Source organism: Anomaloglossus baeobatrachus, chromosome 5 (genome assembly GCF_048569485.1).
Source record: "Anomaloglossus baeobatrachus isolate aAnoBae1 chromosome 5, aAnoBae1.hap1, whole genome shotgun sequence".
Lineage (NCBI taxonomy): Eukaryota > Metazoa > Chordata > Amphibia > Anura > Aromobatidae > Anomaloglossus > Anomaloglossus baeobatrachus.
The window spans coordinates 294,491,534-294,563,622 of NC_134357.1; the positions used below are offsets into that span (position 1 = coordinate 294,491,534).

Genomic DNA, 72,089 nt, shown 5'->3' on the forward strand with positions numbered 1-72,089 from the left:
CAGGTGCAAATACTTTTGCAAAGGCAAGGACTTGATGATAATATGTTACTTAATACAGACATTGAAGACAATATTCTGGAAAGATATATCTCATGACTCAATGGCAGATACTTGGGAAAATAAGGATTGAGCATTTTGCCTTTGGACATGCCGAGTTCTATATACTGCAAGAAGATTTGCCATTCTTCTCCCGATCTCCTATGACAGTATATCTCATTTATTGCCAATATACATTCTATATACAGTACCTCTGGCTTTATTTTGAGATCCCTCCTTGTTTCTATTCAATAGGAACATTCATTGCTTATTTCAGTCTGTCCATGAGGACAAACACATGCAGAATGGATTACAGTTATATTATGTATACAGTGGAACCTTGGATTACGAGCATAACTGGTTTCGGGAGTGTGCTCTTAAAGCAAGTTACTCTTATATCAAAACGAATTTTCCCATAGGAAATAATTGAAAACACAAACAATTCGTTCCACAACCCAAAAATATTTACTGTATTTATACAAAGTTATTACAGTAATACAAAATAATGTACAGTAAAAATTTATAGCGCAAATTAAACTGCACTTTAGCTTACAATAGAATTGTTGGTGTGCGGGAGGTACAGTATAAGCAATGTGCTGTACTGGTTAGCAGAAAAAATGTACCATACTGTATCCACAAATGCAAATTGATAGACATGCTATATAGTATATACTGTACTGTACAATGGTATACTGTATACAGTACATATGTACAGAAAGTTACCTCCAGAGCGCGTCAGAGCACGGTGAAAGGCCGGAACCGGAAGTGTGCACAGGGAGTATTTGCTCTTATTGCAAAGCATTGCTCTTAAACCAAGTTACAAATTTGTAAAAATCTTTGCTTGTCTTGCAAAACACTCTCAAACCAAGTTACTCTTAATCCAAGGTTCTACTATATATGATCTATTATGTCCATCTCATAACATATTTTACACCCTAGAAGTGCACAGTGAAAGTTTCTATTGATTTACAGCAAGCAGAGATCCACAAGTTCCACAAGGAACTAATATATGGATATATCAAATATACAATTTGTAATCCTGAAATAAATAGCATTTATTTGCACAAATCATTGTGCTTTGGTAAGAAATAAGAGAAATGTGATGATTAATGAATAAAATTTCCAAACATACCGGTAGTCATGAGACCTGTAGTCGGTAAATAAATCAATTTCGGTACTCGATGTAAAGTCACCACTAGGGGAGCCGGAACTCTGGTGTATGTAATAGGACTATGAATCTACAATGTGTCACAGAAGTAAATCACCAAATGATTCAACAGAAGAGTCGTACAAGCAGAGTTAGAGCCAGGAGGTCACGCAGTACAAGGGAGTAGGCGCAGTCAGTGTGAGGGGCAAGCCGAGAGGCAGGAACTGGAAGAGCAAGCAATGGGGGAAGTTGCAGAGACGGAACAACAAACAGGATGCAGGAGTGGAAGACCGGAAGGAAAGACAAGACCGAGGGGACGGTAGTCAGGAAGACCGGACTAAACAGGGAGGATGGGAGTCAGGGATTTCAGACAAAATGGGGAGGACAGGAGTCAGATGAGGTCGGACGAGGTAGCGGGCAGAATCAAGAGGACTTACAAAAATCAGGCAAGCATGCTGCAGAGCAGGGCTATAACTGGCGCCGAATCGATGGAGGTGACATCCTAATAAAGCGGCGTGATCCCGGGAACGAGGCACAGAAGGATAGGTTCCTCCCACCAGACTAGAACAGGGAAACACTGACCGCAGGAACAGGTGACAAATACAATTCTGTAACAGCATAGTCCAAACTGTATCGTGACACTCGAACCGTACAACCTGGATGTGTGTGTGGCGCCCTGGACAAGCCAGGGGCCACAGAGCACAACACCCACACACCCCACACTCCCAGCAGGCACACCAAAGCCAGAACACAAAACCCTTGCTGCCTTCCTCCAGGGGCTGATGATCACACCAGGGGGTGGGACAGGCGGTTGGCCCTGCCCACCGAGGAGTTCACAGTCCTGGAGGCGGGAAAACCAGGCAGATTGAGTTGAGTAGTGAAAGTGAGCAGAAGGAAGTAGTAGTTGAGCAGCCTGAAGTTGGTCCGGGTGTGTGGCCCGGACAGATCAGCAAGGTTGGCAGACGGTGGTGACCGTCTGCAGGAGTGGCCGATTGGAGTCTACCGTAAGGACCGTGGACGGGCGGTGGCCCGGCGGTACCGGACCGGTACACAAAGAGAAGCCAGCACCAACTGGCAGGAGCTTTTTGGACCCCGGCAAGGCTAGGAGTCGCCGTGAATTTGCCGAATCCGTTAGTGAAGGGGACCTCCTGGGTTTCCAAACAGTCAAGTCCCGACAGAAGGCAACAGTCCAACCAACAGAGGGAGACACCGCCACCGCCAAGGCAACCGTTTCTCAGGGCCAGCGCCTGCGGGCAAAAGTGGCTCCTCCGGCCCATATCCAAGCCGGGGAGCGGGTTACCGGTGGGAACCCATTGGAACCGTACAGACATCTTAGGTGCAGGGAAAGGCAGTTGCCACCAACCTGCCGGGAGCAACAACACCGCAGCGCTGCCCCCGCGACCCTGCACCTCCCCAGGCCCCGTAACCTGCCTGCCATCCATCCCTACCCCATCACCGGGCCCCGGGACAACCAAACCCCCTACCCACGGAGGGGAGAACTAACAACAAAGCTGCTCCCAGTCACCGCTCCCCCCGGGATCCCCGTCTAGAGCAGCGGTGGTGTCACCAAAATCACCACAACCGTGGGTGGCGTCACGGACAATATCCATAATCAAGACCCCCACAACCAATCAACCCCCCTTTTCACTCACGGGCGAGGAACGCCGCTCGAGTCCCCGGGATCCGGCCCACCGCTCGAGCCACCACCGAGCAGCAGCCGCAGCAGCAGCGGCCGGACCTGAGCAGTGGGAGAGCGCAGCGCCCCCTCCTCCGCCCGCGACAACTTGGCGTCACGAACAGGATCCTACCGTTCTACCGATTGGTGGAAGTGCGCCTTGTGTGACCGCCGGAGGTGTCCGGCCGGAAAATTTGAAAAGCCGCCATCTTGGGCGCGAAGAGTTCCCGCTCGAGCGTCTCCTCGAGTAGTGAAGGCGCGAAGGCCTAAACCCCGCCCCGATAGAGGAGGAGCCGGAGAGAGGCTAAGGGGGACGGAAACAAGATGTCTGCGCCCGACGAAGCCGCTGGGGGAGCGGCGGACGCAGCCGCGGAAGCACCTGTAAATGGAAATGGGCCTGCCCAGGTCCCGGCCGCGCTGGCGGGGGGCGCCGCGGCCCCAGCTCTCGCTCAGGTGATGCCGTTCTCTTTGCCCTATGTACCCGGAGCTGCCTGGCTACCGCAGTACGATGGGAAACCTGATGCCTTGCAGGTTTTCCGGAAAAAACTTAGCCCGCTGCTAGAATTGTACCCCCTGACTGATAAGCAACGTGAAGCGCTAGTGCTGGGGCAGATAACCGGCGCGGCTGAGCAAGAGGCGGAGACCTGGGCCGAGGGGGACCGGTCCTCTGTAGCCACCATCTTTGAAAAGCTGCAGACTGCATTTGAGACCCGTACCGAGGCAGAGTTGCGGATGCAGTTCTATCAATGCCGACAACGGCCCGCAGATAACATCCGGGACTATGCTCTGCGCCTGCAAACCGCACTCCGCACACTGAAGCGGGTGGACACCATCAGCAGTGTGGACAGTAACAAGATGTTGAGTGAGCAGTTTGTGCAGGGGATGAGGTCCTCCGAAGACCGTAAGCAGCTTCGGCTGTGGGCCCTAAACACCCTGACGTGGACTTTGCCGTATTAAAGGAACGAGCCATCAAAGCTCTGCAACCCCCCGCATTGGAAGCTCCTGAGCCAACCCTGTGGCCAGTTGAGACTGCTCCTGTTGTGGTGGCTCCTACCATACCGGCACCTCCAGTGCCTGCAGCCCCAAGCGGGGCGATGGAAGAGCTCGCTGCTCGAGTTCGCCGCATGGATGGGGACCTTGCTAAGATTCTCGCTGCACTCCAGCCTCCAACCAGATCCCAGGAACTGGTGGAGATGTAGCTCGCCGACAGCCCGGAGAACTTCCCCTGGATGCAGCGGAGAAGGGCCAATGGCTCACGGAACGGGCCCCCAATCTGTTACAGGTGCAGCAAACCCGGCCACTACGCCCGACGGTGTCCGTTAAACGAGCAACCCCTGGGGCCACGGGCCAATCCTCAGGAGTAGAACCCCATGGCCCCCCAGACTGGCGGGACTGGTACATCGGGGCCCGGCCTATCATCCCCGTGGCTGTGGACGGCATACCGGTGATGGCTCTCCTGGACACTGGATCACATGTGCTGACCCTATTGCAGCAGCTGGCTGCCACGGCGGCGGGGAGCCGACAGAGAGCTGTGCAGCATGAGATCCGAGCCTTAATGTACCGCCAGCATGTGAACTCGACGGGAGGAGAGATTGGTGGGGTGAGAGTGATGGATGTTGCCCCGTTGATTGTGCCCCCTAGGAGTGAGATGATGATTTGGTGTAGGGCAGCAGTAGGGCCTCAGGGGCGTGACTAACCTGCCATGATAGAGCCCATGCCCTCCGAGCACTGGCCCACAGTAATGGCCGCCCGAGGGGTGGTAGATGTAAAGAAGGGGAGAGTGCCTGTGAGGGTGCTGAACTGTGGGGAGGAAGAAGTCAGGCTTCCCCGGTATGCTCCACTTGCCAAGTTGCTCACTCTGGATCCCCACACCATCCGCGAGGCAGTTCCCCCAACCTCACCACCGACTGCCAGCACTCACCCGCCCCAAGGGGAGTCAGATGAGTGGCACCGACAGTTACACGTAGGCACTGACGATACCCCTACACATCACAAAGAAGGGGTATACCGGGTGGTACGGGAGTATGGGCAAGTTTTTAGCAAACATCCCCTAGACTTTGGGCAGATCAAAGGGGTCCAACACCATATCCCCACCGGTGAACACCCCCCTATCAAAGATAGGTACAGGCCTATTCCCCCTGCACATTAGCAGTGTGCCAAGGACATGTTGAAGAACATGAGGGAGGCAGGGGTTATCAGGGACAGCTGTAGTCCCTGGGCCGCCCCGTTGGTACTGGTTAAGAAGAAGGACGGTACCATGCGGATGTGTGTGGATTACCGGAAGATTAACCAGATAACGCATAAAGATGCTTACCCACTGCCCCGTATTGAAGAGTCCTTGGCCGCACTGAGAACCGCGAACTACTTCTCTACCCTTGACCTCACCAGCGGGTACTAGCAAGTGGCTGTGGCACCCGAGGACCGGGAGAAAACTGCCTTCACCACCCCAATGGGGCTCTGTGAATTCAATAGTATGCCGTTCGGGCTGTGCAACGCCCCTGGAACCTTCCAACGGCTGATGGAATGCTGTCTGGGGCATCTAAATTTCGAGACCGTCCTGTTATACCTGGATGATGTGATTGTGTACTCCCAGACGTATGAAGCCCACCTGGAGCACCTGGCCGAGGTGTTCGCGTCCCTTGCCAAATACGGGATGAAGTTGAAGCCCTCCAAGTGTCACCTGCTGAAACCCAGAGTGCAGTACCTGGGGCATGTGGTGGGTGCAGAAGGTGTCGCCCCTGACCCCGAGAAGATCACTGCCATCCAAGACTGGCCGAGGCCAACCACGGTGAGGGAAGTAAGGCAGTTTCTGGGTCTGGTGGGGTACTACCGTCGCTTCATCAAGGGGTACACAAAGATGGCTGCCCCCATGCAAGACCTCCTCGTGGGACAGACCAAAGGTGGTAGACCCCTCGGAGCCCCACTGGTGTGGGAAGAGAGGCATGAGGGATCCTTCCGCCAGCTGAAAGCGGCCTTGACCGGAGAGGAGATCCTAGTGTATCCCGATTACAGCCACCCGTTCATCCTCTACACCGATGCCAGCAATGTGGGCTTGGGGGCAGTCTTATCCCAGGTCCAAGACGGGAAAGAAAAAGTGATTGCTTATGCTAGCCGAAAACTCCGACTGACTGAAAGGAATCCTGAGAACTACAGCTCTTTCAAGCTCGAGCTCCTGGCGCTGGTGTGGGCTATCACCGAGCAGTTTCGCCATTACCTGGCCGCAGCAAAGTTCACCGCTTTCACGGATAACAATCCACTGACGCACCTGGACACGGCTAAGTTGGGCGCATTGGAACAGCGGTGGGTGGCCAGGCTAGCCAACTACGATTTCACCATCAAATACAGGGCCGGTCGTGCCAACGTTAATGCTGATGCACTCTCTCGGATGCCCCACCTGTCGGAAGAAGGGAGCGAGGATGACGACCTCGAAGAGATCGAGTTGCCTGCATTTCACCAGCCACCAGCTGAGAAGGTGCATGTCTACCAACAACGGGTGAACCTGGACCCGCTGCCCAGTCAGGAGTGGCAGGAAGCTCAAAACCAGGCGCCCGCTGTCCGCCTAGTCAAGATCCTGGTGGAGCAAGGTGCTGCTGGAAAAGACCCTGCCGCCCCAGCTGAGGCCCAACGCCTGTGGCGAGAACGGACCAGGTTGTATCTACACCAGGGGAAGTTGTACCGTGAGCTGATTAACCCGAAGACTCATGAGAAAATCCGCCAGTTGGTGATTCCCCAAGCTAATGTGCCCACTGTTCTACAAGCGTACCATGATGGTGCCGGACACTTCGGATGGAAGAAGCTGGAAATGCTGTTGAGAGAGCGGTTCTATTGGAGCGGGATGCGGGAGTCTGTAGAGGCCTGGTGCCGAGAATGCGGCCCTTGCACACTGAGAAGGAAGGACGAGGCCAGCCAGAAGGCGCCCCTACACCCGATCGTTACACATCAACCACTGGAGCTGGTCGCCCTGGACCATGTAAAGCTCACCCCCAGCCGAAGTGGGTACACCTACGCTCTAACCATAGTAGACCACTATTCAAGGTTCATGGTGGTTGTCCCAGTCAAAGACCTAACTGGCCGTACCGCCGCTAGAGCGTTCCAGGCTTATTTCTGTCGACCACATGGATACCCTGAGAAGGTGCTTACTGACTAAGGCCCGGCCTTTAAAGCGGAGGTGTTCCATGAGTTCTGTCAGTTGTAGGGCTGCAAGAATATCCGGACCACGCCTTACCATGCCCAGACCAACGGCATGTGTGAGAAGATGAATCACTTTGTCCTGGGCCTCCTCAAGACGTTGCCGCTAGAAGAGCGGAACATGTGGCCGGAGTGTTATGGATGGGATTAAATGCATATTGAATCCATATTGAATATAATCAAGAAAATGCTGGACTAACAAAATGGCCTTTGATTTAGCTTCTTCTTTCTAAACCCACCCATGTCTGGAAATTGCAGACATTGCAGACATGGGACTTTCCACTAAATCATAAGACGAGACATACTTTTATTTCAATACATGCTGAGTTAGCTTAATATAAGATTATGAAATGCATACACATATATATTACTCGATGTAAGCTGTTTTTGTAAGATTAACCAATAGGATTATAGTAGGCACCCTTGGCCCTCAGCCAAGGGTCTTTTGATATTATACCCTTTACTTCCCTTAATAAACTCAGAATTCTACATCCATCATGACTGGCTGTCTTTGATTTGTGTAGATATAGATATCGCATGCGATATAGGTCTTTAATAATAGATTTGGAATACAGGTGTCAAAGGGATAGATGCGTATCATATGAATGGCATCAACCTAAATTAAGGCTTTATCATTTGGCGTCCCAGCGCGGGGCTAGGGCGGACAATACGTCCCGGAACCGAGGAAAGCCGTGATATCACTCTCACTCTACCTTGACCACAGAGCGGACTGGAGATTGCAACTCCAAAGAGGTGAGAAAATTTGTTATCTTATCTTAGCCTTCTGTGTTACAAATTTTTTTTCGGGGGAAGAGTGAGGTGTCGGCTTCCAGAGTCCAGACACACTTGATGACCGACCTGTCAAAAGTCCTAGCTCCTGAACCCGGTCATAATCAAGACTTTGACACCTGGTATCGCTCTAATCACTGTGTTTGCAGCGAGGTTGGCTGCAGAAAAGCAGAAGTTCTATGTTTTATTTTTCTCTGACAATTGCACGGGAAAAAAGAGGAAGTTGTGTCACGGGAATATATTTGATATAATTTGATATATATTGAATCTGGTTTCTTCTATGAGATACACTGATGTGACGTGTCCGGTCGATAGTCAGTAATTGATAAATCTAAAGGGCAGGTACAGGTGTCAGGGTAAGAGTCCTGACTGTATCCTGGTGGTCTTCCAGAGAGGAGACGAAAAGGGGGATTGGTTTTGGCCAATACAGTGTCATGGTAAGAGTCCTGACTGTATCTGGTGGAATTTGATGTTCTCTGCGATCCTAGGTAGGAGAACATTGGCAGAATCCCTTCTTGACTTTGGTTTTAAACAGTATTATTGATGTTCTGGACGGACCGTTCGAGGAAGGTGTATATAGTGTGAACAGAGGTTACTGGTACAGGAAGTAAGAGATAGTGAGGGTGAATTTAGTATCGATCACCCACGTGACACCTCTTCCTGGTAGGACAGCCCGTTGTTTTTGTGGTCTGTGGACTGAGATAGAAATTCTGTGTATTTTGTGTATTCTGTGGATGTGTATAGTCGCTGGTCCGAAAAGAGGAAGTGGATTACGGCAGATCAGAAATTCAGGTTGACGTGTTAGTTTTAAGTCGTGTACCCCTGAAGCATGGGGTCTAATCAGTCCACACCTGTCAGGTTAACGGCAGAAGAATTAGTAAGCGAACGAGAAGGAAGGAAGTATGTTAAAAATATGAAGTCGCTCTTGAAGGTGGCAGGAATTACTGCCAAAAAAGGCAGGTTAGAGGAGCAGGAATGGAAAGATGTTTTGTCAAATAAGCGAGGGATCTTGAAAGATAAAGATCTCCTTATGGATGCTGAGGCATGGTATAGAACGTCAAAGGACGTTAAAAGATTGGCCTGGAAAGAGGAATGGGATAGAGATGGTAGATATTTCTATATTGCACCAGCTCAGAAAATGGCTCCTCAGGAAGTGGCCAAGCCCATTAGAAAGCAATGCCCACCACCCTATATGTCATCCTCAGAGGGTTGGACTTGTGTAGTTTGTCAAACCCAAAATCCTAACTGGAGAGAAACTTGTGCAGTGTGTGGGGCTCCCCGCCCACACACGGCCACCTCCCTGTTTCCTGTTGTAACTAGGGAAGGCATGCCCTTCGTCCCGGCCTCCCTAGCTTCTGCAGACGCCATTGCAGGGCGGGCCGCACCCAGTTCCTCTTCAGCAACAAATGTAGGACACAAGGCCACTGGCCTATTTGTGGCTGGAGCAGCAGATGGCACCGAGGAGGGGCAGGAATATGACGATGCTGATACATCCCCACCACCAAAACTGTCCCCAGTAGAGACAAAACCCACAATCTCCAGCTATGGAGAAAAACTACAGGTGCTGCCCTTATTTGAGGATGACAGCCCACACACGGCATCGCACCCTGATCACGATAGTTACAGACTTGGTGCCGAAAACAGACAAGAACGCCCCAAATATGTAACATGGAAGCCACAGGAGGCGGCAGTTTTAGTAAATTCCCTTCCTGATCCTGATACCCATCCGATGCCTTTCTATAGAAAGATGTGCCAAATCCAGAAAACTCACTCTGCCACATATTCTGATTTGTATGGGCTCGCCCAAATTAAAGCTGGGGATTCTTTCTGGCCAGTAATGGAGTCGGGTTTAGAATTGGGGTTTGGTGCTTCCCCAGCTTATTTGCAGACATATGAGTCGGGGGAACAGTTCTGTCACAGGTTATGTGAATGGGCAAAGGAACGTCTTACACACCAGTCTGTCTCTCTACAAGACATGGTCCAGGAAAAGGGGGAGACAGTTGAAAAGTTCTATCATCGGCTGAATCAGTTGTTTTTAGATTTGGGGTTCAGTTATAGAGAGAAAGCCCATACCCAGACATGGGTGCAATCCTTTGTCTCTGGTCTCCGAGAGCCCATACGCAAACAACTGCAGCTAGTAACCCCTGATTACAGAGTAAAAGACCAAGATACTCTCTTCCAGATAGCAAGAGGTGTTGAAATGAATCTGGCAGTGTCCAAGTCTACACCACGTACGAATGTGTTACTTGCACAGTCACCTAAGGAGAACCAGGAGCTCCAACCCCTCAAGACAGGTAGAACATGTTACAGGTGTGGACGGACTGGTCATATACGAAGATATTGCAGAACAGTACTTCAGCACAATGACACCAACCCCACCCCCGTGAGGGGTCCCACAGATCAGCAGCAGCAATCATCAGCTGATCTACCTCCTCCCCCACCTCTCCAATAGGAGATTGGCAAGCTGGATCCACCACCGTCTTTCAACTTGCTATACAATCATACTCCCAAGCAAGCTAGCGGTCCTACTCCTACCATACAGGTGGAAGTAGAAGGGAAATCCATTCCCTTTTTGGTGGATACCGGTGCAGCCAGAAGCGTCATTAGGTATGCAGATTTACCTGACCCAGATTGTCTCACAGATGAAGTTGTCCCATGTGTGGGTATTGATGGAACCACCCGAAGTACTCCAATGACACGTCCTTTGAATCTCAGCCTGCAACCTACACACAGCATGCTTTCACAGCTTGTGGTATCCAACACATGTCCCGTGAATCTCTTAGGCACAGACCTGCTCAGGAAGCTACATGCTCGTATCTCTTTCAACAACGATGGTACTGTCTCTTTAACTACCCCCCTGGATCAGGAAGAAGTGTCGCAAGTGTTCGGCCTTTTCTGTATATCCGAAGATGTGAAGCCCACCTCTGACACCTGGCTATCACAGGTCCCTGATATACTCTGGTCACAAGGTCCAGAAGATGTTGGAAGACTGCCAGTCCAACCAGTGGAGGTGAAGCTTAAACCAGGAGCCTTACTTCCCCGCAAGCCACAATATCCACTCTCAATTCAACAGTCTGCTGCTATCTCTCATCAGTTAGAATGCTATCTCAAGAATGGAACGATCATACCAACTAAATCTCCCTGCAACACACCGTTGTTTCCAGTAAAAAAGAAAACAAGGAAAGGAGAGCCGGTTACTTACCGAATGGTCCAAGACTTGCGTGCAGTGAATGAAGCCACAGTGCTGGACACTCCAATGGTGCCTAATCCACATACACTGCTGGCTGGCATCCCATCTACTGCTTCCTGTTTTACCGTAGTGGATCTAGCAAATGCTTTTTTCAGCGTTCCATTAAGTGCAGATTGTCAACATCTTTTTGCTTTTACCCATGAGGGCCAGCAGTATGCATGGACAGTGATGCCCCAAGGGGCCCAGAACAGCCCATCCATGTTCAGCCAAGCAATGACTGATGTATTAGAACCATGGAAGATCACTCACCCTAATGTGGTCTTGCTTCAATATGTCGATGATCTTCTCCTCTGCTGTGATTCTCTGGAAGAAGCCCAAGAAAGCTCAATCTCACTGCTACAGTTCCTTGCACTGAATGGATGTAAAGCTTCCAAAAACAAACTCCAATTCTGCCAGGAGAAAGTCGTGTTCTTGGGACACTGCATCTCGCATCAAACTAAACATTTAACAGCAGATAGGAAGTCAGCCGTTGAGCAAATACCACTTCCCCAAAATCACACTCAACTGCAATCCTACTTAGGGATGACGTCATACTGTCGTGCGTGGATAATGGACGCCTCCCTGCTGATGGAACCTTTATATGAATGTTTGAAGACTCAGCCATTCAGTTTAACAGAGGAGGCTATAGATGCATTCTACAAGCTGAAAGATATCATATCTTCCTCTCCAGCCCTGGGTTTGCCAGACTATCAAAAACCATTCTGCCTGTTCGTCATGGAGAAAGCAGGACATGCTACGGGGGTTTTGACCCAGTCTCACGGAGGAAGACAGCGGCCCATTGGATACTACTCGGCCAGACTGGATCCTGTCGCCCGAGGAGCACCATCCTGCATGAGAGCGGTGTTCGCAACTCACCTGCTGTTGGACAAGACCTCTGACATCGTTCTAGGTCATCAGTTGAAGATCAAGGCTCCACATGATATCACTGCCATCCTGGCACAGACTCAGCCGAAGCATCTCTCTTCCGCTCGTCACTTGCGGCTACAGTGCTCCCTGCTGCTTCCCGACAACGTAACCATCTCCCGGTGTGCGGTCCTTAACCCTGCTACTCTCCTCCCTCTCCCATGGGGGGAGTGTCCCACCTCTGACACCTTGGTGGAAGAGGTAGTCGACTCAGGCATAGCACAGCATGATTGCCTTGCTCTCATGAGGCAGGAAACCTCTGGATTCGATACCGTGAAAGATACACCCTTAGAAGACCCTGACTTAACCCTCTTTGTGGATGGATCAAGGTATGCAGATAAAGAGGGGCAGTTTCGCACGGGGATAGCGGTGGTAACAGAAGATGCTGTGATGATGACACAGGCGTTACCCGCATCCTTGTCCGCTCAAGAAGCTGAGATACGCGCTCTCACTGAAGCCTGCAAGATGGCGGCTGGAAAGAAGGTGAACATTTACTCTGACTCCCGCTATGCATGGGGAATCGCTCACGATTATGGACCAATATGGAAGGCGAGGGACTTCATCACCACAAATGGCACACCTGTACGCCACCACAAGGCCGTAAAAGAACTGATGGAGTCTTTGCTATTGCCAGATACAGTCGCGGTGCTCAAGGTCAAGGCCCACACTGGGGAACCTCAAAGGAAGCACTGGGAAATGCTCTCGCTGACAGAACAGCCAAAGAAGCAGCACTACAAGCACTCGTCACTGAAGTGACCAAGTTATGCTCCCTAACCAATCCTGAAGAACAAGAAGAGGGGAAAGATGGAAAGTCTTGGGAAGACATGGTCCGCATTCTTCAGAAGCAGGCCTCGAAAGAAGAGAGAGACAAATGGATCCAAGATGGAGCAGTACAGAATGAGAAACATCTGATACTGGAAAAAGGGAAACCATGCCTTCCGCGTGCTCTCTACCCGATGGTGGCCAGATGGGCCCATGGCATTACACATCAGTCAAAGATGAAGATGCACAATCTTGTGAGAGAGTACTATCACGCACCTGGATTTTCCACTGCAGCAGCAAACTACACGAAAGGATGTCTGGTCTGCGCCCGATGCAACCCTGGGAAAACGGAGAAGACGCCTCAGAAGTGTACACCCAAGCCGTTGTACCCCTTCCAGCGCATACAGATAGATCACATCCAGATGCCTCACTCAGGAGGATTCGAATACGTCTTGGTGGTGATAGATATCTTTTCCGGATGGCCAGAAGCGTTTCCGGTCAAGAACCAATCCGCGAAGACAACGATGAAGAAACTTCTCACGGAGATAGTGTGCAGATATGGACTCCCGGAGACCATAGAAAGTGACCAGGGCCCTGCTTTTACTGCTAACTTGACCAAAGAGATATGGCAGGCCTTGGGTACTGAATTGGCTCTACACACCCCGTATCACCCTCAGAGTAGTGGGAAAGTTGAGAGGTTAAATGGGACACTGAAAGCAAAAATGCTTAAGGCAGCGCAGGAGACAGGGAAGCCATGGCATGAGAGTCTTCCCCTTGCATTGTTCAGTGTCAGACACACCCCAACAGGAGCCCACAAGCTGAGCCCCTATGAGATCTTGTTTGGTAGCGCACCCAGATTAGGGTTGTACTTGGGGGGTATTCCCCAAGCTAATGTGCCCACTGTTCTACAAGCGTACCATGATGGTGCCGGACACTTCGGATGGAAGAAGCTGGAAATGCTGTTGAGAGAGCGGTTCTATTGGAGCGGGATGCGGGAGTCTGTAGAGGCCTGGTGCCGAGAATGCGGCCCTTGCACACTGAGAAGGAAGGACGAGGCCAGCCAGAAGGCGCCCCTACACCCGATCGTTACACATCAACCACTGGAGCTGGTCGCCCTGGACCATGTAAAGCTCACCCCCAGCCGAAGTGGGTACACCTACGCTCTAACCATAGTAGACCACTATTCAAGGTTCATGGTGGTTGTCCCAGTCAAAGACCTAACTGGCCGTACCGCCGCTAGAGCGTTCCAGGCTTATTTCTGTCGACCACATGGATACCCTGAGAAGGTGCTTACTGACTAAGGCCCGGCCTTTAAAGCGGAGGTGTTCCATGAGTTCTGTCAGTTGTAGGGCTGCAAGAATATCCGGACCACGCCTTACCATGCCCAGACCAACGGCATGTGTGAGAAGATGAATCACTTTGTCCTGGGCCTCCTCAAGACGTTGCCGCTAGAAGAGCGGAACATGTGGCCGGAGAAGCTATGTACAATATGATATGTACAATAATATTCCTTCCAGCTTGACGAAGTGCCCACCAGCATTGAGAGCAGCGGCTGAAGTTCCGGTTCCTCCACCAGCGGAGAAGGCAAAAGAGGTAATCCACACAGTGATGGGTGACTTCCCAGCGGACTGGCCTACACAGAACGGCGCGGTGATTCTTCCCCACTGACACTGGACCCCGGAGGTCCACTCGTCCCAACCTAGGTAGACCCCCACTTAGGTACAGGGAAACTACTCTTTAAAGGGGAGAGATTATATGTGTGTGTTTTAAAGTTTGAAAATGATAAGTGAATGAAACAGAAGAAAGTTACCTGATTGTCAACTGTGATTTGGAACCGGTCGTAGCTGGCAACTGGTCCCCGTTGGGACCCCCTTCACCACTTTACATAGGAGGCTGCTTGTGAACATGCCCGATAACTGGCAAGGCAACCACAAACTAGTGGCATGTAAATAAAAATGTTTGTTACAGCTTCTACCGTTACCGCCTCCGGAGAGGCAGATTGGAGGAAGGGCCCGCAGTGGAGTAGGCTGGGGCCCAGCCACCACCGGAACCGGTGGCAATCTTCTGGAGGTTTCAGGGGTTCCCCATGGACGTGGGTCCCCTGAAAAGGACAGAACCCGCTCGGGCAACTTGTGCAGGACTGGGGTCAAGGGGTGCTGTTGTGAATGTTAGTTATGTCTTGGCTGCTGGGAGGCTCCCTCTGGTGGCCAGGAAGGGTTTGGACAGAGAACAGGTGGGTTGTGCAGTGGGTGTTTCCTTTCCTAACTCTCTGCTTATTTAAGTCCTGGTCTGATTGCAGGCTGTTGCCGGATGTCAGTTGTTCTTTGTATCTTTAGCCTGCTTGATCCTGCTTTACACCACATCTTCCCCAGATAAGTGCTTGCTCTTTATTTATTGTCTGGTTCTTTGTTTATCTGGGTTTGTCATTTTGCTATGGTTATTTTCAGTTTATTTGCTTGCAGGGATTTTCCCCCTTAGTGGATTGTTGAGGAACTCCCTGCAGTTCTGTGTGGAGTATAGCTCCTTTGGGTCCATGTTTTTGTGGCTTGTTGACTTTGTTATGATTCTTGTTTTCTGTTCATTGGTATGACAAGGGCACCTGGTGTAGGACGGAGTTCAGATCGAGCGATCTGAGGGCCTTTTTGTACTATCAGGAAGTTGGTATTTTGCAGGGTTTTTCTCTGGCAACCATCAGTCCCTTTCCTGTCTTTTCCTATTTTAGTCAGCGGGGGCCTCACCTTTTGCTAATCCTGTCATCTACCTGTGTATTGTGTTTTTCCTATATCACCGCAGTCTTTGAATGTGGGGGGCTTGCTATTCTTGTCTATTTTCTGAGGCAGAGAGTTATTCATCTTTCCTACCTTTAGGATAGTTAGTTCTCCGGCTGGGTTCGCGGTGCACAGGATGTTAGTTCACCCCTCGGATACTTCTAGTTGTGATGGTTAGTAAGGCGATGGCGGCCAGATTAGTTGCCAATGCTCTTGTCACCTTTTTGCCAATGATTTGTGGTGGTCTTCCATGGTTCCGGATCATAACAGGGTGCTGCCTGTTTGCTTAGGGGCAGCATTAGGGCCAGGTTGCTTGGGCGGGAGAGAGCGGAAGCCGTAACCGTTTGCAACTGTTAGTAACGTTTAAGTAAGAGTACCTCCCGATGTGGGAAGATGTTATTATAATTGTATGTCTGTTACCATTTTCTATCTTTTTCAGTTGGTGAAAATAAAACCGGTGATGGACGGGCAGCCTGCGGACGGTCTGCATTTAACTAAGGGGGAATGTGGCGCCCTGGACAAGCCAGGGGCCACAGAGCACAACACCCACACACTCCACACTCCCAGCAGGCACACCAAAGCCAGAACACAAAACCCTTGTTGCCTTCCTCCAGGGGCTGATGATCACACCAGGGGGTGGGCCAGGCGGTTGGCCCCGCCCACCAAGGAGTTCACAGTCCTGGAGGTGGGAAAACCAGGCAGATTGAGTTGAGTAGTGAAAGTGAGCAGAAGGAAGTAGTAGTTGAGCAGCCTGAAGTTGGTCCGGGTGTGTGGCCCGGACAGATCAGCAAGGTTGGCAGATGGTGGTGACCGTCTGCAGGAGTGGCCGATTGGAGTCTACCGTAAGGACCGTGGACGGGCGGTGGCCCGGCGGTACCGGACCGGTACACAAAGAGAATCCAGCACCAACTGGCAGGGGCTTTTCGGACCCCGGCAAGGCTAGGAGTCGCCGTGAATTTGCCGAATCCGTTAGTGAAGGGGACCTCCTGGGTTTCCAAACAGTCAAGTCCCGACAGAAGGCAACAGTCCAACCAACAGAGGGAGACACCGCCACCGCCAAGGCAACCGCTTCTCAGGGCCAGCGCCTGCGGGCAAAAGGGGCTCCTCCGGCCCATATCCAAGCCGGGAAGCGGGTTACCGGTGGGAACCCATTGGAACCGTACAGACATCTTAGGTGCAGGGAAAGGCAGTTGCCACCAACCTGCCGGGAGCAACAACACCGCAGCCGTCTGTGGGACCCGTCCATCCAGCCGTGTGTTTTACCGAGAACTGTGTCTTAATCATTGGGCTGAGTGAGTACCACCGTGCCGTGCGGCACAGCGCTGCCCCCGCGACCCTGCACCTCCCCAGGCCCCGTAACCTGCCTGCCATCCATCCCTACCCCATCACCGGGCCCCGGGACAACCAAACCCCCTACCCACGGAGGGGAGAACTAACAACAAAGCTGCTCCCAGTCACCGCTCCCGGGATCCCCGTCTAGAGCAGCGGTGGTATCACCAAAATCACCACAACCATGGGTGGCGTCACGGACAATATCCATAATCAAGACCCCCACAACCAATCAACCCCCCTTTTCACTCACGGGCGAGGAACGCCGCTCAAGTCCCCAGGATCTGGCCCACCGCTCGAGCCACCACCGAGCAGCAGCGGCCGGACCCGAGCAGTGGGAGAGCGCAGCGTCCCCTCCTCCGCCCGCGACATGTGGATGCAGTCTAAGGCTATGTGCGCACGTGTGCGCTCTGCACCGCACACAAAAGGTCCGCTTCAGAGCGCAGCTGAAAAGCTCCGTTCTGAAGCGCCTGGTGCCTGCAGAATTCATGCGCTCTACATTCTGCCTCTCCCTATAGACAGCATGCAAAGCGCACGAAAGAAGTGACATGTCACTTCTTAGAACGCACGCTTCGGGCAGCGGCCGAATCGCTGCGTTCTAATACGCCACGTGCGCACGTCTCATGCACAATCTTCATAGATTGTGCAGGGGACGCAGGACGCATGCAGTTATGCTGCGGTGCAGAACGCAGTGTAACTGCATGCAATACGCACACGTGCGCACATAGCCTACGTCCTAGTTCTAACCCTAAGGCCTCATTCAGACATCACTTATTTTTCTGGATGGCAATAAATAGTCTGAGTTTCATCAACCATTTTGGATCAGATTTTCCTCAGTGTGTATCACGCTAGGAACGGGGAAGTACCAACCGAACGGAGTAAGGGAAGTGAAACCCCCGGTATCTAGGGAAGGGTGAGATGGTGACCCCTGACCAAACCGCTGGTCCCTGTGGTTCCTCATCAACCTAGATAGGGTCAGCGCATAGGTGTACAACCTAGGTATCCCTAGTGCTAGGCTTTAAATAGGGAACGGATGAGATGAGCTCTTTGTCAACCCCACTAAACACTAAAGAAAACAACAAGGAGGACACACAGGGAAAAAACATGAACTACTTATCCACAGGTGACTCAGGTAGAAGTTCAGGAAACTTACAGGAACACCACCACAGCTGAGTACAAGCCGCCAGCTTGCATTCAGAGCTTGAATGAACTGAATATCATCAGCACAAGTCCAAGGAAGATGGGAGTATTTAAACACAAGGGGAAATAGAGATGATTAGCAGCTGAAGGGAAGAGGAGCTCTGTGGGGTCTTAAAGGTAAAAGGATGAAGACCTAGCAGAGGAGATACCTAGTACACTGAATACTGACAGCAGGAACAATAGAAAGTCAGGGAGTATTTTGTGCAGCCAAATACTGTGTTCAGGTATGTGTTTTCTCTGTGAAAATCATGGATAGAAATGTATGTATTACATGGAGGCCTAAAAGAGGCCTAAAGCCACGTGCGCACCTTCAGTAGTTGGGTCATAACCAGGAGTAGAACAATAGGAGGAAAAGTATAATAGAAACAAGAGCACCACTTCTGTATGTTATACCCACTCCTGGTCTTGTCTTAGAAATACTGGAGTAAAAAAAATCACCAAATACTGGTGTAAATGTATTGGTTTCAATCTGCAAATAAAATTCAGAATTCAGATTAAAGATTATATTATCGAATTTGTTATATATGCATATATATATATATATATATATATATATATATTAAATGTATATCTACTGCATATAATATATATTTTTATTTTTTTTTATTTACAGATTTTTCCCTGCAATGTGCAATAGGAAAACCTCTTTTTCTATATTTTAAGGTTAGTATTCATACACCTATGGATACTTTAAGGTAATTATTCACACCCCTGTGAACAGGAAGCATAACATATAGGACAAAAAAAAAAAAGATTAATTAGGGTTTTTTAGATTTACCAGATAAGGGTGACCGTGGGGCCATGTGAGCCTGCCATGCCTGTCCTGTGTTACCCGGGGCCTTCCCTTTCACAGGGGTGGCTCTCCTACGTAACATTGCCCCTGCATGGCTGCCTCAGCTCCCTCACTCACAGCACACAATGACTTGCCTTTCACTTGCTAATTACACTAAATATTTAAAATCAACATGCAGAATAAACAGTTTGGCTAATCTGTCCCTGTTTGAGAATGCTAATCCAACCTTTTGTCTTCCACTGCTGTCTGTGGAAAAGGCTCCCTCTATGACTCTCTTTGAAACACCATTTTCCCTCTCTTGCCCTCTCTTTCCCTCTCACAGGTCACCTTCATTTTTTTTGTACCGACAGTACAGGTCACTTACTAGAGTGAAAAATGTGCACCACCCGCAGAGCAATACAATTCCAGGCCGTACTTTCCTGGTTGGAATAGTCTGTCCTGGAAAGTGCACAGATATTCAGTTAAGATGATATTGGCAGGGAGTGAAGCTTCGCCTTCTTCCCACAGGGAACTTGAACTACTTGGTTTAAAATGTTGGGATTTTAGAAGGAAGATGCAAAAAATAACAAAGACAACAGTTCTACAAGACCTTCAATGTAGAGTCAGCTAATTTAAAGACAGATGAAAGATATCACTTGTTATCACAGCATTTGGCAATTTCAGCCATACTAATTGACTGTACTGCCATGCAAATGTACCGCCCCGGGGCTCAGCCGGCTGCCGAGCCGCTCGGATCCGTGCTAATCGGTGGGTGGCTCGAGCTCCTCACGGACCCGGGGGTCATGTCGCTCTGAAAGGGTGCTGGCGCTATGTGAGGGGTAGTGTTCGGTTGGGATGTTCACGGCCGAGGCCGCGGTTGTTTGGGGATTTAAGTTCGTGACGCCACTCACGGGTTGTGGTGAATGGATGGACACCACCGCTGCTGTTGACTAGGCTCCCGGGGATGGTGTTGCGCAGCTTGGTGTTGACCCCTCCGTGGGTAGGGGGATGATGGTCCTGGGGGCCCGAGGGAGGTGCTAAGGTAGGGGAATGGATGCATGCTGGCGTGTCGGTACGGTGCGGCGCGGTGCGCGGCCCGAAGGCACTGTTGTACTCACTATTACAGACACACTGGAGTTTCTGGTAAACCAAACAAGATGGTGGACGGTGCCCACAGCTGGCTGCGCTGTTCCCCTTTTCAGGTTGGTGGTTTTCGCCTTTCTCCTGCGCCTCACTTTTGGTAGAAATGATGACTCCTATGCCTGAGCAACGGTAGTCCGCTCCCTAGCCTTGTGTGTGCCTGTAGAGCCCGTTTGACCGCAGACGCTGGCCCATGGGGTCTCGATGCCTGGGCGGTGGCTTTCAACCCCTATCGGTGGGCTGTTGTCTTCAGTCGGGTCTTAGGTGGGAAAGGGCCTAAAGTCCAGTCCTCAATCAGTGGATTTGACTCGGTCCAGTAGTTTCTGGGCCTCGTACTGGGTCTGAGTACCCGTCCTGGTGGTCCGGTTTCCAATCGGCTCCCCGGTTCGGTACCAGCGGGCCACTACCTGGTCCCGGTCCCTTACGGCTCCGCTGGCGGTAATCCCAGCTCCTGCAGGCGGCCACCACCGTCTGCTTCCTTGCCACGGTACCAGGGCTACGACCCCGGCACAGGTCAGTGTTAACGCTGTAAGCCTGATGTACCGCCCCACGGGCTCCGCTGCGACCGCCGAGCCGCTCGGATCCGTGCTCGTACTGTGGGTGGTGGCTTGAGCCTCTCACAGACCCAGGGGTCATGTCGCTCTGCAAGAGAGTTGGCGCTACACACAGGGATTTGGGTGTTTGTTTTGGGATGATAGTTCGTGACGCCACCCACGGGTTGTGGTGATTATGGACACCACCGCTGCGGTGAAGGTATGGGGGCTCCCGGGAGTGATGTAATGGCGCAGCTAGGTGTTGGCCCGTCCATGGGTAGGGGGTGTTGGTCCCGGGGCCCGGTAGGCGAGGGCCGGGGTGCAGGGTGAAGAGTTGCGGTGCGGTGCCTGATGGCACTGGTGTACTCACTCTGACACAAGTCACTGGAGTCACTGGTAAACCAAACTGAGTGATGAACGGGGCCCGCAGCCGGCTGCAGCTTCTTCCAGACTAGGTTGGTGATTTCCGCCTTTCTCCTGCACCTCTGTGTGTAAATGTTTTGACTCCTGTGCCTAGACACCGGTAGTCCGCTCCCTGACTGGTATATGCCGGAGGAGCCCATTTGACCACAGACGCTGGCCCTTTGGGTCTCTATGCCTTGGCGGTGGCTTTACCCTGTATAATTGGGCTGTTGTCTTCTAAAGGGACTTGTGTAGGGTAGGTCCTTGAGTCCAGCCCACAATCCGTTCATTCGATTCGCCCCTGTTGGTTCAGGGCTTTGTACTGGGTCTGAGTACCCTGCCTGGTGCTCCGGTATCCAGTTGACTTCCCGGTTCGGTTCCGGTGGACCACTACCCTGTCCCGGTCCCTTATGGTTCCATCGGTCGTCTTCCCGGTCTCCTGCAGGCGGCCAACACAGTCTGCCTCCTTGCCAAAGGTGACTGGGCTCCGACCCAGCCACCGGAGTCGTCTTTGGCAGGCCTGAGCGCAGGTCTGCCTGTGAACTTGTCTGTTCTACACTCCTACTTGAACTTGACTCCAACTGACTGTTTTTCCCGCCTCCAGGCCTGTGAACTCCTCGGTGGGCGGAGCCAACCACCTTGCTCCGCCCCCTGGTGTGGACATCAAACCTGGAGGGTGGTGACAAGGGTTTTGGTTTGGCTGGTGTTACCTAACCGGGAGGGGGGTGTGGTGTTGTGTGTCTACCTGGGACGACCTGGATAGTCCAGGGCGTCACCCCTGACACCTCAGGCCTGCCGCACATGAACTTGACTCCCAACAGACTCAACTTCACTCTTCAACTGTGTCCTGTCTCAGGCTCTCCGGACTCCTAGGTGGGCGTGGCCAACCACCTGACCCCGCCCCCCTGGTGTGACCATTGAACACAGAGAGGTGACAAGGGTTTTTGTATGTTGGCTGCTGTCCCCTTATTAAGAGGGGGTGGTGTTTGTGTAAGGGCCTACCTGTGACTACCTGGCTAGTCCAGGGCGTCACACACAAATTTCAGAGCCTTCCTTAGCTGTCGATTCTAAAGGTTACCTGTCAGGTCTAGTATGCACCCAGAGCCACGAGCAGTTCTAGGTGCATATTGCTAATCCCTGCCTAACCGTCCCTGTATACACTAGCATAGATAAAGAGATACAAAAAGTATTTCCAAAGACCTTGAAATATGCTAATGAGTCCAGCGACCAGTCACAAGTGCATTAGTTCCCTGGCTAATCACCACCCTTAGCATGCTAGCATGCCTCTGTGGGCGTGCTAACATGCTAATGAATGTGCAGTGTCATAGGCATGGTCGCTCTCACCTCTCATCTGCCACCGCTGGATTTCGGCTCAGTGCGCATGATCAGAACTCCTGGACTTCCAGTCATGCGTACTATGAAGCTGGGTGTACTGGGTGTACAAATTGGTGTAGTGCGCATGACCAGAAGTATGGGGACGTTCTGAGCCGAAAATCTGCGGTGGCAGCCGAGGTGTGACAGACCATGACTCTAACGCTGCGCATGCATTGGCAGGTTAGCACACCCACAGGGGTGTACTAAGATGCTAAGGGGGTCGACTAGCCAAGTGAAATAATGCCCTTGCAACTAGTCGCTGGCCTCATTAGCATATTATAAAGAATCTTTAGAAATACTTTTTCTAAAGATTTCTTTGTTTGCTACTAGGTACAGGGGTAGTTAGACAGGAATTAGCAATATGCACCCAGAACTGCTCGTGGTTCTGGGTGAATATTGCACCTGATAGGGTGCCATAGTTAAAGGGAACCTATGTGTCCTGTATAGTAAATGTTTAAAGGGCTTGTCCAGTTCTTGGACAACCCTTCTCAATGTTTCCCCCAATAAAATAATAGCACACTCACCTCCGGTGCGGGCGTTGTTTCAGAAGTATCATATATGGCTCTCCTGGGATTGTGTGATACTGTTACAACCCCAGTTCTCAGCCAACCCCTCCTTAATCCCTATGTCCCCCAACCCTTGTAAAATAGCAACACTTATACTCAACTCCAGTGTCACCGTCGTTCCAGCAGTGTCATCTTTGACTCTCCTGAGATTGTGTCACATTGCTATAACCCCAGTTCTCAGACAATCCCCTCTTAATCCCCATGTTCCCCCTGTAAAATAATACAACTTCTACTCACCCCCGTTGTTGGCGTCGTTCCAGCGGTGTCAGCTTTGACTCTCGTGGGATTGCATTACATTCTTATATCACAAAATCCCTGAAACCAATCAGCGACCACTTCACTGTCATGCCTATCAGTCAAATCAGACATTTGGAGTAAGCGAGACGAGAGCAGCAGTTGCTCCAGATGTCAAGTAAGACTGAATGAGGGGACAGTGAAGCCAGCACTGAATGGACGCAGTGATTGCATGAAATAACAATGGCGACCCCGGGAGAGCCAGTGCTGACACGGTTGGAAAGGTGCTTGCACCGGAGGTGAGTAAATTTGATATTATTTTACTGGGGGGAAACATAGGGATTGAGAAGGGGTTGTCTAAGTAGCAAACACCATGTCGCATTAGCATATGCCATTTCACATTTGGAGAGATCCTGATGTGCCTAAACAGGGGAAATCCCCCACAAGTAACCCCGTTTCGGAAACTAAAATAGACCCTCAAGGAATTTATCTAGATGTGTGGTGAGCACCTTCAACCCCAAGGTGCTTCACAGAATTTTATATCGTTCAGCCGTGAAAGTAAAAAAAATACATTTTTCTAACAAACATGTTGCCATTGCCCCACATTTTTAATTTTCACAAGGGTAACAGAAAAAAATGGACCATACAATTTGTGGTGCAATTCTGGAGAGGGTGAGAAGGAGTAGTACAGGTGGATGTGGTGGAGGACATTGAGTTATCCCAAGCAGAGACTGGGTGATGAGGCTGACAGCCAGTGTGAAATTAATGATGATCATCACAGCAGCCATGATGACCAACAGGGCCCCGGGTCATACTGGTGAACATGGCAATCTGTATGCTCAATTGTTTGTAGGATGACAGGTAAATTGTTAGAATCAAGTAAAAGAATGAAAAAAGGATAACTAAAATGGAGTCAAAATTGTTACATTACCAGGATAATCTGTGTGCCTGGCTTGGTGAAGCCTGTATGCAAGTACTATAACAAGAATGTTCAAATTGCTGGATCAAGCCACCTTCAGTAGTGTCCCTGTCCACCTCCGATATTGCAGAGGTAAAGTTGTATCTGTGTAGGGGGTGGGCAGACCCCCTACAAAGGGAGCATAGTTAACCCGGAAATGTTATTAATAAAAATGTTTTATTTGTATTTGCATGTGTATGGTGTTAGGGTACCCCTAGTGGCCGGGTGGGACGGCTGTTACCACAGTGGGGAGGAGGAGCCGGCAGAAGCAAGGGGGAGGAGAGAGCAAGGGTTGAGAAGGAAAGAAAAGATCAGGAGGGCAGTTGTCTCGGGGACGGGAGCGGAGCAGCAGAGCCGGGGCAGAGTGTGGGAGCTGAAGGACAGAAAGCCGGAGAGAACAGGAGCGGGTGAAACCTCATAGGGTGAAGCAGTCCGGTGTGGGTCCGGGCTGTGGGTAGCCAGAAGTGGGAGCCGGGCGAAGAGGAGTAGTCAGGCACATCCCCACTGGAGGGGACGCAGGGACAGGCTTTCCCCAGCTAAAGAAAGCGTATCATCACCCTATTGCCTCGTGTGGAGCTTTGTGAAGAATAAAGATGTTTGTTAATTGCATTGAACCATGCCTGAAGAGTGTTTGTGCGCCGGACAACACCTGCACCACCACCACACTCTGCCCCACCAAGGCATCTCCTGTCCCCCCAGTGACGGTGGCGCCAGGGGTAAGCCTGACAGCAAGGGCCACGACTACAAGCCCGGAGGCACCCCAGGCACCCCGTTACATGTGGCATAGTCGGCAGGATCCGGATTGTATGCAAAGGGTCCCACAAGAAGATGGAGATTAAGTGGTGCCTAGGGCACAGGATCCGGACTATTGGAGAAGGTTCCCGGTCCCATGGTGGGAAGAAGAAGCAGTGCCTGCAGCGTTGGACCAGGCACAAGATGGCGGCAAGATGGCCGTCGTCTGTGAAGATGCAGAAAGCGCGCAAAATGTTGGCGCCAAAAGAAGAGCCTGGGGCTGGCCAGTGCCGAAAAAGAAGTTCGGAGTACTCCGCCCAAAGAGGGGAGGTGCCGGTCCCAGGGCACGTAAGAAGACATGTGAAGTGGGCGGTGTTGTAAGAAGAAAGAAGTGCCGCCGCGGAGGGGTCGACCTGAGGTGTGAGACTGGGGGTGGAGTATGCTCAAGAGCGGGAAAAGCAAGCCCGCCTCCATTTCCTCCAGCTTCCACACCGACCCTGACGCCTTTACCTGAGCCTCATTCCCCAAGCAAGATGGAAAATGCCGAGGGACTACACCCTGCGCCTGGCTTGGAGAAGAGTGACCCGAGGCAGATTATGGTTGCGGAGGGATTCCCCGCCCATCTGCCGGCTGTACCCAGAGGACCGGGAAGAGCCACGAAAGTAACTTGGGTGACCACATGGGACGCCCTGACTGGAGCAACCACCACAGAGGTCCGGGCGACCTACACCGCCAAACTACCGTCGGGGAGTCGGATGCTGGGAGCCCCATACCCCTGCCCGGACATTCCCTCGCCAGCCGCGGTGGGATCTGCGACACTTGTTCAAGCTCTGGCTCCGGAGGAAATATACGCCCGGAAACTGGAGAAAGACGAGTGGGGCTTCTACTGGGACTCAGTTCAGCCATCAGTACTACCGACACGAAAGTCCCCGTCACCTGAGCCGGATTCAGTACAGGAGCGGCTGCTCGCCGAGACCGTCGCCCGGGAGATGATGGCGGGTCCCCGGAGCGAGGAATTTGAGCAGCAGTACACCACCGGAGTGGTGGTGAAATTCAACCAAAGAGAGGGGTACGGCTTCATCCGGGACGGCGAGACCGGGGACGACTACTTCTACAACCGAGTACATTTAGATACAGAAGGCCTCCCACAGAGACTGCATACCCTGTACCAAGGGGAGAAGGTACGGTTCCTGAGGGAAGTGGGTTGCCGGGGCCTGTTTGCGGTTGGGGTGACCCGGGTGCCCACCGCACAAGAGGCTGCTCAGTGGCAGCAGGAAGTGGAATGGGAGGAATGCCAGAATCGGCGACGAGCACAACCAAGACCGGTATTGGCCGAAACCTCCCACCCACAACGTACCTTGGCTGTAGCTCCGGCAGTCATGCCCGGGCAGAGTACTGACCCGGAGAAGGGAATCCCGCCGGTTGTGGCGATCAATCAAAACGTCACCACCCACCCAGTCATTGTTATGGGCAGCCCGCCGTCGTCCCGCGCAGCGACCCCATCACCCCCGTCGGGGACTGAGGAGCCAAAGCCGGAGGCTGAAATAGCGGAACCACCCATTAGCTACGAGCCTTTCCGGAGGCTGCGCCGGTTGCCCGGGCAATCTTTGGCCGAGTACGTACAAGCCCAGAGAGCTGAGTGGCAACGGGCCTACCATCCGGAATAAGCACCAAGACCGGAAGATGGTGGCCCTGTTTTGTGTTGACACCGGCGTTGTTCCGAGCCGGAAGAAGGTGTGTTGGTTGAAACCGTTAAAGTTGTTGAGTCCGGAGAGAGCCTGCTGCTGGACTGAGCCGGGGGCTCCTCCGCGCCGCTGAGAAGAAGGAGTTTTTTTTTCTTTGTGTTCCTGCCGATTAACAACAAAGACCGGGAGCGCTGCCAAGCCTCCGGGCACAACCAAGACCGGGAGCTTCCGGGAGGAACTCTGGGCGCTGGACTGGGGCACCCTCTTTCGGGCACCCTCCTGTGGACAGGTTCGCAGTTTTATTGAACATGTTTTTGCCTAGTTTTAAAAAAAAAAAAAAAAAAAGAAAATGTGATTTTTAGATGGGAGCCTTGCCGGGAGGCTCGGGCTTTAAGAGGGGAGGTATGTAGGGGGTGGGCAGACCCCCTACAAAGGGAGCATAGTTAACCCGGAAATGTTATTAATAAAAATGTTTTATTTGTATTTGCATGTGTATGGTGTTAGGGTACCCCTAGTGGCCGGGTGGGATGGCTGTTACCACAGTGGGGAGGAGGAGCCGGCAGAAGCAAGGGGGAGGAGAGAGCAAGGGTTGAGAAGGAAAGAAAAGATCAGGAGGGCAGTTGTCTCGGGGACGGGAGCGGAGCAGCAGAGCCGGGGCAGAGTGTGGGAGCTGAAGGACAGAAAGCCGGAGAGAACAGGAGCGGGTGAAACCTCATAGGGTAAAGCAGTCCGGTGTGGGTCCGGGCTGTGGGTAGCTAGAAGTGGGAGCCGGGCGAAGAGGAGTAGTCAGGCACATCCCCACTGGAGGGGAAGCAGGGACAGGCTTTCCCCAGCTAAAGAAAGCGTATCATCACCCTATTGCCTCGTGTGGAGCTTTGTGAAGAATAAAGATGTTTGTTAATTGCATTGAACCATGCCTGAAGAGTGTTTGTGCGCCGGACAACACCTGCACCACCACCACACTCTGCCCCACCAAGGCATCTCCTGTCCCCCCAGTGACGGTGGCGCCAGGGGTAAGCCTGACAGCAAGGGCCACGACTACAAGCCCGGAGGCACCCCAGGCACCCCGTTACATCTGCACCTGCTAACAGTATTGGAAAGTTTAAAGTGTGGTCCAGCGATGTAACCATGCCGTAGGTCCGAGCATCTCATTCATCATTCAGAAGTGCGCCGCCACTGGCAAGCTGAAAGATGAGAGGAAGGGAGCCATGTGCTCCTGATGAAAGAAATTGGAACAAACACCTTAGCATAAGCTATATGGGCTGATTCAAAGTATTTGTTAATTTTCTGGTGTAAAACACTTAGAAAAGTTGCAAATGTAGCACAAAGTGCAAAGTTGTGCATAAACTGTGTGGCATTTAGTATTTTCACGCCAGTCCCAGCCAGCTACACCAAAGTGGGCAGAATGGGGCATTGTATGGCAGTGCCCACTCACCAAATTCATTATAGTTTATGGTGGTGTGACTTATGACAGAAATGTTACCACGCTGTAGTTACATTTTTGGCAATGTGCATGGAGGCGCACACCACTGGGAAGATATACTGAATTAATTAAATGGTATGCGCTTATGTTTGGGCCCAAATAGACAGGCTGACTGTGACCATTAAACAACCGCCAATCAACTACATGCAAGACAATTTACTTATGGTAAGTTTAATAACCTGCTTAGACAGGCTGACCACACTTGCATACTTAAAAATCATCTCACCCAACGAACATGCATTTTGCTGGTTCATCGGGTGATTGCTGGCCTGTTTGGACAAGCTGTTAATTGGGAAATGAGCGTTCCTCTGTTATCAGCCTATCTAAATAGCCCCCCTATAATTTATGCCTCTTCTAGACTGGTTTGTCTAGCATCACTGAACATATGAGGCTTGAGGATAAGACAGATGACAAGTCAAAGACATAGGAGCTCAAAACCCTAAAGGCAAGGAAAGAAGAAGGGCCTAGGACATGAAGTATGGCACGTTCCTAATAATTCTATTTTGCATACAATGACCCCGACATTTACCTGTCTATTTGATTTACACTTTCTCATGTAGAATAACCGGTATTCTTTGTATTTCTTTGCTGATTATGGAGGATGAAAACATCCTTATAAAATAAATAACATCGCCTAAAACTACATTTATGCTTGAATTATGAAAAAAACATCTTTTGCATGCATCATAGGCATAAAAAAAAAACTATTGTCAAGGATTAGCCATCATTTTGTCAGGTTAATGCACAGTGAAATGTTTTTCATCATACAACTCTTAAGGGAAAAAAAGAGTATTTTTCAAAAACTCTTGTGTATGATCTGTTTGAGCTATGGTACTGGTGAGACTGCCAGTATAAAAGCCATTATTACTTTTCTTACATGATGTAATCTTATTAACACATTTATACTTTACACATAGTGCATATACTACCTGAAATGGTGTAAATAGAAACAATAGGGCCCCATTTTGGTGCTGGCCTTTGCCATGCAGGGTAGAAGAGACTAAAGTTCTAAAACACCAACGAACCCCAACAGCGTTGGACAATCCCCTTGGAAACAGTAGCCAATTTTGTTGAAAGTGAAAATCCATATCCAAACCTCATTCATGACCAGGCTACGGTATATCACAAATTGGGTACACCCCTCTCATTTTTGTAAATATTTTATTATTTCTTTTCATGGTACAACACTGAAGATATGACACTTTGATACAATGTAAAGTAGTCAGTGTACAGCTTGTATAACAGTGTAAATTTGGTGTGCCCTCTAAATAACTCAGCACACAGCCATTAATGTCTAAACCGCTGGCAACAAAACTGAGTTACCCCCTAAGTGAAAATGGCCAAATTGTGCCCACTTAGCCCTGGTGTCATGTGATTCATTAGTTTTATAAGGTCTCAGGTGTGAATGTTGTTAAATTTTGTGTTATAGCTCACACACTCTCTCATACTGGTCACTTGAAGTTCAACATAGTGCCTCATGGCAAATAATTTTCTAAGGATCTAAAAGAAACAATTGTTACTCAACATAAGGATGGCCTAGGCTATAAGAAGATTACCAAACACCCTGATACTTAGCTGCAGCACAGTAGCCAAGATCATACAGCGGTTTCTTAAGACATATTCCACTCAGAACAGGACTCGCCATGGTCGACCAAAGAATTTGAGTGCACATACTCATTGTCATATTCAGAGGTTGGCTTTTCAAGATAGACATATGAATGCTGCCAGCAATGCTGTAGACATTAAAGGGGTGGGCGGTCAACCTATTAGTGCTCAGACCATATGCTGCACACTGCATCAAATTGGTCTGTATGGCTGTCGTCCCAGAAGGAAGCCTCTTCTAAATATGATGAACAAGAAAGCCCACAAATAGTTTGCTGAAGACAATCAAACTATGCACATGGATTACTGGAACTATGTCTTGTGGTCTGATGAGACCAAGATAAACTTATTTGGTTCAGATGGTGTCAAGTGTGTGTTGCGGCAACCAGGGAGGAATAGAAAGGCAAGTGTGTACTGCCTACAGTCTAGACTGGTGGTAGGAGTGTCATGGTTTGGGTCTGCATGATTGCTGTGGGCCATGGGGAGATAAAGTTAATTGAGGGATCCATGAATGCCAACATGTACTGTCATACTGAAGCAGAGCATGATGCTCTCCCTTCGAAAACTGGGCCTCAAAGCAGTATTCCCACATCATAACTGTCATGGGATGTGACGAGTTAAATTGGAAAAGGGGCGCCTACACTGATGATGTTTGGGCTGCCTTCCTAGCCCTAAGGGGTACTTTGCACGCTGCGACATCGCAAGCCGATGCTGCGATGTCGAGCGCGATAGTCCCCGCCCCCGTCGCAGCAGCGATATCTTGTGATTGCTGCCGTAGCGAACATTATCGCTACGGCAGCTTCACACGCTCTTACCTGCCCTGCGACGTCGCTCTGGCCGGCGACCCGCCTTCTTATTAAGGGGGCAGGTCGTGCGGCGTCATTGCGACGTCACACGGCAGGCGCCCAATAGAAGCGGAGGGACGGAGATGAGCGGGACATAAATGTGGCGCCCTGAGCAAGCCAGGACGTCACAAGCACTACACCAACACACCCCACACTCCCGGTCAGGCACACCAAAGTCAGACAAAAACCCTTGTTGCCTCCCTCCAGGGGCTGATGCTCACACCAGGGGGGTGGGCCAGGCGGTTGGTCCCACCCACCGAGGAGTGCATAGTCCTGGAGGCGGGAAAAGGAAGGAGTTGAGTTTTAGAGTTTGAAGTGGAAGGAGTGAAGTGGTAGAGGAGCAGACAGAAAGTGGTCCGGGTGTGTGGCCCGGACGGAACAGCAAGGTTGGCAGACGGTAGTGACCGTCTGCAGGAGAGGCCGATTGGAGTGAGCCGTAAGGACCGTGGACGGGCGGTGGCCCGGCGGTACCGGACCGGTACGCAAAGAGAAGCCAGCACCATCCGGCAGGGGCTTACGGACCCCGACAAGGCTAGGAGTCGCCGTGCAATTTGTCAAATCCGTTAGCGAAGGGAACCTCCTGGGTTTCCCAGCAGCCAAGTCCCGACAAAAGGCAACAGTCCAACCGTTAGAGGGAAACACAGTCACCGCAAAGGCTAAAGTTCCCAGGGCCAGAGCCTGCGGGCAAAAGGGGCTCCTTCAGCAACCTTCAAGCTGGAGGAGCGGGTTACCGGTGGGAACCCATTGGAACCGTCTACACTACACAGGTGCAGGGAAAGGCAGTCACCATCAACCTGCCGGGAGGAGAAACACCGCAGCCGTCTGTGGGACCCGTCCATCCAGCCGTTTGTTTTACCGGAGACTCTGTGTTTACCATTGGCTGAGTGAGTACCACCGTGCCGTGCGGCACAGCGCTGCCCCCGCGACCCTGCACCTCACCAGGCCCCGTAACTCGCCTGCCATCCATCCCTACCCCATCACCGGGCCCCGGGACCACCAACCCCCTACCCACGGAGGGGAGAACTAACATCCAGGCTGCTCCCTGCCATCGCTCCCGGGATCCCCATCCAGAGCAGCGGTGGTGTCACCAACCTCACCACAACCATGGGTGGCGTCACGGACAATATCAAATCCCCACAATCAAGCCCCCCTTTTCACTCACGGGCGAAGAGCGCCGCTCGAGTCCCCGGGATCCGGCCCACCGCTCGAGCCACCACCGAGCAGCAGCAGCAGCCGGACCCGAGCAGTGGGAGAGCGCAGCGTCCCCTCCTCCACACGCGACATAAACATCCCGCCCCCCTCCTTCCTTCCGCAGAGCCGGCGTTAGACGCGGTGACGCAGGTAGATGTTCTTTGCTCCTGCGGCTTCTCACACAGCGATGTGTGCTGCCGCAGGAACGAGGAACAACATGGTACCTGTCACTGCTGTCAAATTATGGAAATGTCGGACCCTACACCGATGATACGATAACGACGCTTTTGCGCTCGTTATCGTAGTATGTAAATCATTTTTGATACGATTATCGACTGCGACGCCGGATGTGCGTCACTTTCGATTTGACCCCACCGATATCGCACCTGCGATGTCGTAGTGTGCAAAGCCCGCCTAACTCCTGAATAGCCTGAGTCTATACTCCCTCTCTCCCACGCCCACGGGAGGATCGGGAGAGGAGTGGCTTATCACACACCAATAGACAGAGAAAGACCAAAACTCAAACTCACTGCACACACACAGAGGTAAGACAACTACCGTCACTGGACATATCCTGTACATCCTGATGGGCAGTGCATTCTCAATCAAGGACATACAAGTACATCCTGACGATCATGCGGGCTGTGCCAGTGTGATCACCGCCGGAAGGTCGGCTTACATGACAGCCAAGCTCCTGCTGTCACAGCCAGGGACAGTCCCCCGCGACCTCCCCTGCTGTTTAACCCCTAAATTCTGCTAGCAATATACTGTAGATCGCAGCAGTTAGGGGGCTGGGAAAGGGAGTGTGCTCCCTGTTCTCTCTGATCTGCGCCCCTGTAATGTCATCGTGAGGACCTGATCATTGCCATAGTGACCTGTGGTCGTTATGACAACCTCTGGGTCACCCAGATATGGAAAGTCTCTGGAATTGTGCTAGGAGCATGATCTCAGAGGCTCATGTCGGTGCAGCCCTGACAGCTATTTGTATTGAAATGCTGGTGCATTGCAATACATTATATCAGCGATCAGGGTATTAAAAGTTAGTGTCCCATAGGGACTAAGTAAAAAAAAGTTTTAAAAAAATTGTAAAAATGTTTAAAAAAAAAATCAGAAAATAAAGAATTAAAAAAATGAAAAAAATGTATACCAGTAAATATCTATGTTTGTTTGTTTGTTTGTTTGTTTTTTTTTTTTTAAAAAGTACACATATTTGGTATTGGTGCATCCGTAACAATCAATAAATCTATTAAAAAAGCAGCAAAACCTAAGAAAACCAAACTAAATGTGGTATCACTGTAATCATACTGATCTGAAGAATAAAGTGGTCTTATCACTTTTACAAAAAGGTAAATGGCGTAAAAAAAACAAACAAAAAATTCTTGAATCGTTGTTTCTTCTTGACACTGCCTCACAAAAAGTGTAATAGAAAATCGATAAAAAAATATTATGTGGCCCAAAATGGTACCAAAAAAAGCTCCAACTCATGCTGCAAAAACCAAGCTCTCACATGACTGTCGGCAGAAAAATAAAAAAATAATAGCCTTCAAAATGTGATGATGCAAAAAACCTGTGTAATAGTAGCCAAACCTAAAAAAACTATATAAATCTGATATCAATGTAATCGTACTGACCTGAGGAATAAAGCCGCCCTATCACTTATACCGCAGGGTGAACGGCATGAAATAAAACAAATAAAGTCAATTCTTCAACTACTATTGATTTGTTCATTCGCCTCCCAAAGATTGCAGTAAGCTTCAGCTCACATTTTACACTTGGGACCATGTGTAAATTTCTAAAAACGGTGATTCAGATAAAATTCACAACAGAAAATTCACGATAATAGGCAGATGGAGTCATCTTGACCTATTGTATGGCCTATGCTCTGGTGGCGTCCATCTCTTTTTGCGTCTGTTTAGACATGCACAAATGTGTGGTCATTAACAGTTTTAAGTACATTTGAAAAGATGGACCCCGTGGAACAGAGGCCAAATGAAGTCTAAAGTAACTCTGCTCCCTTATTAGTGAATGGATCCATCGAGAGTTTGACCTGGATCACGTATTTCTGAGACACAGATGGAAACCCTGATGTATGTGCTCAGCTTAGAGCACAGGATAAATGTGATCTGATCAAAAATGTTCTGAACCAAAATTGAGACCAAATAGCATTCAAGTCAACACAAAAACACAAGAACCCACTAAGGTCAGTCATCTGTCAATGGAACTATAGAGGGTTTCAACATTATTGGCAACGCAAGAGCTCTGGAAAAGCGCTATGGCTCCCCTTCAAAAAATAAGTACAGCCAAATCTGCACTCCCAAATCTAAATGCACTCCTCCCTTCTGAGCACCACAATGTGCCTAAACCACAGATAACGTCCATGTGTTTGGCATTGCTGTAGTGAGGAAAGCCTGCTTAATTTACTAGGGTTTATTTACAATTTTTAGTTCTGCAACATTCATTGTGTTTGACACCATGGGTGTTTTCCAAAGACTAAATCGTCACTATACCCGTAGAGGAACTTCCAGAGGGGTGTAATTTTAAAAAAATTTGCTCACTTCAGACGGTTTCTGCTGTTCTGTCACTTAGGGGCTCTGCATATGGAGTTTGCAAATTATTCTAGGAAAATCTGTGCTCCAAGAGTCAAATAGCGCTCCTTCCCTCCCAAGCCCAGCAGTACGGTAAAACAGAACTGTACAGTTACATGTGGGGTATCGCCAAGTTCAAGAGAAATTGTATAACATATTATGGGGCCTATTTTCCGTATTCCCCTTGTGTCAATTGGAAATGTGGAGTTTAAAACAACATTTTAGTGGAAAAAATTTAATTTTTGTTCACTACAAATAGTATAACATTTTGTGATACACCTTTAGTGTCAATATGCTCATTGGATTCCTAGATAACTTCATTGATAGGTGCAGTTTGTAAAATGGGATCAATTGTGAGGGATTTCTGCTGTTCTGGAACTTCAGGGGATTTGACAATTGGACATGGCACCTACAAACCATTCCAACAAAATCTGAACTCAAATATGGCGCTCCTTCCCTTCTTCACTTAGTACTGTGCCTCAAAAGTAGTTTTTGACCACATATGAGGCATATGCGAATTCAGAAAAAATTCTGTGCCGCCCCCGCGACAGCCGACGGGCTGCTCGGACCCGGATCCACAGTGGCTCAAGGGGTCTCCGGATCCGAGGCGAGGTCGCGCGGCTACCTCGGAATAAAAAGGGAAAATGTTTTGGGTGGTGAATGGAATAATGTTCATGACACCACCCACGGTGTGTGGTAACGTGAGGGACCACTGCTGCCGTTTGGGGGGGGGAGAGCCCGGGGACGATGGTGTGGCAGCTCGAGATGTTAACTCCTCCGTGGGCAGGGGGAGTGGTGTCCCGGGACTCGGTGATGGATGGAGTGGGGAACCCGTCGGGGATGAAGAGATATCGGGTACTTGCACAGTCTAAAGTCACTGACGCTGACACCAGGTAAACCAAACTCTTGAATGCTCTGTCTCCGTTGGTCAAAAATGCTGGGTCCGTGCCCCTTTGGTGTTGCTGGTTGGTCTGAAGCCTTGTCCCTTGGCACTGTGTGTCTCTCGTATGGATCCCTTCACTTGAAATTACTTGGGTCCCGTTCACCTGCGTGGCTAGCAGGGTGAGCTTGCTCTCAGGGTAACGCTTGGGATTTTCTGGACGGTTGTGGGAAGTCCTATCCCCCTTGTTGCGCTAGTAAGTACCCCGATTCTGGAGCGGTGGGGAACGGTTCCTGAAGACTCTGTTCCCGTCGGGTGAATTACTGGGCTGCGTGAAGCTTCTTCCCAGCCTAGGGTCCGCGTACCCCATCGTGCCCTGTCCCCTGCCCAGTTGTAGCACAAGGCAGCCGGCCTGCTCACTGTAACAGCACCGTACTCCCTGTCACTACCCCCTGCGACCGGGGTTTCAGCTCCTTCTGGCCAGGCCAACATCTGGCACCTGGGACGGGTACAGGAGCCCAGCTCCACAGCGTGACCTGTCCTGTTACCGCTGTCTCACTGCTCAACTACTACTCTCTACTGACATCTCTGCCCTCCCTTTTCCATCCCTCCATCTGGGTGGCCCTATTCCCCTCAGGCTGCCAAATGGGTGTTTAGTGGGTGTGTGTCGCCCTGGGCAAGCCAGGGGACACAGGTCACACACCACCACACCCTACATCCCAGGTAGGCACATCTAAGCTGAACCAAAAATCCTTGTTGCCTTCCTCCAGAGGTTGGTGATTCACACCAGGGGGTGGGCCAGGCGGTTGGCTCCGCCCACCGAGGAGATCACAGCTCTGGAGGCGGGAAGTACCAGGCAGTCTGAGTTGGAGTAGAGTCCAGTGAGGGACATGAACGAGTGAACAGCAGATTAGCCCAGGCAGGGCAAGAGTGCAGTCAGCTCAGGGACGAGCTAGAGTAAACAACTAAGTGAAAGTGAAGGAAAGAAGAGTAGTAAAGGAGGAAAGCAAGAGTGGTGACAGAGAGAGAAAAGCCTGAAGAGTCCAGCTAAGTGCAGGACAGGTCAGCAAGGTCAGCAACGGCGGTGACTGTCTGGAGGGGGACCGTTTGGAAGTTCCTGGAAGGACCCCGTAGGCTGTGTGCCCGGTAGTCTGGAGCAGTGTTCCGAAGGACAGTCAGCACCAGGGCAGGGGCCTCTCGGACCCCGGCAAGGCTTGGAGTCGCCGTAAATTGCCGAATCCGTCAGTGAAGGGGACGTAGATCCCCCAACAACCAAGACCCGAGTGAAGGCAACAGCCCAACCTGTACAACAGAGACGCCGCCACCGCCAGGGCACCAGTTTCTGAGGGCCAGCGCCTGCGGGCAAAGAGTAGAGCTCCCCCGGTCCAGCTTGAAGCCGGGGAGCGGGTTACCGGTGGGGACCCATCGCAACCAACTAGTACACAAGGTGCAAAGAAGAGGGACATCACCGTCACCTACTGGGAGAGCAATTGCAGCCGTCCGTGGGACCGTCTTACCAGCCGTTTGGTTTACCGTACAAACTGTGTCAACGTCTCAGGCTGAGTGAGTACCACAGTGCCGCAAGGCACAGCGCTGCCCCCGCGTCCCTGCGCCCACCAGGCCCTGCACCTCCCAAACCGTCACCGGGCCCCGGGATCACCAACCCCTACCCACGGAGGGGCAACACAACACCTGGCTGCTCCGCATCACCATCCCCGGGACCCCCGTATTGAGCAGCGGTGGTGAAATCACCACAACCGTGGGTGGCGTCACGGACTATAAACAATCCCCACACCCAACAAACCCCTTTCACTCACGGGCGAGGAGTGCCGCTCGAGAAACCCCCGGGATCTGGCCTACAGCTCGAGCCACCACTGAGCAGCGGCCGCCGGACCCGAGCAGAAGGGGTGAGCGTAGTATGCTGACACCCTTCTCCCCGCCCGCGACAGGTGTGGTGCAGAGTGTTCCTCAGGATTTATGTATACCTGTTGGTAGCAGCACCAAATTGACAGGACCTGTAACCAAGGAGGAGCGGATAATATGCAGAAGGGCAGATTGCATGGCACCTTTGTGACGACCTGATAGGCCAGGGTGTCACAATTGCACAACAAATTGTATCATCCATTGTCCCCTATTTCCCTAGTAAAAATGAAAAATTTGGGGTTAAAGCAACACTTTTGTGGTAAAAAAAATGTTTCATTTCCACAGCCTCATGTTATAAAATTCTGTGAAGCACTTGGGGGTTCAAGGTGCTCAACATTTAGATAATCCCTTCAGGGGTCTAGTTTCCAAAATGGAGTTTGTGGTGAAGTTTCCATTGCTTAAGCACATCAGTGGCTCTCCAAATGGGACATAGCGTCTGCTATCTAATTCAAACCAAAAGTTGATTGGTGCTCATTCCCTTCCAAGCTCTTCCGTTAGGTCCGGCATCACCTCCCAGCACACACTGGCAAGTGCCAAGGCCCTGGATAAACGGGGGGGATCCACTCACCGTCAGGCACACATCCATGCCGCATGCCAGACGGTGTCCCCAAAACGTACTGGTGTATGGAGCCCACGGTAACTGTATTCCTTGTGCAGTGTCCTACCTCTATGCCCTGTGCAATGAACGGAGCCTCCAAAGTCGCACTGTTGTTGGCTTATGAATAAACCATCAGCAGAGCATTGTCCCTGTCCCCGACAGAGACCAGTGACATCAGCTGCAGGGCGGTGCTGATCTCCTGCACCTTCCGATATATAGTGACACAGCTCTGCTGCGGATAGCGCACAGGGTGGAGACAGCACATGGGAGACAGTGTATTGGGGAAATCGTGCACGGGGTGAGCGACAGCTGTCCCACCCCCTGTGGTATGTGTTAAAGGGGCCCACTGAGGCACTTCCGGTCATGCGCACTAAACCTCTCTGAACTCGGGACGTGTACACCCGGCTTCATAGTGCACATGACCGGATGTGCGTAGCAAGAGAGCTGTGAACCGCAGACGTAGGAGGGCTCCTATCTTTAGGGTGGGAATATTTGTTTGGTTAGCCTAAAAAAATTTACGCCTTAAAATCTTAAAGTATCATCTAAGAAATTTGCTTCCAAATTTGTTGGTCTGTATAAGGTAATTAAAATCCTTAATCCTGTGATGGTCAAACTCCAACGCACGGTGTCATGGAGAATCAATAATTCCTTCCATTTCTCTCTCCTTTGAAGGTTTTTTGAGGGTTCGCCCGATCCTCAGGACATAATTAAGGTGGATTGGGAGGAGGATCGGGAGTATGAGGTGGATCGAGTACTGGGTTGCAGATACAACACACGTAGATTGTAGTATGTTTTTAAATAGAAGGGTTAGGTCCGGAGGATAACTCCTGGGTTAATGTGGAGGATCTGCATGTATATAGTCTGGTAAAAGATTTTTATCATCAACGTCGGAGGATGGGTATGGGCATGCCTCCGATTTGATCTCTCAGTGCGCATTTTTGCCATGGTTTTCTTAATTTACACAGCATGATGTAAGATGAAATGCACCATGTAGAGGACGCAACTAGCATTTGGAAGAAGGTGCTCTGGTCAGATGAGACCAAAGTAGAACCTTTTGAGCTAAATGAAAGCGCTATGTATGGTGGAAAATTAACACTTAACATCAGCTTGAAAATACCGTCCCCACCGTCAAACGTGGTGGTGCAGCATCAAGCTGTGAGGATGCTTTTCTTCTGCAAGGACAGGGAAGCTGGTCAGAGTTGATGGGAAGATGGATAGAGCTAAATAAAGGGCAAACCTGAGGGTAAACCTGCTAAAAGCAGCAAAAGACTTGAGACTAGAGCGTAAGTTCACCTTCCAGCATGACAACAACCCTATACATACTGCTAGAGCTGCAATGGAATGGTTTAGATCAAAGCATATTCATGTGTGTGAGTAGTCCCATCAAAGTCCAAACCTAAATCCCATTGAGAATCTCTGGAAAGACTTGAAAATTGCTGTTCACAGATGCTCACGGAGCTAAAGCTATTTTGTAAAGAATGGGCAAAAAAAATTCAGTCTCTAGATGTGCAAAGCTCAGAGAGACATAACAAAAAGACTTGCAGCAATAATTCCAGTGAAAGGTGGTCCCACAAAATATTGACTCATGGGCGTGGAATACAAATGCACGGTACAATGTTCAGATTTATATTTTTTAAATATTTAGAAAATAATGTATCATTTCCTTTATCCTTCACAAATATTTGCTATACTTTGTGTTTGTATATATCATAATAGAGTACCATACATTTAGGTTTTTGGGTGTAACATGAAAAGATATGGAAAGGTTCACAGGAAAATAATACTTTTTCAAGGCACTGTGTATATTGCCCCATAATGGCAATTAGATTTACCCCTGGATAAATATTCTACAATCTTCATATATGTCCTATGTAGAAAGGTTTATCCACCAAAAAATGTGGTTCACATCTATGAAGAATTAATTGAGTCCACTGGGGCTTTTAAAATTAGATTTTTAAGAATATATCATAGTGTCACGCTCCCCGGGTCCTCGGCTCCCCTTCCCGGGTCCTCTGTTCCGCTCCCCGGGTCCTCAGCCCCGCTCCCCGGCTCACCTGCCACGCTCCCCGCTCTCCAGCCTCCGGTGCCCGTCCTTCCCAGGCCCCCTGGTCTCCGATCCCGGTGCCCGACGGCTTCCCAGGCCCTGGCCGGCTCCCCTGCGTCCTCCTCTCAGCTTCCTTCCCTGGCTTCTGGCACCCGGGCCGCGCGCATGCGCATTAGGGCGCGCGCGCGGTCACTGACCCTTTCTTAAAGGGCCAGCGTCCATTAACAGGAAATGAGGCTAATCAGGTACAGGGTATAAAGGGGTTTATTGTCCAAGGGGGCGGGGCCTGATCTTCGTGTTTCCTAAGCTAGGAGTCAGGTCTCCTGGTGTTTTTGTGATATACTCACCTATCTCTCTTGTAGAGCCGTGCCTGCCTCGCCATCCAGTCCTGCCGTATCCTGAACCCCGAACGCTGTCCATCTGCCATCCTGACAGTCCGCACCATCCTGGATCCCTGCGGTGACTCGTCATCTTGCTCCAAAGGTTCCGGACCCCGCCTGACATCATCTCGGCTTCCGAACCTGAGCTGCGTCACCCGGACTACCACCCGTGACTCCGTGGTCCCAGGGACTTCTCCGCTATACTCGTGTGCACGGACTGTTCTGCTGTTTATAGTGTTCCAGCTACCGGACTCTTTACTACCATCTAGGAGTTCGGTCCAGTGGATCCACCTCCTGGGTCTGCCCGTCCACCTGGCCGTGACACATAGCTGATCCATAAATGAAGAAACATCCAGCTTTCACAGAGAATTCCTTATTTTTGCTATTTTTTTTTTCTTTGACACAAATAAATAGGCACAGAACAGTCAGGACAGTTTCATGACTGACGCCAGCAACGCGTTTTTAGTGACGCAGCAATTTTAATCATGACGAAGCTCCAGAGAGCCTTTGAGATTGATTGAGAACGGTGAGCTGAATCTCTTTTTTTTATATCATAGCTGACCCCATAAGATCTATTCTTTTTTCAAATCAGATAATTTTTATTGAACGTAAAACAGTCGGTATAGAGTAAACACTAATATACATCATATCGCACTTAATGGCACAATATTATTCAGCAGTACGAATCCATCCTCTGTATAAATTGTTGTCACATTCTGATTTTCATAAAAGAAACTATAAAATAATAGAACTTTACAAATGAACGAAAATTAAAATTAAAGTTTACAACAGTACATCTGTCCAGCTGAAAATTATTTGACAGTCGTGTCACTCCATAGCATATCTCCACTCAAGTCCACCCCTCTCCCGACTGATCACTAGATCGGTCCTCTCTAGCCTCTCCCCACAACACTCTCCAAGGTTTCGTGACCACCTATGGAGCTGCCAAACTCTTATTTCCAGAATAATTCCTTCTACTGCAGGCATAATAACAGATGATCTAGCATACCGTCCTGGAACAACGTGTAAGGGGTGGACGGGCCCCTTACAAAGAGGAGTAGTTTCCCCCCCTGAAGATACCCCACGCTGGGGGTAGATAAAGCTGTTAATATTAATGTTAATGATAAATTGTGTTTTTACTGTATTAGTGGGTTCCCCCCCCTAGTGGCCTGGTGGGACGGCTGTCCCCATAGAAACAGTGCAGGAGAGAGGTGGAGCCGGCAGCTTAGGGGAGGGAGAGAGAGTGTTGTAGGGAGGAAAAGTTTGAGTTTGAGGCAGTCGAGTCCGGGACGGGTGAGCAAGAGCAACGGGGGCAGAGTGTGGGAGCTATGGTGGCAGCTAGCAAAAGAAAGGAGAAAGAAAGTGTCCTAGTCGGTGAAGCAGAGTTGTGTGGGTCAAATCTGTGGTAGCCGGAGAGGGAGCCCGGGTGCAGAAGACTAGAAGTATCCGGGCAAGGTCCCCTGAGAAGAGAAGACAGGAGCAGTTTTTCCCCGGCAGGAATTGTGATTGCTTGTTACAAGATTCGTGCATTGAGCCTGTTGTGAAACTATGTGCAATAAAATGCCGTTTGGTTCAACTGATGCCCGCCTGCAGAATCTTCCTGCGTCTGTCAACGTGCCTCCTTCATCCACACTCTGCCCCACAAAACAATCCCCTGTCCCAATAGTGACGGCGGGGCCGGGGGTTAGCCTGTTGCGCATAGGGGCCACGACTACAACCCCCGGCACCCCGTTACAAACGCACCAGGGGGAATGCCTGGTTCCGCCATCCATGGCTGACAACTCTTATAAAATATACTCAGCGCTCCTCTTTCCAGTCTAAGGGTGTTGATCAACTTATTTGTTTGTAAGCTCTGCTATAGTATATTGGGGATGAGCGATCTAGCCAATGATATGCTAACAGCTTTCTTGTTTGGTAAAGAATAAATGATATACCCAGGACCGTTGGAGAATACGGGTCCACTCCTTCCTCCCATTAATTCACCAAGTAGGTACGAGGCAAAGGTTGTATTTTAATATGGTACACCTGTTCTATCAGTCCCAGGTCTTGCTTCCAAAATTCGCTTATATGTCCACATTAACACATGAGAGGCATTAAGTGGGCATCATCCTGTCCACACCTCACAGAGGTGTCTTGTACACTCTATGAATGAGAAACAGCTGAGAGAGCCTCTGACACTCTGACACTGCCAATTTAGGAATCTGCTCCAATATGTCAGACCATTGGTCATCAGTTAAGGGTCCTAGGTCCCACTCCCATTTATTTTTGAAATTCAGCGGGTATCTATCTAGATGGGCGGGCAATAACCTCCTATATATTTCAGATATAAAACCTCTAGAGGACTCAGACATGGCCAAAGTATAAAGCCTAGGATTGTGTCACATTCACAGGGCCCGACCTCCCCTGTCTCCCCAATGCACACTGCAGCTGTAAATATTGATAGAAAAATACATGTGGGAGGTGAAATTGAATCCGTAATTGCTCAAAGCTCTTAAAAACATTATTCCTAAGATCTATTCTGCAAGCTGCGAAGAAATGGTGTGTCGCCCTGGGCAAGCCAGGGGACACAGGTCACAACACCACCACACCCCACACTCCAGGTAGGCACATCTGCTAACCAGAAATCCTTGTTGCCTTCCTCCAGGAGTCTGTTGATGCACACCAGGGGGTGGGCCAGGCGGTTGGCTCCGCCCACCAAGGAGCTCACAACTCTGGAGGCAGGAAGTACCAGGCAGATTAGCCCAGGGAGGGCAAGAGTGAAGATTAGCCCAGGGAGGGCAAGTGTAAACAACTAAGTGAAAGTGAGGAAAGAAAAGGAGTAAAGGAGGAAAGCAAGAAGATGTGACAGAGAGAGAGAGAGAAGCCTGAGAGCCCAGCTTTGTGTAGGGCCAGAACAGCAAGGTCAGCGACGGCGGTGACTGTCCGGAGGGGGACCGTTTGGCTGTGTGCCCGGTGGTCTGGAGCAGTGTTCCGAAGGACAGTCAGCACCAGGGCAGGGGCCTCTCGGACCCCGGCAAGGCTGGGAGTCGCCAAATTTGCCGAATCCGTCAGTGAAGGGGACATAGATCCCCCAGCAACCAAGTCCCGATTGACGGCAACAGCCCGACCATTACAGGGGAGACACCGCCACCGCCAGGGCACCAGTTTCCCCAGGGCCAGCGCCTGCGGGCAAAGTGTAGAGCTCCTCCGGCCCAGACTGCAGTCGGGGAGCGGGTAACCGGAGGGAATCCACCGCTACCATCAGTCAACACAGGTGCAAGGAAGAGAGACATCACCGTCACCTACCGGGAGTGCAGGTGCAGCCGTCTGTGGGACCGTCCTACCAGCCGTTTGGTTTACCGTACAAACTGTGTCCAAGTCTCAGGCTGAGTGAGTACCACAGTGCCGCAAGGCACAGCGCTGCCCCCGCGTCCCTGCGCCCTCCAGGCCCTACACTTTACATCTCTTCACTGGGCCCCGGGATCACCAACCCCTACCCACGGAGGGGCAACACAACACCTGGCTGCTCCGCATCACCATCCCCGGGACCCCCACACTGAGCAGCGGTGGTGCAATCACCACAACCGTGGGTGGCGTCACGAACTATAACAATCCCCACACCCAACAAACACCCCCCTTTCACTCACGGGCGAGGAGTGTCGCTCGAGAAACCCCGGGATCCGGCCTACGGCTCGAGCCACCAGGAGCAGCAGCCGGACCCGAGCAGAAGGGGTGAGCGCGGTGTGCTGACACCCTCCTCCCCGCCCGCGACAATGGCAGGTACCTTGCTTCCCTTTAGCTCCCATCTCAGCAATTTTACTTTTAAGTCATCTATCCAAAAATGAGCGCTATCTGACTATTCGTGAATTAGCCCCCTGCAATGGGCCATTATTTTCTGTCCTGCTAATCTACAATGAGTTAAATTATATACAAAATCTTACAATTGGAATTTGTTTAATAGGATTCTGATTTTAGAGACTAAAGGCCGCTTTACACGCAAAGACATTGCTAACGAGATATCGATGGGGTCACGGAATTCGTGACACACATCCGGCTTCATTAGTGACGTTGTTGCGTGTGGCACGTACGAGCGACCGCTAACTATCAGAAATGCTCACCAAATCGATGATCGTTGACACGTCATTCATTTCCCAAATATCGTTGCTCCTGCTGCACGCAGGTTGTTCGTTGTTCCTGAGGCAGGACACATCGCTACGTGTGACACCCCAGGAACGACGAACAACAGCGTTCCTGCATCCTCCGGCAACGAGGTGGGAGTGACATGAATGTGGCTTCTCTAAGCCCCTCCGGTTCTATTGGTGGCCCGCTGATTGACGTCGCTGTGACGCCGCACGAACCGCTAGGAAAGTAAGCATGTGTGACGCGTACCGGCGATATTGTTCGCCACAGGCAGCGATTTGCCCGTGACGCACAAACGACGGGGGTGGGTGCGATCGCTAGCGACATCGCTAGCGATGCCACAGCGTGTAAACCGCCCTTAACTGTCCTGATAACCAGCTATCACACCTGACACAATATTCAATTACAAGATGAACTGAATTGACCATGCCAGAATATCACACTCAATCAGGTACAAGAATGATAAAACCGTAGAATGTCAGATACAATGGCAGCTTAACATTAAGGTGCACTGTGAGCTGCATCCGCCGTGAGATGACAATCCAACCTATTAATTAGACTCTTGCTGGGAGACGAGGGACATAAACAGGTATAAACAACCTTCGTAGTATTACAGTCCACTGTTATTTGCTGGCATATTTTGCTCCTTCATCTGTGTCTGATCTGAAAGGGACACAATGGGGATGGCAGGCCCAGGCTTGCCCGTTCCAAGCGTGCGTGAGGGGGGCTGGACGCTGTCCTGGGGAGGAGGCTCCTTGGCCTTTCAGGAATGCAGACTGGCAAGAGGCTAATGTAATGGGACAGAAAAGGTGGGGAGAGGGGGGACAGCTCCTGCGTCACTACAGAGTACAGACAAGTGTCATGTAGTGTGACAATGTGTGCAAGCGAATGGAAACTACAATTGAGCAATGGGTAATTCTGCATTAACGCTTTGCATAAGCCACCGATATTTTAGGGCAAAGAAAATGTGTTTAGACAACCAGGAGAGCAAATAGTAAATGTGCCAATAAATGGTTTACAAAAATTACAGAAGAATTGTACATTTTTAAGAATCTCTCTACTACAAATCATCAAATTACACAAATATAGACTACGACTACACGATATCCCAACAAGTGATTGAATTGTCAATGGCGATGTACTGTGACTTGTGACCTAACAGGACTTAAGCCTGCTTTACACGGTACGACCGATTGTGCGATTTCACAATCGATCGTACCCGCCCCCGTCCTTTTTGCGTCACGGGCAAATCGCTGCCCGTGTCGCACAAAGTTAGTAAACCCCGTCACACATACTTACCTCTCGTGCGACCTCGCTGTGGGCGGCGAACGTCCACTTCCTGGAGTGGGAGGGACGTTCGGCGTCACAGCGACGTCACACGGGCGCCGGCCAATAGAAGCGGAGGGGCGGAGATGAGCGGGACGTAAACATCCCGCCCACCTCCTTCCTTCCACATAGAGACGGCGGCGGCCGCGGGAGGCAGGTGAGCTGCTCATCGTTCCCGTGGTGTCACACGGAGCGACGTGTGCTACCACGGAAACGATGGTCAACTAAAGTAAACGATATTATGGAACCTAACGAGCAGTACCCGACTCACGATTTGTGAACGATACTGCGTCGCTAGGAGGTGTCACACAGGCCGGCATCGCCAGCGATGCCGGATGTGCGTCACAAAAACCGTGACCCCGACGATCTATCGCACGATAGATTGCCTGGTGTAAAGCAGCCTTTAGCCCCTGTAGAATTATTCAGTCCCAATAAACTACAATGCAAGTTGTGTGCAACTATAACCTCATAATTTATGCAACATGTACTTATGAGGGAATTGTACAAAATGCATTATTAGTAGAGATTGTGGAAATCGATTCGTTGGATCCCCTGGACCAGCAGTCACATCAGTAATCTGTGGCTACCGGACAGGAGCCCATCCCACCACCTGCTGCCAACATGAGCTACTCTTCAGGGTATGTGCGCATGCTGAAGAAAATTTCTGCACCTAAAAACTGTACCTCGTAGCAAAAAAACTAATCTTATGGCCGAAAAACGCATGCGTATTTGTGGTGCATTTTGATGCGTTTTTGTGTTATGTGTTTTTTTTTTTTCATGTATTCAATGGCTGGAAGGGATAAAAAACACAGAACAAAAATACACAAAGAAGTGACATGCTGCTTCTTTTTTCTGCGCCTAAAACTGCAGGCAAAAAAGAAGTTACGCGCACACAACATTGCTGAATTCTCATAGACTTTGCTGGGAGAAGGAGAGACATCCAGTTTTAAGCAACAAACTGCACCAAAAAAAGAGGCAAAAACGTGACAAAAAATGCAGCGTGTGCACACAGCCTACTGCCCTACCACTAAGCTATTAGGGTATGTGCGCACGCTGCAGATAATTTCTGCACCAAAAACGCAGTTGTGGCAGAAAAAGGCACCAACAAAAGCATGCATTTTTAGTGCATTTTCGTGCATTTTTTGTGCCATTTGTTTTTTTAGTGAAATCATTGGCTGGAAGGGCTGAAAAAGGCAGGAAAAAAGTGCACCAACAATTGACATGCTGCTTCTTTTTTCTGCACCCAAAAAGAAGCAACATGCGCATAGCGCTCCAGAATTCTCATTGACTTTGCTGGCATAAGGATAGACATGTAGATTTGGGCAATAATCCACAACAATAAACTGCAAGAAATCTGCATTAAAACAACCGTAAACGTGCGCACACAGCCTTAGGGCTGCTTCTCACTTGTGAGTTTCTCGCAGTAGAGCAATGCGAGAAAATCTCGCATTGGAATCGGACACATGTTAGTGAATGATTCAGCTCTCATCTGCGATTTTTTTCTCAGTCCAAATCGGACTGAGAAAAAAATCGCAGCATGCTGCTTTTTTGCGAGTTTCTACTGCGAGTCTCTCCAATGCAAGTCTATGGGAGCGTGTAAAAAATCGGATGTCACGGGACGGCACTCACACCATCCTAGTGACATCCGATTTTCTAAATACATTTCTCGCATGTTTCCTAAAACACTGGAAACGAGTGATGTGTCACAATGTCTGTCAATCACTATTCTCTGTCAGTCGGTCTCTCCCTCTCGGTCTCTATTCTCTCTCTGTCGGTCCGTCACTATCTCTGTCCCTCTCTCACAGTCTGTCGGTCATTTTCCCCTCCTCTCTCATACTCACCGATCCCCGATCTCCGGCGCGGCGCTGCACGGCATTCACACTGCTGCGGTGGCTTTCACTATTGTGAAAAAGCCGGCCGCTCATTAAACAATCTCGTATTCCCTGCTTTCCCCGCCCACAGGCGCCCATGATTGGTTGCAGTGAGACACGCCTCCACGCTGAGTGACAGGTGTCTCACTGCACCCAATCACAGCAGCCGGTGGGCGGGTCTATACTGTGCAGTGAAATAAATAAATAAATAATTAAAAAAAACGGCGTGCGGTCCCCCCAATTTTAGTACCAGCCAGATAAAGCCATACGGCTGAAGGCTGGTATTCTCAGGATGGGGAGCCCCACGTTATGGGGAGCCCCCCAGCCTAACAATATCAGTCAGCAGCCGCCCAGAATTGCCGCATACATTATATGCGACAGTTCTGGGACTGTACCCGGCTCTTCCCGATTTACCCTGGTGCGTTGGCAAATCGGGGTAATAAGGAGTTAATGGCAGCCCATAGCTGCCACTAAATCCTAGATTAATCATGTCAGGCGTCTATGAGACACCCTCCATGATTAATCTGTAAGTTACAGTAAATAAACACACACACACACATGAAAAAATCATTTATTAGAAATAAAAAACACAAACAAATTCCCTCATTACCAATTTAATAAGCCCCAAAAAGCCCTCCATGTCCGGCGTAATCCACGGACCTCCAGCATCGCTTCCAGCTGTGCTGCATGGAGGTGACAGGAGCTGCAGAAGACACCGCCGCTCCTGTCCAGCTCCACGCAGCAACTGAGGTGAGTAGCGCGATCTGCTGAGCTGTCACTGAGGTTAATCGCGGCCACCGCTGGATCCAGTGGCGGCCACCGGGTAACCTCAGTGGCACCTCAGCAGATCGGCGAGGAAAGCAGGGAATACGAGATTGTTTAATGAGCGGCCGGCTTTTTCAAAATAGTAAAAGCCGCCGGAGCAGTGTGAATGCCGTGCAGCGCGGCGCCGGGGATCGGTGAGTATATGAGAGAGGGCTGCTAACTTCAGTCACTCAGGAGTTTAGCGGTCACCGGTGAGTCCTTCACAGGTGACCGCTAATCAGGACGCGGCACAGACAGAGCCGCAGCATGACAATGAAGTCGGGTGAAGTTCACCCGAGTTCATTCTGATTGTGCGGCTCTGTCTGTGGCTGCTGTCATCTGCCATTCAGCTCTGCTACATGGCTGTCTGTGTCTGCTGTCAGCGGCCATGTAACAGCGCTGAATGGCAGATGACATAGTAAAAAATACGCATTACACACGCATTACACACGCTAGTAAAATCATTAATTTATTCAGAAAAAGCATCGCACTTGCGTTGCACTCGGACCTAATGTGAACTAAAATCAGCCGAGTTTTTTTCAGCCCAGTCGGACCGATTTTACTCGCATAGAAGATGTGTTTCCAGCCTTAGGGGTACTTTGCACACTACGACATTGCAAGCCGATGCTGCGATGCCGAGTGCGATAGTCCCCGCCCCCGTCGCAGCTGCGATATCATTGTGATAGCTGCCGTAGCGAATATTATCTGCTTCACATGCACTCACCTGTCGTGCGACGTCGCTCTGGCCGGCGAACCGCCTCCTTATTTAGGGGGCGGGTCGTGCGGCGTCAGTGCGATGTCACATGGCAGGCGGCTAATAGGAGCGGAGGGGCGGAGATGAGCGGGATGTAAACATCCCGCCCACCTCCTTCCTTCCGCATAGCCGACAGGAGCCGTGGTGACGCAGGTAGGAGATGTTCCTCGCTCCTGCGACTTCACACACAGCGATGTGTGCTGACGCAGGAGCGAGGAACAACATCGGACCGTCGCGTCAGCGTAATTATGGAATTCGCCGACGCTACACAAATGATACGATTACGACGCTTTTGCGCTCGTTAATCGTATCATCTAGGAATTACACACTACGATGTCGAGAGCGACGCAGGAAGTGCGTCACTTTCGACATGACCCCACCGACATCGCACCTTCGATGTCGTAGTGTGCAAAGTACCCCTTAGGGTTAATATACCGATAAGAACCTATATGGGGTATCTTCTTCCTGGGTTTTTTTCTTTCTCTGCATCAACAAGTTAGGATTATACAACCACAAAAATTTGTGTAAAATATAAAAAAAAACAAGTGCAATGATTTAGAATTTCATTTGAAAAAATTAACATAGTGAGAAATTGAGTAAAGTCACATCACTGTGTATAGAAAAAGCATATAAGAGAGGCAGAGTCTCTCAGGCACAAATATGGTCAGTGGCTTACCATTCTTACAACCACTACATTTAAAAATTGTGGAACAATTGCAGATAAATGTTCCTTGCTATAAAACTACAAATACTTTGTATTCTCCACCATCTGCCATAAATAATATCATCAAATATTTAGAGAATCTGGAGAAATCCACGTGTAAAAGGGACAAGGCACTGCATTAAAATCAGGCATGATTTGGTGTGCAAATCATTGCATGGGCTCAGGACTCAGAGTACTTTCAGAAATGAATAATTATGAACTAAGTTCACAGAGCAATCTAATCAAGTTAAAGCTGTATCATGTAAAGAAGAAGCCATCTATCAACAATCAAGAAACGCTGCCATAACCTCAGGATCAAAGTTCATTTACTTTGAACTGAGGCAAAATGAAAAACTGTTTTGTGGCTAGCAGAATAAAGTTATATTCTTTATGGCAACCATGGAAGCCATGTGTTGCGGTTCGTGGTTCTGTTGTGCCTCGAACCGGTCCAGTCCCGTCATTGACTCACACATTGGGGTCGATCAACTCCGCAGCGCCACCTGGCTGTCACTTGAGGTATCAGGTAGCTAGAGTTTTGTACTATTCCTAAGTGCTCATTCAGCCATACTGAGCATGTGCGTGATGTCATCAATGACAAGGCGGCCACTGATTGTTCGTCAGTAGCATCAGTGATGAAGTGGCAGCCGCTGATTGGTCATCATGACATCAGCAATGACGTCGCAGCCTCTGTATGGCTGCAACCGACACCATTACCACATGCCATGTGGCCTGGGCCAGGGAGGTGGCTATAAAAGGCCCGTAGCTCTGCCCATCGGGGGCGTGAGCGTCACATTCTGTATACTGACAGCTAAGGCAGCACACCTGGCTGTGAGAGTGCGTGGGTTCGAGTGCCATTTACCTGCAGTGCATGTGGCAGGCACATATATAGAAAGAGATAGTGACTACATCAGGGTTAGGCGTCGGTGCCGGGTATTCGTATCCGTGCACATCTGTACTTTGGTATGGTGAGGGTCAACTATTGTCCTATTAGTCCTCGGGTCTCCAGTATCACTAGCTGGTTATTCTCCCAGCCTTACTGTTTCCAGTGGTCTGCAGTGCTTGTGGCAGACGTGTGTGTGTGTGTGTACCAGTCGCTGTGTACCTGGCGACGCTAACTGGGTAGTTTGCTCGGTCTGACGTTCCTCTACGCACGTGATCGATACTTGTATACCTGTTCATGGTCCATCATGCCCCGTACACATGCGACAGGTTCCGAGTTTGTCCCTGGTGTCCCAGTGAGGTTAACTGGGTCACCTGTTGGTCTGATCTGTCTATACACACGTGAGCAGCACATGTGTACCTGTGAAGTCAACAGGGACATGTTACACGTTGGGTTGTGCCCTTAAACATCCCCTTCGTTCACATTTGGTGTTTTTCTTAGTTGCTGTAGCTGTCCTCCAGTCCCATAGCGGCCTTGTCATCTGCCCGGCGGCCTTCGGGCAACGATTGGTTTCATATTATTTTATATCCAATCGTCTCCTCCGTAACACCGTGTCCTGTAGACTCTTCAAAAGAGGGACCTTCCAGCTTGTTTTCAACGCACAATTCACAAGCCTGCATCTCTAATGGAAAAGGGATTGTATTAGTATCAATGCTGAGCATTATATAGAGGTTTTAGAACAATTCAAAAATATGCTCCCATCCGGGCAATGTCTATTTCAGGCAAGGTCTTGTATATTTCAGCAAGACAATGCTAAACCAAATATTGCATTCATCAGAACAGAATTGTTTCTCAGAAGAAGAGTTTGGGTGCTGAACTGGCCACATGCAGCCGAGACCTTTCACCAATATTTGGCAAATTATGAAATTAAAAATCTGGTAAAAAATGTTGAGCAGCTCCAATTCTAGACAAGAATGGGATAACATTCATTAATTTCCCAAAACTTAAGAAATTGTTATCCTCACTTTCCAGATGTTTACAGACTGTTGTAAAAATAAGAAGGGATGCTACATAATGGTTGACTTGACCGTGTCCAAACGTTTTGGGATGTGTTGCTGCCATCAATTTATTAATTATTTACTTTTTTTAATGCACTGGATAAATGTCAAACTTTCATCTTCTGATCTGTGCTCTATTGTGTATAATATATGGCTATAAGAAATATCCAAATTATTGTGTTCTTGTTTTCTTTACATTTTACAGAGCATCACAACTTTTTTGGAATTGCGATGCACAATAGTTTGGACTCAATGGACTGTTATCTCCTTTTCAACCTTATCAACTAAAAAACTATTGACTGTGAAACCCATCTGTTTTTATTAATGACCCATTGAATTTGGATCTATCCATTTGTAAAATGGTTATGAAATAAAAAATATATATATTTTAAAGATTTCAATATTTCAGAATATTTTTAGGTACAAGAGTAAAAAAAAAATGAAGGAGTTTAAAGAAGCTCAAAAGTCCTAAAAAGGTGAATTTCAAGGATAATGTATAGCGGAGCATCTCAAGCTTTTCTTTTGCTTCGGGGGTCTTACCAACCAGTAAATTGCCAATTCTGGGCCTCCTCAGCAACATTGAAAAATATTCAATATGTTAATTTTTCTTGATCAATTATAATTGTAAAATAAACACAAAGGCAATCAGTTGTGTCAGTAAATCAGTCCCAATGAAATGCAGTCAGTACATTTATCCACCCTAGGCATTCTTCACACAACCAGAGCCTGCAGTATTTATAATGGTATACTTCCTCAAAGAAAAGACAATGCCTGACAGAATAACAACATGTGCCCAATTCACAGGGCAGTGATAAGGTGGATGAAAAATTAGCACATTCATATATCACCGTCTCGGACATTTGCTATGTACAGTGTGAGTGATAGGCAGACATGTCTGGGCAGTGTGACTGGGCAGACTAAATACGTATACACGCGTGTTTACGCCCACACCTATCCCTTGGCTGAGGTCCATGACAAACAATGTGGTCAGTGGCAGCTTGTAGAGAGGTGTGTGGGGCAGCTGCGGGAAGTCTTGTCACCTGAACATTAACCTGTTCAATACCACCAGCACTGTATAAGAGAATATAAAATGAGAAAATCAGATTATTTCTCTTAGACCCCCATCATACATCAGTGATTCTGGTACGTATGTTGCAGGTTTTATATGTACCAGAATCACGGACATAAGCAGACCCATTACAATCAATGGGTCTGCGCGCACACATCAGTGATTTTTCACTGACCGTGTCTCCATGCGGCATACACACGGAGACAAGTCAGTTTTCTTCTGGCATCACTGATGTCCTATGGACAACACTATGGTGTGATCCATGAAACACGTACCAGAAAAACCATGTACATTTAAAATAAAAAGCTTTTTAAACTCACCAATCTCCAGCGATGCTGTCTCTGGCCACTGCTGCAAATGCACTGCACAGCGAACCTGAAAGTAGCTGCAGAGGAGAGACAGCAGCGGCCAGACACAGCATAGTGGGAGACTCTGCACCATGGAAAGCAGCGGCGTGGACAGGTGAGTATAAATGCCTGATCTCCGTGTATTATCATGAATAGCACACGGAGATTATACGCGTGCCAAGATCATGGTACACGGAGGGACATACACACCTTTATAATGTCAGTGAAAAATGTGTGTGTTTTTCACTGATGTGTGAAAGAGGCCTTAATGGGATTTTCTAATTTTAGACATATTCAACATATTCACCATTTGAGTAATAGATTCTGTGAATAAATCACATATGCACATTTAAAAGGATCGGATGTACTGTATATATAGGGCCCTACAGACTATCTTTAACAGATAGAATTGGAGAAGAGGCGAGCAATGTAGTTGGAACAGAAACGCCGGATCCTTTTGTTGGAGCTGTCTGGCAATGACTTACTCGGTAGAGATGAGCAGACCCATAGAAATTTAGGTAGACTTAACCCAAACTTCATTGGAATTCACTTTTTGGGCAGTTCAGCTTTCCGTCCACATGCAGCCAAGCCACAAATAAAACACTTTCAGGGGACGGAGGGTGGATTTTTTCATTTTTTTTTGTACACTACATCCGATAATGCTGATTTTACCCCCAATGTGAGCCATTCAAACACTGCATTCGGCTCGCACTGGGCCGAACACCAAGTGTACCGAAACACACCGATGCTCTCTCAAGTGGTTTGCATATGGAAAGCACCCAAACTCCGAACTCGAACACTGATTCTTTTGAAAAGTCTGTGTTCGGTACGAACATCGAACTTTAAAATTCGGGTAGGCTTATCTCTATTAATCTGCTCTCTTCATTAAAAACATAAATGCTTGACCAAAAAGAGTGTATTGGGGAATGAGGAAAGATAACTGTTAGCAAGTTTTAGCTACATTCACACCATAGTCACTGAACTAATTATTAAATTGTTTTAATTATTTTGTCCACTTAATTGCAAGCAGATTGGTGTGGTCTGGGTCCTGAGACCACCACTGGTCAGTTAAAACCATCCTGTGAGGTACGCAGCTCAGGATACAGGAGAGCACAGCTCCTATCTGAGCACAAGCATGTACCGCCCCCAGCGGCCGAGCTGCTCGGATCCGGAATCGCGGTGGCTCGAGGGGTCTCTGGACCCAAGGAGGATTTGTGCGGAAACTTGAATTTAAAAGGGGGGGATATGTACAGGGGGTTTAGAAGTTTGTGACGCCACCCACGGTGCGTGGTAAGATAGAGTACCACCGCTGCTGTTGGAAGCGCCCGGTGGCGGTGGTATGGCAGCAAGATTTCAAGGGGGGTTTTGCCCGGGGGCCCAGTCATGGTAGTGAAGGGAGTGCCGTTGGGGAGGAAAGGGTTTTTCTGCGTACTCACTCAGTCCAAGAATACTGACACCGACACCTTGTAAACCAGAATTCTCAGCACCACTGCAGCAGGGAGGGAGCATGCGTGGATCCGTGCCCTTGGTGTTGCTTGTTAGCCTGTGACCTTTTCCATGGCACTCTCTTCACTATTTGGACCCTGTAGTGTGGAACTAGTCGGGTCCCGCTCACCCGTATAGCTAACGGAGTCAGCTTGCTCTCAGGGTTCACGCTTGGGATTTTATGGACTATGATTTGGGAAAGTCCTATCCCCCTCGTTGCGCTAGTACCCCGATTTTGGAGCCGGTGGAGGATGAATTTTGAAGACTTCACCCTCGTCGGGTAACTTACCAGGATGCGTGAAGCTACTTCCCGGCCTAGGGTCCACGTATCCCGTCGTGCCCTGGCCCCTACCCGGAGATGGCTCAAGGCCGCTGGCTGCCCCTTCCCGGCAGATCCGTGCCCCTTGACACGATCCCCTGTGACCGGGGTTCCAGCTCCTACCAGGCCCAGACCAATGTCTGCCACCTAGTATTCTACAGGGAGCCCTGCTCCTGACCTACTCTATCCTCAACTTCACTGCTCCCAACACCTCTGACTTCTTCCCTACCAACACCCCAAGTGGGTGGCCCTATTCCCTTCAGGCCCCCCAATGGTGTGTCTGGTGGGTGTGGTGCAGAGTGTTCCTAGGGTTTTGACTGGCTCTGCTCTTAGCAACACCGAAGGCCAGGGATCCGTAACCAAGGAGGATTTGGATACTGTGCAGAAGGGCAGATTGCACAATACCCTGTGATGACCTGATAGGCCAGGGCTCACATTCCCCCTTGGTTAAACGTAGCTCGTCCCCGAGCTACAGGACACCAGAGGTTTATTTTGTTTTAACTGTAGAAAAAGGAAAAGTAACATTAATAAAGCATTTACTAACAGGTTCATCCCACACAGGGGAGGCACTTTTCTTAAATGTTACTAACTTTTAAGAGTTCATCGTCCAACAGTGGGACGCTACCGGTTTTAATAGTAATGGAGGCTCAACCTACTCCGTTGCAGCCCCTTCCTTCAACAGTCCAGTTCCTTTGTCCCGGACCCAATAACCCACCACCCAAATAACCTGACCCCCTGGAAACCTATCCGTGGGTCCGTGACTAGGTTAAGGTCTCGGGTGTTGTCCTTAGACGACTCTGGTTGGCACAGGAGGTGCAAGTATGTACAATACACAAGTTCGTGCCGGTCACGCCAGTCCTGTGATCATGGTCCATATTTACTTATATATACTTATAAAATATAACGGAGTCCATGTACCGGGTGTACACACTGAAAAGGAATTTGGTTGTTAATCAGGTAACTTCTTCCTTCATTTTCAATTATTTACTCAAACTTTCATTTGCTGATATCTATATGAAAAACAACAAACTGTGAAAAACAATAAACAAAAACACCGATACCTAACAGTTCTATGGCATCGTAAAACTACTGGCATTATAACATTTTTCAATAGTAAATCGTCGGGTCCCGTAGCCACGCTTCTTTGCGACTACGTGCTACTGATGCCGACACAAACCCTTGCTCGGGGTCAAACCACTCCACAAGGCCATGGCATTGTGGCCCTTTAACTCGAGAAGCAGCGCTCCTCACTTGCTCCTTTTGTGCTCTGTTACAGGCGGCAAGCTCCCGTCGCCGCCGGTCTCTGGTTGCAATCTCCGCTTGTAGCTGGTACTGGTGTCGTTCCCAGTAGGGGGCATCAGCGTCCGGCCTCAGCTCCCTATCTGGTTCTGGCGTTATCTGGACTCTTGCTGCGGAACTGGTGGATTTCTTGGCTCCGCTTCCATGACTGGACACTGAAAAAATGACTGCTCCGCAGCCGGGGTTGCAGGGTCCGGGTGCTCCGCCTCTGTGGACGGGCCCAGTGAGGCAGTCTGGTCTGGCCGGTGTCTGTATGACCGCTGTAGTGACTGGAATGAGGGTCGTGATTGGTATCTCCACAGCTGGAGCTTCTTGTAAAGGCACCAAAGGTTCGCTGCCGGGGTTGGTGTGGGCAGCTCAGCGTCCGCCGAGGACAGGGTAGGTGATGGTGGAGTGCTCTCCGCGAGCGTGGGCGGTACGGATCCCTCAGCCGCTGTGGCCGGATTTGGACAATCAGTAGGGACTGGGTAACCGCTTACCCTCTCTTCACGTGGGATTTCGATCTCATGGGCTCGTACCGTCATCGCCAGTCTCCACATCTCTTCCCTCCAGTGATTCAGTAAAAACAGGAACTGCGTCCGCATTCTCCTGCACAGCTGCTCCGTCTCTTCCTCTATCCATGTCGTGGTCCCAGGGACAGCACGTTCTGGGGACCAGTCTCGCTCTGCCATCTTGCCACTGTGTCATCCAGGAACGTTATGGCAGAGTCCTGGCATCCCTGCTTCACTTCCGCGGTTGTTACATTCCAGCACGCCCCCTCGGTCTTTTCTCAGCACTCTTTCGCGCACTGTGGCCCTCTGGAAACTTCCGGTTCCGTCCTCACACGCAAGATGAAGGGCGGGGCTTAGGCTTGAGGTGGACCGCCCCCGTGTCAGCGGCCGAGCCGCTCGGATCCAGAACCGCGGTGGCTCGAGGGGTTTCCGGACCTGAGGAAGGGTCATGCGGACACTCGAATTTAAAAGGGGGGATATGTACAGGGGGTTTAGAAGTTCATGATGCCACCCATGGTGCGTGGTAAGATGGAGTACCAACGCTGCTGTTGGAAGCACCCGGTGAAGGTGGTATGGCAGCAAGATGTCTAACCCCTCCGTGGGTAGGGGCGTTTTGCCCCGGGGCCTGGTGATGGTAGTGAAGGGGGTGCCGTTGGGGAGGAAAGGGTTTTTCTGCGTACTCACTCAGTCCAAGAATACTGACACCGACACCTTGTAAACCAGAATTCTGAGCACCGCTGCAGCAGGGAGGGCAAAAAAACAAAAAACGCATCATGCCGGATCAGTTTTATTTATAGCACACAGCATGCAACCGCAAGTCACCGGACTGTTATTTTACAGGATTCGTCCAGCATGCGTTTGACTGCTGTTTTTTGTCAAATTTTGACGGATGCGGTTTTTTTTTGTTTGTTTTTTTACACCCCCACAAAGGTATATATACATTATTTGACTGTTCTCTGGACCCCATTTGTTGACATGATCACATGACTTCCGGTGATTGCCATGGTAGCACAGGGTCATGTGATGACACCTGTAGCTAACATGAGTCACTTCCTCTCAATGCCGGAATACAGCTGGCATTGAAAGTAAAGCAGCATATCTGCAGATCTTAGCTCTGTAGCTGTGATCTGGAGATATGGCAGAGCAATCAGATTGCTGAAAAAAGTTTTAAAAATGAAAAAAAATAATAAAAAAACCTAAAAGTTCAAATCACACCATTGAAAATTAAAGGGTTAAAAAAATAAAAAAAAAACAACACATTTGGTATCGCTGCATTCAGAAATGCCCGATCTATCAAAATATAAAATCAATTAATCTGATTGGTAAATGGTGTTGCAGGAAAAAAATACCAAATGCCAAAATTACGTTTTTGGTCCACGCAAATTTTGCGCAAAATGCAATAACAGGCGATCAAAACATAGCATCTGCACAAAAATTGTACTGTTAAAAATGTCAGCTCGAGACGCAAAAAATAAGCCATCACTGAGCTATAGATCCAGAAAAATGAGAACGCTACGGGTTTCGGAAAATGGCGCAAAACGTGCGCCACATTTTTTGGACAAACTTGTGAATTTTTTAATGCCTTACCTATTCATGTTTGGTGTCTACAAACTCGCACTGTTCTGAGGCATCAAAGTGACACATCAGTTTTACCATATAGTGAACATGGTGAATAAAATATCCCAAAAACTATTGTAAGATCACACTTTTTTTTGCAATTTTTCCGCATTTGGAATTTGTTTGCCGTTGTCCAGTACACTATATGGTAAAACTTATGGTTTTATTTAAAACTACAACTTATCCCGCAAAAGACAAGCCCTTATATGGCAAGATTGACGGAAAAATAAAAAAGTTACGGCTCTAGGAAGAAAGAAAGGAAAAAAAAAATTAAAAAACGCAAAACGCCCGGGGGCTGAAGGTGTTAAAGCATATCGAAATTTGTACAATTTAAATATACTCACTGTTTTGAAGATTTGGGGTGCAAAACTTGGGGCGATTACTGGCTCCTGGGCTGGGAAGTCAGCAGCTGTGAAGGTACAAAGAAAGTACATTAGCACAAAAAAAAATAAAGCAGGCCATTATACAGTAAAAGCACAGTGTGACAAAACTTACATTTTGTCAAAGCTCTGGGGTGTTCAGGCAATTCTGGGACAATGTGGATGCTCGTTGGTATATATACTTCAAGATAACTTTGTTTTCCTACTTTCTGGGCATGCTCAGTACTGGAAACCGGATCCTGCAAATCAGATGAGGTGACTTGCGGTACAAAACAGATCCGGCGCTCATTGAAAAGCATTGCAGAGCGTGCCGCAATGTACCGGATCCGGTGAGATTCAGTATTTTATCTTTATACAAAAACGCAACATGTTGCGTTTTTGCATTAAGATAAACTACCGCAAATTACCGGATCCGGTCAGTAACGCACACAACCGCATGAAAACGCATCTTACCGCAAGTCCATTGAAAATGCATTGAGCACCCAGCGGATCCAGTAAGATGCGTTTTTTGTTTTTTTGCCGTTAGCCAAAAATACGCTGATGTGAAACCAGCCTAAGGCTGCTTTCACACCTCCGGTTTCTGCAATGCGGCACACTCCGGCACTTTGCAGGAAAATCGCAACCGGTTTTTTTTGCTGCCGTTTGCGATTTTCCTGCATAGACTTTAATTAGTGCCGCATGGCCTTGCGTTCCGTCCGGTTTTTGCCGCATGCGGCAGATTTAGCCGATGCGGCGGCCGGATGGAACGTTGCCTGGCACGTTTTTTCGTGTGGCAAAAAAAAAACCGCATCGCGCCGCATTCGGCCGATGCGGCGCATTTTTCAATGCATGCCTATGGCGGCCGGATGCGGCGCGATGCGGCAATAACCGCATCCGGCCGCCACATGCGTTTTTTGCCACTGCGCATGCTCAGTAGCATGCCGCAAGCGGCAAAAACCGGACGGGCCGCAAGGGAAAAACTTATGCAAAGGATGCGGTGTTTTCACCGCATCCGTTGCATAGCTTGCACAGCCGGATTGAGCCGCACAGCTCAAGCCGGATGTGTGAAAGCAGCCTAAATTGAATGTTCTTCCTCTTCTCTCCGCAGTTGTTCAGGAAATTCAATCCTGGAAATCCCTTAAACTGTTCTTTGCGGGTAAGGCCCATCTTATTAAAATTATTTCTTTCCCCAAACTTCTTTTTTCCTTGCAAACATTGCCGGTTTTGCTATCTAAAGTCGATGACTGGCTTCTAACGAAGGCCTTCTGTCAATTTATTTGGGGTTGTGGGACCTTTTCCCAGTTTGTTAGTTTATACAGAATTTGACATCTAATCTCCATCTTTTTGTCTTATTATTGACATACTGTATTTCCTTTTGTCTCCTTCTTATTTTATCCCGGATATGTATATTTATTTTGTCTTCTTTTCAATAAACGGTTTAAAAGAAAAAAAAAAAAAAGCACTACTGTGTGCCCTTGCCATGGACAATCTGTTGCCACTAAAAATTATTACATCCAGCTATTCAAGTACCTCCAAGGCTGTGCTCAAAGTCTGTACTACTCCCAGTACCAGCAGTGGTGCATCCAGGGCAGCAGTTGCACCAGGCACAGCTAACAGGAGGAGTGCTATCGGGCAGCCTGATGTTCTGGACTGAGGTGCCTCAGGTGTCTCCCAGGCAGCATTTTTCTGCCTCTTGGAATTTGGCCGTACTCCAAGCCGGTTGTCAAACTGACAGCTGTCAATGAAAACATGTTAAACGCCGGTTCCCAACATTCAAGTATACATACCTCTTTCAGATTCAAGTACAATTGAAGCCCTGACCGCCAGCACTTCCGAGTCAGGGTGACGTCAGCAGCGTGATCAGGTCATCTAGAGCAAAGTAATCACTCCCATGGAGAGGAAGAAAAAAGAGTTTTATAGGAAGGAGAAATCTTGAAAGGCTACAGTATGGGGAGAGGTAGGGAAATGTATGGGGGATCAGGAAGTGTATGAGGAGAAAGTATGGGAATGGGGATAATGTATGAGGACACTGTTTCAGGAGAGGGTTGCATGATGAGAGAGTATGTGGGGGGGAAATGTGTCAGGAGAAATTATGACAGAATCTGTGAGGGGACAGTATGAGGGGAGATGTGTTAGGGGTCATTAGGAGGCTAGAGTGTGCGGGGACTGTATGGGAAAATAAATGTGTGAAGGGACAGTATAGGGGAAATATGTGATGGGGCACAACATAGAGACTGGATAGTTTGAGGCAGCAATATAAAGAGAGGACAGTGTGAGAGAAGAAATTTGTGAGAGGACAGTATGGTATGAGAGGGGTTACATTTAAGAGGCTGGGTAATGTGAGGGGACAGTATAGATTGGAGTCAAGAGGGGAAAATGTGAGAAGGGTGCACAGTACAGAGACTGGGCAGTATGAGGTAGGGACAATTTGAATAGGAGGCTCAGTATGGAAAAGAGAACACACTGTGAAACACTTAGGCGAGCTTTGCACGCTGCGACATCGGTAACAATGTGTTACCGATGCTGCAGCGATAGTCCCGCCCCCGTCGCATGTGCGATATGTAGTGAAAGCTGCCATAGCGATTATTATCGCTACGGCAGCTTCACACGCACATACCTGCCGTGCGACGTCCCTCTGGCCGGCGACCCGCCTTCTTCCTAAGGGGGCGGGTCGTGTGGAGTCACAGCGACGTCACACGGCAGGCGGCCAATTGAAGCAGAGGGGCGGAGATGAGCAGGATGTAAACATCCCGCCCACCTCCGTCCTTCTCATTGCAGCCGGGAGGCAGGTAGGTGATGATCCTCGCTCCTGCGGCTTCACACACAGCGATGTGTGCTGCCGCAGGAGCGAGGAACAACATCGCACCTGTCGCTGCACCGGCATTATGGAAATGTCGGAGGCTGCAGCGATGATACGATAACGATGCTTTTGCGCTCGTTCATCGTATCAAAAAGGTTTTACACGTTGCGATATCGACTGCGACGCCGGATGTGCGTCACTTTCGATTTGACCCCATCGACATCGCACGTGCGATGTCGCAAAGTGCAAAGCCGCCCTTATTCAAGGGCACAGTATATGGCAGATATTTTAATTCAGGAGCATTATAACGATACTATTATTTTTAAGGGTACCATGTTGAGATGTGCTGCAGAAGACTGGAGACAAAATAAGTCTGCATTAACAAGCTTGGGATACCAAAAGTCTTCATGTTGTCTGTACAAGATGGAGAAGAAAAAAGAACACCACCAATTAGGGAAGATGCCATTTATCCAGTACCTGGATTTTAATTTTCATTTGTAATACTGACTATAACTCATCAGTACTGTGGTTCTTGTATGGTCCACAATCTGATAACTGGTAATACCAACTTCCAGTATCTGCTTACCATTGTTGAGGACATACTGCAAGATGTAGGTTCATGCTATACAATTGTAAAAGGGGCTAACCTGACATTACAATTATTCGCAGAACTAAGTTTGGTGATGTATTCCTATACTGATGGTGGTTCTGGTGATTTATTTCTGCACTTATAGTGGTTCTGGTAATGGATTCATGTATTGATGGTGGTTCTTCTGATGTATAGCCATATTGCTGGCAGCTCTGGTGTTGTATATGTGTTCTTTTGGCATTTCTGGTGATGTATTCCTGTACTCATGGTGGGTGTGATACTGTATTTCAATACTTTTGTGGTTCTGTTGATAATACATTGAGCTAACTTCATGACGTCAGCGCTCATTATGCCCTGCAGTGACCTGGCCTGACCTAATGATGTTAGCTCAGGTCACTGCACTGTTCTCCCAGCCAATGGGGAACATTATGTTCTTCATTGACTGGGACAGAGAGTATGGATCGTCGTGGGACCCCCTTATTGGATTATGTCAGATCCAAATTTGTTTTTTTCTATTCAATAAATTGCTGAAAGACGGAAAGTGTTGAGGAGTGTTTTTTTCAAATTAAATTTTTGTTTGTATATTTTGTACTGTTAGTTGTTCCGGTGATGTATTTTTGTATGGATGATGGTTATAGTAATGTATTTCTGCACTGATATTGATTTTGGTGGTGTATTACTTTACTGGTATTGGTCCTTATACTGTATACATGTAACAATCCATAACTTGTCAGATACCATGGCTTTGCTAACCCCTTCACAACGGGGCCATTATCCATTTTTGCATTTTCGTTTTTAATTCCCCTTCTACAAAGAACCATAACTTTTTTTTTATTTTTCTGTCTGTTTGTTTACAGTGTTTCCTGAGTGGGTTAATTATTTTTATAATATAGCAATAAAAATAAAGTGTAGCACTCCCAGTAGCCAGAAGTATAAAAAAAAAAAGGAGTAAAATATGGATGATGATTTCTTGATAAAATGCTGACACAACGCGTTTCAGCTCCAAAGGAGCCTTCATCAGGTATAATAATATTAGAAAGATTTTTATGCATACAACATAGAACACCTACTATTTTTATATTTTGATTGATTTGTCTTTTATGAGTATGGTGATACCACATAAGTGTATTTTTATTATCCTTATTTTTAATGGGCATAAGGGGGGGTGATTTGAACGTTTGTGATTTTGGGGTTTTTTTCATATTTTTTAAAACATTTCTTTTTTTTTTTACTTTGTACTGTTTTTAATAGTCCCCTTAGGGGACTATAACCTACAATTGTCCGATCGATTGTCCTATATAAAGCAATGCCTCAGCATTCTTGAGTATAGCAAAAATCGTAGTCTCCTTTGAAGCCCGGCTACAGTCTGGGCTTCAAAGGAGCACTGCTATGACAAGCATGGAAGTCTTCAGCAGACACCTGCTGTAACAGCAACCCGTCGTCGACCCGCGATCACATCAGGGGTGCTCTGATGGGAGCTGAAGTGGTTTGCCCCTATACAAGTACGTGCTTAATCACGCTGTTAGAGTTTAACAGCGAGATTATACAGGTTAGCCTCAGATTAACAATTGTTAGCAGCAGGTCGTGGCGGTAACACACAGCTATTACCTGCTGGGTATGGAGCATGCTCACCCCGTGGAGACAGAATCCATGGTCTAAAGAACCAGGTGGTACACGGAATGGAGCAGGCCGGTTGCCTGTTATGTTGGTTTGACATGTATAACAGGCTACACACTTGTATTTTTTTTTATTTACATTTTTCTACAGTTGATTTTTAATAAATGGCAAATTAATTTAATTCAATACTGGATACATCTTTTCTATATAGGAGCGGGCACCAACCTGAATTTTTACCTTGGGTTCACGAAAAACCTATATTCCCCTCTGTGTGCAAACACCAACTAATGAAATTCACCCCTGGGGTAAGGTGCCACAGAATGAGAACCTAGGATGATCTACAGCAGAGTGTGACATGTTTTAGACCAAGATGATGAATCAACCTCTTCATTAGTGATGAAAGTTCATGCCAAAATAAAAATGACAGCACAGTTTAATTTTGTCCCATAATGCATAACTTTATAATATTAAAATACATTCAAAATGAGTAAATTTATTTGCTAAACCTAAGCTAAATGACATTGTTTTGCTGAACCAAAAATTCTACCTTACCTCTTTTTATAACAAAAAAACAAAAACAAACAAAACTACAGTATTCCATAAAGAAGTACAAAAACATTTCCTGCTGCCAAACAAATATCTGTGAAAGAGTCCCCATAGTACATGTAATGTGATAATTTGTATCCAATCACATTGTAAGTTGTTCTACAATTTATTAACTACAGTAGCTATTTAAATAGTTTCATGTATCCAGAAGGGGGGATGCTCTTAGGTTAGATATCAGCAATTTTGGTGGTGCAACATGAAGATCACAAAATCACATTGTGACATCTCACCCAATGATTGTCCATGTGGTTTCATTATGGGATATGATCTAACACAACTGCTCTGACATGAATTTATTATTATCCTTACTTATAATGTGCCAACATATATTCTGCAGCACTTTACTGACATTTTTCAGCATTGTCCACATTCGGGCTCAAGGGGGCTTTACTCGCAGCGACATTGCTAGCGATGTCGCTCGTGAAAGCACCCGCCGCCGCGTCACGGGTAAATCGCTGCCCGTGGCGCACAATATCGTTAGTCCCCGTCACACGGACTTACCTGCCTAGCAACATTGCTGTGGCCGGCGAACAGCCTCCTTTCTAAGGAGGCGGTTCGTGCGGTGTCACAGCGACGTCACACGGCAGCCGTCCAATAGAAGCTGAGGGGCGGAGAGCAGCGGAAAGAAAGTGACGCCCACCTTGTTGCAGGTAAGGTGTTGTTCTTCGTTCCTGGGGTGTCACACGTAGCGATGTGTGCTGCCTCAGGAACGACGAACAACCTGCATCCAGCACCATCAACGTTATTTGGGATTAGAACGACATGTCAACGATCAACGATAAGGTGAGCATTTTTGATCGTTAGCAGTCGTTCGTCGGTGTCACACGCAACGACGTTGCTAACGAGGACGGATGTGCGTCACGAATTCCGTGACCCCAACGACATCTCGTTAGCGATGTCGTTGAGTGTAACGGGGCCTTTACAATCCTAAGTAATCAGTATGTCTTTTGATTAATAAAAATTCAAACTTGCAGGATTTTTGGTCTCAGATTGCACGCGACTATGCCCTAATGTGACTTGCTTACATGATGCAAAAGATGAATACATGACATATTAAAAGTATATTGTATTTTTTCCTTCCTTTCCACTTATAACTGCTGCTTGGTCAGTCCACTCTTAAGTTTATGAGCATCACTAAACATTAACCAGGTAAATGTGTGACTAGGGAATGTTTGTTGGAGCATAGACTGGGATACCAAAGCCTGAGTAGGAGAAACTATTGGAAGCAGCTTATCTATAATGCAATAGAGTGTGTTCATACTGAGATTTGTTTCTGAGTTATTGGAGCAGAACTCTCCAAGGGTATGTACACAAAGTGTCTTTTAGACGCCAGCTTACCCGCATCATTTTGAAGCAGAGAACGCATCAGGAGAATTCCGGGGGTGATTTCCCTAAAGTGTCTTTTCTGGTGTCTTTTTCTGTCGACGCCCTTTACGGCAGCCTTGTTGTCGTTTTTTTTAAATTTCATATATAACATAGTGACCATTGTCATAAGTAGGGTCCTATGGGCTCCGATGCAGAATTTGAACCTGGGCACCACCAGCATTTTGGTCAGATGTAATAATTATTATTATTAATATTTATTTATAGAGCACCATTAATTCCATGGTGCTGTACATGAGAAGGGGTTACACACAGAATACATATACAAGTTATAATAGACAGACTGGTACAGAGGGAAGAGGACCCTGCCCTTGCAAGCTCACATTCTATAGGATATTGGGGAGGAGACAGTAGGTGGGGTGTTGGTCGGGCGGCAATATGTCCCTTAACTTGCAATAATGTCCCTCATCCTAGCCTCATGCTGGGGCCCTTTCTTTAATAATGTCCTTCATTCTGTAATAATGTCCTTCATCCTGGCCCCATCCTATAATAATGACGCTTTCCTGTAATATTAGCCCCCCTCCTGTAATAATGTCCCTCGTTCTGGTCCCTATCCTGAAAATATGGCCCCCAGCCGGTAAGAATGTCCCATATCCTGTCCTTCTTCCTGTAATACTGTCCATTGTAGTGGCCCCCATCCTGTAATAATGGCCCCCTTCTTATAATAATGTCCTCTGTCCTGTAATTATTTCCCCCATCCTAAAATACTGTCTTCTGTTCTGCCCCATCCTGTATTAATGTTTCCATCATAGCTCGCATCCTGTAATTATGTCCCCCATTCTGTCATATTGTGCCTCGTCCTGGCCCCCTTTCTGTAATAATAATTTTTATTTCTATAGCGCCAACACATTCCGCAACACTTTACAATTCAAAAGGGACATATAGAGACAATATCATACATTACAGCGTAACACTATTCAACAGAAACCAAGAGAAGCGAGGTTCCTACTCGCAAGCTTACAATCTATGAGGAAATAATTGAGGCACAAAAAGATCAGATTTTAAATAAAATATTGTAAGTGCAAAATGAGTATAAGTCAGGTAAATAGGCCAGTCTAAAAAAATGACTTTTTAGGGCACAATTAAAACTGTGGGTATCGGGAATTAAGTGAATTATCCTGGGTAGTGCGTTTCAGAGAATTGGATCATTTGTGTAATGATATTCCTAATCCTGGCCTCTTTCTGTAATAATGTCATCCATCAAGGTCCTTTTCTGTTATAATGTTCCCCAATCTGGCCTTCCTGTAATAATTTTTCCCATCCTGGCACACTTCTACAACACATTTATAAAAAAATAAATGATTCCTTTCACCTGTCCTCACTCCCATGTCGCACAGTGTCCTGTGTGCAGGGGGGCAGCAGCATTGCAGTGATGTCATGTACCTCCCCCGAAGAGCAAGCCCACCTCAACTGCCAGCCTTTGATTGGCCAGCTGGGTGTACAGCGATTGCAGTGCAGGTAGCTGAAAAATCTCTGCACGCCAATACATTTCTGGAGGATGTATATTCTGTTGAAAACAGTGGTGGAATCAGTGGGCACCCTCTTCGATGACAATCATTATGCTCTTGGAAGTCACGGCTCCCAAGCAGAAGCCACCAGAAGAATGGTCACATCACTTCTTTTAGCTACTTCACTGCTTTCAAAGCATAAAATGCCTAAAATTGTTACAAAAGCATATGCACAGCAAGGCGTTTTGACATTGCTTTGTATATGTTTATAAAATTTTGTTAGGGTTTTTTAGCATTTTTCAGGCGGATTCCAAGCAGCAGCCACCTGAAAAATATATTTTGTGCACATACCCCAACTCTATAATCAATACTCATGGTTTTGGGAGACTTGCTGCTCCAAAAACTCTGGAAAAAACAAAACAAAACAAAAAAACTCGGTGTAAACACACCCTAAGGGTGAATGCCGACGATCAATATTTGCAACGGTTTGGATGCAGCATACGTCAGCTGCGTCCAAACCACTGTGGTGTACAGTACAAGCATAGTGGATGGGATTTTTATAAATCCCGTGTCCACTGTGCTTGTTTTTTATGCAGCACACTGACCTGCGGAGCAGCTTTCCAGACCGCAGCATGTCAATTGTTTTATGCGGAATTGCCTACGTCCTCCGTAAGGAGAACACAAGCAGGAGACCGCAGCGCATGGAACCCTGATCGTGGGTATGAGCAGTTGCAGTCTCCTGCGTTCTCCTGCGGAGGAGAAGTGCGGCCCCCCCTGGTTCAGAACGCAGTGAGTCCTGATCGTGGGCACATACCCTTAGATTGACAAGAAAAGAAAGAATTATTGTAAGCCTAGAGTTATGCCGGGACTCATTTTATTCTATACAGATAGTAACAAGCATATGACCCCCCCCTTACATCCTCAGACTGTATTTACCACCCTGCTTTCTTAGAATTCTAAATTGTAGAGCTGCAAGTTATGCAATGAGTATGGAAGACATTACACTGATGTGTTTCTAGTAAGGGTCCTGAAGTAGATGACAACCAACGCTAGACATGCAGGGCCAGACTGGGACCAAAAAGCACACAACCCCCACCATCCCACATACTATAACACCCATCACCACTAATTAGGAAAATAGAACTGGACAATATGTACCTGAAGAACGTGTCACGGCCAAAACGCGTTATTTTCTTAAAAAACAACTATTTTATGCAAATAAACCACTTTTCCTTACCTCTGGGAGTATTCACAATCTCTTAGTCGTTGGTTCCATCCTTGCCACTGAAGATGGAGTAGCGCCACTAACATAGATTACTATTTTCCTTCTTCCCTGTTTGGATCCCTCTGGAAGGACTCCAGTACAGCTCACCAGAAAAGCAGCCATCTGTCTGTTCAGTGCTTGGGGCAAACTCTCATGATATGCTTTGAACTCTATTTTGCTAGTTGAGTGCAATATTAATTATTCTACTCACCATTTAACTAACTCATGGCTACAGTTATGGTAGATAGCGCCAGAATTTCTTTGCATTCTCATCAGGAGGATTTATTCCAGGACTAGCATCACCCCCAATCAGTGAATTTTGCTTTTACGTTGTCATGTCCCTCACCACTCTCTTAAAGGAATTATTTGAAGAGGCCCATGTGAAAGGTGCGACAATGCGTATGATCAGCCACAGCTACATTTACGTGGTGCTCTTCAAAGCTACCTTCCCACCCAGTGACCTTCCTGAGGAAGGAGTGAGGAGTAGAGTTGAGCGCGGTTCGTGGTTCGTGGTTCTCCAGTTCGCGGCTCGAGTGATTTTTGGGCTGTTCGAGATCGAACTAGAACTCGAGCTTTTTGCTAAAAGCTCGATAGTTCTAGATACGTTCGAGAACGGTTCTAGCAGCAAAAAGCAGGGCTTTTTACAGCTACAGTGAGCAGGAGCCATCGCTGGCAGCCTGCCACAAGCTGGTAACCAAGATAAACATCGGGTATCCAAGCAAAGCGCTTTGGTTAGTAACCCGATGTTTATCTTAGTTACGTGCAGGAAGCCCACACTTTCCCGCTCAGCTCGCTCCACCCCCTCCTGCCCGCGGCATGTACACATACATACACATACACAAACACACACACACACACACATCCACCCCCCCCCCCCGCCCGCCCGCCCGCCCGCCCGCTCGCTCGCTCGCTCGCTCGCTCGGCTTACCTGCGGTGATGAAGTCCCGCCATCCCGACCTCAGCGCTGTCACTGTCCTCCATGGCCGCCGCTTGTCACATCACCTATCGCTTCCGACCCGAGACTGACACTGGCGGTGACGTCACGGACCTCTCGCGATACTTGATGTGAAGGCGCCGGTCATTGACCTCAGTGACAGGGGCTGTCAGTGTGCTGGAGATCAGCGCAGGTAATGTACCTCACTGACAGCAGCACTTGTCATCCCCCTGCAGTGACCTGGGCTGACCCATTGATGTTAGCTCAGGTCACTGCACTGCTCTCCCAGCCAATGGGGAACATCCTGCTCTTCATTGACTGGGACAGTGTGCATCGTCATGGCAACCCCTTGGATTACAGCAGACCTGGATTTGTTTTTCATTCTAATAAATTGGTTAAAGAGGGCATGTTTTGGGGAGTGTTTTTTCAAATAAAAATGTGTTTGTCGTCTATTTTTTTTTTATTACTGACTGGGTTGGTGATGTCGGGTATCTGATAGACGCCTGACCTCACCAACCCCAGGGCTTGATGCCAGGTGACATTACACATCTGGTATTAACCCCAAATATTACCCCGTTTGCCACCGCACCAGGGCGCGGGATGAGCTGGGGCGAAGCACCAGGATTGGCGCATCTAATGGATGCGCCACTTCTGGGGCGGCTGCGGCCTGCTATTTTTAGGCTGGGGAGATTCCAATAACCATGGACCTCCCTAGTCTGAGAATATCAGGCCCCAGCTGTCTGCTTTACCTTGGCTGGTGATACAATTTTGGGGGACCCCTACGTGTTTTTTTTTTTAATTATTTATTTAATTTAAAATAACAGCGTGGGGTGCCCTCAGTTTTGGATTACCAGCCAAGGTGAGGTTGCCAGCTGTGGTCTGCAGGCTGCAGCCGTCTGCTTTACCCTAGCTGGCTACAAAACTAGGGGGAACCCTATGTCATTTTTTTTTCATTTTTTTGGCTAAATACAAAGCTAAGCAGTGAGCACCCCTTAGTGCCACATGAAAGGTACCAAAGGGTGTTCCACTTTTTCTCCATTTTTTTCTCCACTTTCTCTCCACTTTTTCTCCACTTTTTCTCCATTTTTTTCTCCACTTATTCTCCACTTTTTCTCCTCTTATTCTCCACTTTTTCTCCACTTTTTCTCCACTTTTTCTCCACTTTTTCTCCACTTTTTCTCCATTTTTTTCTCCACTTTCTCCACTTTTTCTCCACTTTTTTCTCCACTTTTTCTCCTCTTATGCTCCACTTTTTCTCCTCTTATGCTCCACTTTTTCTCCTCTTAATCTCCACTTTTTCTCCACTTTTTCTCCACTTTTTCTCCACTTTTTTCTCCACTTTTTCTCCTCTTATGCTCCACTTTTTCTCCACTTTTTCTCCACTTTTTCTCCACTTTTTCTCCTCTTAATCTCCACTTTTTCTCCTCTTATGCTCCACTTTTTCTCCACTTTTTCTCCACTTTTTCTCCACGTTTTCTCCACTTTTTTCTCCACTTTTTCTCCTCTTATGCTCCACTTTTTCTCCACTTTTTCTCCACTTTTTCTCCACTTTTTCTCCACTTTTTCTCCACGTTTTCTCCACGTTTTCTCCACTTTTTTCTCCACTTTTTCTCCTCTTATGCTCCACTTTTTCTCCACTTTTTCTCCACTTTTTCTCCTCTTAATCTCCACTTTTTCTCCACTTTTTCTCCACTTTTTCTCCACTTTTTTCTCCACTTTTTCTCCACTTTTTCTCCTCTTATGCTCCACTTTTTCTCCACTTTTTCTCCACTTTTTCTCCACTTTTTCTCCTCTTATGCTCCACTTTTTCTCCACTTTTTCTCCACTTTTTCTCCTCTTATGCTCCACTTTTTCTCCACTTTTTCTCCACTTTTTTCTCCACTTTTTCTCCTCTTATGCTCCACTTTTTCTCCACTTTTTCTCCACTTTTTCTCCACTTTTTCTCCTCTTATGCTCCACTTTTTCTCCACTTTTTCTCCATTTTTTTCTCCACTTATTCTCCACTTTTTCTCCACTTTTTCTCCACTTTTTCTCCTCTTATTCTCCTCTTATTCTCCACTTTTTCTCCACTTTTTCTCCTTTTTTTCTCCACTTTCTCCACTTTTTCTCCACTTTTTTCTCCACTTTTTCTCCTCTTATGCTCCACTTTTTCTCCTCTTAATCTCCACTTTTTCTCCACTTTTTCTCCACTTTTTTCTCCACTTTTTCTCCTCTTATGCTCCACTTTTTCTCCACTTTTTCTCCACTTTTTCTCCACTTTTTCTCCTCTTAATCTCCACTTTTTCTCCTCTTATGCTCCACTTTTTCTCCACTTTTTCTCCACTTTTTTCTCCACTTTTTCTCCTCTTATGCTCCACTTTTTCTCCACTTTTTCTCCACTTTTTCTCCACTTTTTCTCCACGTTTTCTCCACGTTTTCTCCACTTTTTTCTCCACTTTTTCTCCTCTTATGCTCCACTTTTTCTCCACTTTTTCTCCACTTTTTCTCCACTTTTTTCTCCACTTTTTTCTCCACTTTTTCTCCACTTTTTCTCCTCTTATGCTCCACTTTTTCTCCACTTTTTCTCCACTTTTTCTCCACGTTTTCTCCACGTTTTCTCCACTTTTTTCTCCACTTTTTCTCCTCTTATGCTCCACTTTTTCTCCACTTTTTCTCCACTTTTTCTCCTCTTAATCTCCACTTTTTCTCCACTTTTTCTCCACTTTTTCTCCACTTTTTCTCCACTTTTTCTCCACTTTTTTCTCCACTTTTTCTCCACTTTTTCTCCTCTTATGCTCCACTTTTTCTCCACTTTTTCTCCTCTTATTCTCCACTTTTTCTCCACTTTTTCTCCACTTTTTCTCCTCTTATGCTCCACTTTTTCTCCACTTTTTCTCCACTTTTTTCTCCACTTTTTCTCCTCTTATGCTCCACTTTTTCTCCACTTTTTCTCCACTTTTTCTCCTCTTATGCTCCACTTTTTCTCCACTTTTT

General features: G+C 48.4%; 1 long non-coding RNA gene across 1 annotated transcript; it reads left to right on the forward strand.

Moving 5' to 3' along the window:
• The first annotated feature begins 7,543 nt into the window (after positions 1-7,543).
• On the forward strand, positions 7,544-41,498 carry LOC142310000 (uncharacterized). Its single transcript, XR_012754056.1, has 3 exons — positions 7,544-7,799; positions 18,661-18,710; positions 39,957-41,498. It is a non-coding gene; the product is annotated as an uncharacterized LOC142310000 (long non-coding RNA).
• Positions 41,499-72,089: the final 30,591 nt, after the last annotated feature.